General features: G+C 33.6%; 8 protein-coding genes across 10 annotated transcripts; 3 read left to right on the top strand and 5 right to left on the bottom strand.

Annotated features, from left to right (window-relative positions):
* Window positions 1-4,004: 4,004 nt before the first annotated feature.
* Window positions 4,005-5,414, bottom strand: LOC123661198 (putative sulfiredoxin). 2 transcript variants are annotated; one of them, XM_045596184.1, is made up of 3 exons: window positions 5,312-5,414; window positions 4,758-4,888; window positions 4,005-4,341 (listed from the first exon to the last, which is right to left on the bottom strand). In XM_045596184.1, exons 1-3 carry the CDS (start codon window positions 5,361-5,363, stop codon window positions 4,132-4,134), a joined length of 393 nt encoding a protein of 130 aa, XP_045452140.1. In that variant the 5' UTR covers window positions 5,364-5,414; the 3' UTR covers window positions 4,005-4,131. The 2 variants fall into 2 exon arrangements, with proteins under 2 accessions (XP_045452140.1, XP_045452146.1); XM_045596190.1 differs by lacking the exon at window positions 5,312-5,414 and adding an exon at window positions 4,973-5,028.
* Window positions 5,415-6,487: 1,073 nt separating this feature from the next.
* On the bottom strand, window positions 6,488-12,880 carry LOC123666400 (homeobox protein extradenticle). The gene is made up of 8 exons (XM_045600497.1): window positions 12,430-12,880; window positions 12,147-12,299; window positions 10,633-10,793; window positions 10,319-10,419; window positions 9,980-10,130; window positions 9,515-9,611; window positions 8,413-8,614; window positions 6,488-7,886 (listed from the first exon to the last, which is right to left on the bottom strand). Exons 1-7 carry the CDS (start codon window positions 12,686-12,688, stop codon window positions 8,433-8,435), a joined length of 1,104 nt encoding a protein of 367 aa, XP_045456453.1. The 5' UTR covers window positions 12,689-12,880; the 3' UTR covers window positions 6,488-7,886; window positions 8,413-8,432.
* Window positions 12,881-13,280: 400 nt separating this feature from the next.
* Window positions 13,281-15,728, top strand: LOC123666392 (glycine--tRNA ligase). Its single transcript, XM_045600487.1, has one exon. The coding sequence runs from the start codon at window positions 13,400-13,402 to the stop codon at window positions 15,599-15,601; it is 2,202 nt and encodes a 733-aa protein (XP_045456443.1). The 5' UTR covers window positions 13,281-13,399; the 3' UTR covers window positions 15,602-15,728.
* Window positions 15,729-15,988: 260 nt separating this feature from the next.
* LOC123662455 (pre-mRNA-splicing factor 38B-like) lies at window positions 15,989-19,406 on the bottom strand. Its single transcript, XM_045597299.1, has 7 exons — window positions 19,391-19,406; window positions 19,195-19,323; window positions 18,933-19,057; window positions 18,182-18,317; window positions 17,498-17,711; window positions 16,541-16,699; window positions 15,989-16,293 (listed from the first exon to the last, which is right to left on the bottom strand). The coding sequence occupies exons 1-7, from the start codon at window positions 19,404-19,406 to the stop codon at window positions 16,068-16,070; spliced, it is 1,005 nt and encodes a 334-aa protein (XP_045453255.1). The 3' UTR covers window positions 15,989-16,067.
* A 4,994-nt stretch (window positions 19,407-24,400) lies between these two features.
* Window positions 24,401-26,187, bottom strand: LOC123661192 (ubiquitin-like protein 5). The gene is made up of 3 exons (XM_045596179.1): window positions 26,051-26,187; window positions 25,737-25,917; window positions 24,401-24,510 (listed from the first exon to the last, which is right to left on the bottom strand). The coding sequence occupies exons 2-3, from the start codon at window positions 25,912-25,914 to the stop codon at window positions 24,467-24,469; spliced, it is 222 nt and encodes a 73-aa protein (XP_045452135.1). The 5' UTR covers window positions 25,915-25,917; window positions 26,051-26,187; the 3' UTR covers window positions 24,401-24,466.
* Window positions 26,188-27,112: 925 nt separating this feature from the next.
* LOC123666383 (surfeit locus protein 4 homolog) lies at window positions 27,113-43,832 on the top strand. The gene is made up of 7 exons (XM_045600480.1): window positions 27,113-27,264; window positions 27,364-27,520; window positions 28,250-28,411; window positions 36,279-36,380; window positions 37,532-37,762; window positions 41,881-42,060; window positions 42,677-43,832. Exons 2-7 carry the CDS (start codon window positions 27,470-27,472, stop codon window positions 42,761-42,763), a joined length of 813 nt encoding a protein of 270 aa, XP_045456436.1. The 5' UTR covers window positions 27,113-27,264; window positions 27,364-27,469; the 3' UTR covers window positions 42,764-43,832.
* LOC123666366 (iron-sulfur protein NUBPL) lies at window positions 43,757-48,608 on the bottom strand. Of its 2 annotated transcripts, none has more exons than XM_045600470.1 (5): window positions 48,588-48,608; window positions 47,242-47,413; window positions 46,381-46,546; window positions 44,970-45,154; window positions 43,757-44,382 (listed from the first exon to the last, which is right to left on the bottom strand). In XM_045600470.1, exons 1-5 carry the CDS (start codon window positions 48,591-48,593, stop codon window positions 44,009-44,011), a joined length of 903 nt encoding a protein of 300 aa, XP_045456426.1. In that variant the 5' UTR covers window positions 48,594-48,608; the 3' UTR covers window positions 43,757-44,008. The 2 variants fall into 2 exon arrangements, with proteins under 2 accessions (XP_045456426.1, XP_045456419.1); XM_045600463.1 differs by lacking the exon at window positions 48,588-48,608 and adding an exon at window positions 47,677-47,875.
* Window positions 48,086-55,375, top strand: LOC123666350. Its single transcript, XM_045600459.1, has 8 exons — window positions 48,086-48,327; window positions 48,510-48,839; window positions 49,094-49,258; window positions 49,598-49,686; window positions 50,444-50,563; window positions 53,177-53,278; window positions 54,226-54,295; window positions 54,938-55,375. Exons 1-8 carry the CDS (start codon window positions 48,205-48,207, stop codon window positions 55,112-55,114), a joined length of 1,176 nt encoding a protein of 391 aa, XP_045456415.1. The 5' UTR covers window positions 48,086-48,204; the 3' UTR covers window positions 55,115-55,375.
* Window positions 55,376-55,878: the final 503 nt, after the last annotated feature.

The following is a 55,878-nucleotide window of genomic DNA, read 5'->3' as shown; positions in this document are numbered from 1 at the left end:
CTTGAGTTTTTTAAAATCGGTATACAACTTTTTGTTTTATTTTTAGTAAATAAAGCTTTAAACATTTTAACATTTGTTCATGCTCAAAATTAAAGAAGAAGAAACTGCCGTTTTATCTTATTTTGTAAAGTGAATTTTACAGTAATCGAATATTTTGATTGTATCGCACAAATTTATTTTTCACTTTTTCATCTGTTTATATATAATATATTTAATGCCTTATCTTTATCTTAATCTTGGTACCGATATTACCTTGTATCGTTGTATAGTGAGAATGAGTGCCAAACTGTTTATGAAAATAAAGTATTTATTTAGATCACAAATTCAATAGGGTGCGTTCGAAAGTAAATAATTTAATTAAAATAATAAATTTTCGTAACATTTTAAATGCTTTTTAAGGCGTCCGATGACGATGTCTAAATTTTTGTACCATGACATAAATGTTTGAACTTTTTTTAAAATCTTATAAGTCAGCACTTATTTATAATTAATCTTACATATTATTTCATACCTATTCTATTAGTAAATATTAAAAATTCAAATTTCATTATATGGACGCGTCAAAATATAAAGAAATATTCAAAAGTTAAGGCTATAAGTACTGTATACAAATTTTAATAGCTCTTAACCGACCAATTAATCAATCAGTCTTCTCAATTTTATGTGACATGTGTATCTACAAAATGTGACTGTTGATTATAAATAAGTTATCGCTAAGACTTTTGAATGTCGCTTTCATACATCTCGACCAAATTTGTAGTCACTAATTACTTATTACAATTTGCTTAAGACCTGTAATCTACACTGGAGCTACATCAAAAGAACATAGATTCGATTCCGTTTACTTTTAAGGGACTTCATAATGTAAATCTTCAAATATCAACGCGATATTATTGTACTTTTAGTTCATCGACTGAAGAATGAGTATGTTGACAAGTATTTTCTATAATATTATAGTTTCATTGTACTTCTTAGCGTCAATTCACGGTATTAGTACTGGCCAGTATAAAGTTTTTATCATTGAAGATGAAACTAATAATTTATATCGTTTAAGATACTTATATTTACTTTTTAATATATTCTGTATCACACAGGGCTCTCATTTGCAGTATTGTAGCTTTGCATTCCAATACAATTAATAGATGTTATTATAAACTAAATGTTATTGAAATAGATCCTTGTAATTTTCACCAACACTATTTTATCAATAAATGTGTGCTTATTGGTAACATATTAATACACATAACACATTATTAACTTATAACTCAGTCAAAACTATGTGAATGAAATAAAAAAATATATAATTTTGACTTATAATTAGTTCTCATCGTGAACCAAAATCGCGCAATTAATTGAATATTTTGTTTGAGACCTGCGGCCGTGAGTTCAAATCCGGATTTTCGTCACTAAATTGAGCTAAATTTGTTTAATGTTCTGCTTGTGTTAGGCGATTCAATAAAATCGACTTGAAGAAATTTTGTGTCGTAAAGAAATTCTTACACATTGGCAGTTTGTAAAGCATTTGTCCGGTAGTAGAAATTTAAATATTGCCCTTCGCTCCCGATAGTCATGACATTTAATTTACTATACTTGCATAATAAGGTGCGATAGTTATTTCAATAAGAAGTGACTTAGTGTTTTATAAAATCAAGGCTTATAATTAAATAAGATGATGATACATTACATATATATAAAAACTTTTAGTGTCATGCAGTATCGGTATTAATAAAATGCAATGCATGACAATAATTTTTACTAAAACAACTCAAATGACAAAAAATAAAAAGATGACAATATATCGACCGTACAAAATTTATAAATGCGCGCTCTCTAGAATTGATATCAAACACTCGTGATGGAAAGCTCAAAGAGAGTATTCACATGTAATCATTTTTTATCGTGTGATTGAGTGTTCCTAAATTCTTTTTTTACGTTGACATTGACCCACCTATCTGTGTATTGAAGACGTTGATAATGATAGCAAATAAATAAATGTATTTACCTATATGTAATAAAAATAAATGTATTGTAAATAATAGTGAATAAAAAATGTTTAAATCAAATATTTATAAATGGGAATTACTGTTAGTGTTTAATAGAGATTCTTTAAAATATTTACCGCATATAATAGACGCAATAGGTGAGAAAAGATCTTGTACTTATGTTTGTTTTAGAAAACGATCATATTTTTTTGTGAATTCATTTCGCTGGTACGATTGTTTTGAAAGTTCATCGTAAGGATGACGACTTACATTAATAGCGGTTTTATTAGATTGATAACGAAGTGGCTTAATGATTGGTACTGTATGTTCTTGTGGGTCTCAAATGGGTGGGTAACACGTGAAGCCTTAGGTACCGGTTATCATTATAGGCACCTGATAGCCATCGTAGTTGATTATATATGTATACCGTACGCTATGGTATCGTATGGTACACATATTAGCCACCGAAACGCAGAAAACAATCATGCTTAATAAGGCGATAACCCTTCTACAAGATGAGAAGATGGAAGTTGGTCTTTCAACAATCCGACGTTTACAGACTGGCCAACACTAGTAGTGTGTCTTCAATAGAGTTAGGTACATGAATACATTTGGTTAACTTATCTCTTCTATCCTGTAATATCATCCCACCTTCTTAAATAAAGCAATTTTTTTCAATTCTTCGTTATATATTCGAGTTATTAAATTATAGCTGAGTTTTAAAAATTGAAACTAACATTTATCTAGGCATCTCTGAAGAATTGATTATAACATTTTGGTTTTAAATGAAATGGCAATAAATAAATCGTTTAATTTTAAGTAGTTGCAACCTTATATGTATAAGAATACCCATTAATAAAAATGTTAAAAACCTTAAATGGAATGTTAATATAAACGTGAAAATAACTCGTCTCTAGAAAATAAATTCAACAGTGTAATTAGTTGTGAAGAGTTACAATGTAAATAAAATATTTAAAAAAATGTTTAAATAATAAAAGAGTTATCGGAGTGGTAACGGAGTCGAAGCGGAATTATATTGGTATAGTCATAGAGAAAAAATATTGTTGTGACACTATAAATATATATTTTTAATACACGGGTCCCGGTTCTTTAATAATATTTTACTTTGCTTTGTAAACATGTTTATTAGGTAACGAAAACACTGCAAAAGATATCAAATGTTATGCAAAATATAAGTTTATTTCAGTATCGTGCCAAATTATCGAAGTATATATCACTCATGATCTCTTAAACGTTCTAATATATTTCGTGTACAAAATAACTTATCAATAGACTTATTTTATCAAATTAATCTTATTTTATTGTATGTATTGTAGCCAATATTGACGTGTACCTTATCAGAGACTTCAAGTTTTTAAACGTATAAACAACTTTTTGAATATTTTAAAAACCTGTATTCTTTGGTATTTTAAATTGAATAGAAAAATATTCCTTATTAATAATTGATTGTACGAAAGCAATTCTAAATGTTTTTGAAAGCGAATTTTATTTATCCTCCGTCGCTTCGACGGTGAATATTGTAAAGCAAACCAGTTGATTAGCTCTAGACATTATTGTTTGGTATTCATTAATGTACCATGACTATTTATATATATTTTTTAATTTACTATATAAAATGTTTGTCTCCGTTCGTACGCTACGTTTGTAATATTGTCGGTGCTAATGTTATTTTGTGTTCAATTACGCTTTTTTATGTAGTGAACCAGCGCACCCGTGAGGCAGATGTAGTATAAATGTATTTTGATATTATTTATGTTCATATTTTGTAAATATATTATGTATACAGAAATCGCATATCTCATTGTTCTGTAGTTAAGTAACAATAAACATATTGATGGAGAATTTTTGATTTTCATTTTCAATTTTTTCAAAGAGAAACACCTTTTTAATAAATATTTTATTTTATTTAAATTAACAAATAACAATACACATGTATACATGTAGATTATAAATAAATACCATGTCTAAAAAAATCGCAATAAATTATGAAACAACAAAAAATTAACACTAAAAAACTTAATTTTAATTTGGTATTATGGAATGCCAACCATTTTAAAGTCTGTGTTTACATGATTTGAATTAGAGTAAAATCTAGGTGTTAATATTTTTACAACGAACTTGACGAAGGTCACTTTAGATCCGGCGTGCTGCTACCCAAATATGATCGTAAATCTGTCACAGTCGACTTGACAAGCTTGGCAGGTATGGTGTCTCGGTTCAGTCTCTTGTATGCGGCGAAACGGTGGCATCCTCCGAAGCTGTAGTAGTAATTACCCCCTTCCCTTCCTCTAATCCAGAGTACGTCTATTGGGGGAACAGTACCTTGCGCTTCTTCTTTCTAAAATATATATATATTTTTGTTTTAAGGAATTGAATGTCATCTTATATTATCTATTATAAAATTTAAAACACAAAAATAGTTAGGCAACCATTTTATTTTAAAGTTGATTGTAAATTTGTTTTTTTTTTCTAAAAAAACAAGTTTCAATGACGCATAGTCATTACTTTGCACGAATGGTCGCGGCCTTACTACCGGTCGGGCAATCATTAAATATGTATAAATGGCAATATTTATTTTGTTAGTTAATAACAAAGAGAATAGGTATTCAACGATTACGTAGTATTTGTTTACGAATAACCCCAACGATGAAGATATAGTTTTTTATCTTAGCGATTATGAAATAATTACATCGATATCTAATTTACAATAATAATGGCTTTTAAAACCTTTGTGACATGAAATACTTAGGTTACCTCAATAGTCTCCATGAGGGATTGAACCTTCTTCTCGTCTAATTCAGGAATGAACGGTCTTATAATGACAGACATTGGAACATCGTGGATATCCTCTATATATGCACTGTGAACACTGGTCATCCTTACAACTGCAAATAAAAAAATATGTATTCAATAACTACTTCTTCAAATTAATTTAATTTTCAAATACTAATCACCACCTAGGTACTAACCAGACTTAGATGAAGTGGACTTCTCAGCAAATATATGATTGAAATACACAAATATATGCAATATGAATAATTTATTTATCATAACAAACATTAATTTGTTCAAATATTTTGTCTTATCAAAGAATTCGTCAAGTATAAGACTATTTGTTTACACCCAGACAAAAACGAAGTTTACTTGTGACAAATTTATAATTTCATAGTAATATTTGGAGATGCTAAAACATAATGTAAATATTATGCAATTTGATTAGGGCTGTTTATCGTAAAAACAACCTTATTAATAAATAAACTTGATATGAAAATGAATATAGGTAGTAGGACTAGGACATAAATACATACGATTATTGTTGACGGCTACTGACTTTGTTAGTGTAGGTAAAAACCTTAACATACTTTATATTATAGACTACACACAAACGTCTCACTCGCCTTCTGTGGCGAAACTGGTAAATAGTAGGAATATTGAATGTTGACCATTCAACTGATAATGACTAATGCAATACAACTTTTCGCGGCAAATTTAATATACTTACCAACAACTACTTAATAATATGTTTCATTGATAATGGAATTAGTTGTAAGTCAAATTAACAAATTAGTAGTCATTCGATTTCATTTGCATTAACACAATAGATTACTTTAGCTTATTAAATAAATATCCCAGTGTCTGGATTTTTAAGTCTAGTATAGATGCTGCTTAACCCCATACTACAGAACAGAAAAGCAAAAACTTGATATCATTAATTCAATACTTGTATCGCTCCTCGATCTGCTTAATTAAATTTGAAACGAATCTTACTATATATTTAAAAGCTAATGCAAAACGCGTATATATAAAACATGTTTTTAAATACATTTATCTTCATTTTACAACTACTGGCAACTGGGTATCATGCCCCGCATGGGCGCTACTCACGAAGGGGCGCCAAACGGTCCCCAAAACAAAAATTCTTGGATATATTATTTGGTTTTCGAATGCGGGTGGGGCGCTAAAAAATATTGTACTCCGGGCAAGAGTTCAGCTCGCTACGCCACTGGTGCACAACAAACATTTATAAAGACATTTAAAAATTAATCATGAGTTGTGATGTCACCACTGCATGAACTCGTCTCTCAATGATTAACAAGAAGTAGGTATACATACGTAAAACAAAAAGTGTATATTATGTGCAATTCAAATCACACACATACTTACACTACACCTTCACAGAGAATATAAAATACTGTGTAATGTATTCTTGTTTTTTTATTTGTTTATTACCGAGACAAATTTTCGTTTCATCGAATTTCAAGTCACGATTCTAAAGAAGTTTCACTTCAAAAATGTTTCAATTTATACAGAAGCTTCACACTGACAGAATGTTTGTTTGCATTGACCCACTACATTGATAAGAAATAAATTATTTCAAGGTGGATTACTTAAGTTCATAGAAACGGTAATCTTGTGGTGTCTTTTTAGGTCACAGGTAAAGAATGATCTTGAGGAAAGAGGTGAAAATAAATAAAAGTCACACATTAACTACACAAAAATGTAATTTAATCAATCTGATGGTCGCAATAACATTGAACTCGTCGTATACATGTGTCACGCCGCTGACTATATAGACATATTATATCGTATATCTCCTAAGTCGATTGAATCTCATAAAAACTATCACTAAAATTGTATAAATAGTCTGCGTTATTACATCGAGGAACTGAGTAGCGGCGTGCTCCAGTTAGTGTTCCACTGTAATTTTTTAACTCCAATTAAATTTCTCTTTTTCGTATACTGTTTCAGATATTACGATTTAGAACACGTCGACTTAAGCCTAAAAAGTTTTATAACCAAACTATCTCTAAGTGGAACAATCGATTTAATTCCAGTCGTATAATTGATTATCTGCACGGTTCATTTATAAAAAAAAAAAAAAATAATAATTAAATAATAATAAAATCACTAACATTAACTTATACACTAAATGAAAAAATAAAACTTTGTGCTGGCAACATCGTTAGCACCGCGTAAAAAATATAATTATATTGTTCTGATATTCACAACACCCGAAGAGCAATGAGAAAATACACGATTTTGTAAAAGGACAAGTCTCTATTCACGAGAGGAGTCGCGCGAGTGTGCGCGGATCAAAACTCTATAAAATATTGAAATTGCACAGTTTCGGCGAAGCCGGGCGATCGTCCCAATATCACTATTGACAGACTGCAGACGCTATAAAGAAGGTCCATTCTTATTTTGCTCCAGTTATGTAACTGCAAAGACTAATCCATAAATCAACTTTTTTCCATTGAGTATTTACGAGTATAAAATACAGTATATCATAAACATGTACAAAAAATTAATATTAATCTAATTTCATATAATAATTCGATGCTCACGACATCAAGCTCGAAAATAAAAATATAGTTTTTTCTATTTTCACATCAACATATTTATTTTCTCCCACGGCGATCGCCTCAGCCGCCTACGTCGAACACTACTAGTCAGCGAGAACGCTTACAGATAAACATTACACTACAGTCTCTTAAAACTATCGTATATTTATATTCACCGCAGTGAGGATTATTTAGTGAACTTATAGACGAGATCCCGCCATTCGCTGTCGTGGTTAATACTGCCAAATAATTACTTTCGAAACAAATCACTGGGCCGAACGTAAATAATACTTTTTGAGCTGCCTTTACCGAATTACATTTATATAAAAAAAATATATATATTTAAATAAATACTGGACAGTAGAAATAGTTAAAATGTAAATAATACGAGAAATATAAAATTTCAGTAAAAGATCATAGAGATGCTAAGAACGGTGTGGGATTAGTATACAACGTCCTACGAGCTAGGGGCGACGACGCCGCTCGTTATAGCTTTTTTTTAATGGCAATTTTGAGGAAGCTGCGCGATTATTGATGGCTTCTGGAACAAATTATACATATTATGATATTAATATTTCATTTATCGTGGCCTTATTATTATTAGTAACCTACTTGATATATGAAGTAGGAAAACTTCAGTTGTTATAAGAAACAGTTTTATTACACATCTTAAAACAATTTTTAATATTATATCAAATATCGACTGTTCCAGCGGGGATCGAACCTGCATCTCCGACTGACCGTGTCGGTGCTCTAGCCAATTAAACTATGGAACGATGTACCCATTAGATCGAAATTTTTCATATTATGATTTTTATATTCGGTTTTAAGCGACCGCGCCGCTTGAACGGTCGATATTTGACGATATTAAAATTTTTTTAGAATTCCCTAATGTGTAGGTAACACAAAAATAAATCGTACGAATCTTAAAACAAAGTTTCTATCTTTACATTAATATATTTAAGAAGGTTCAAACAATTGTTTGCACGAGCACAAACACCCAAACCACGACAAACATAAAAAATGTCAAGTATACAAAGACAATTGAACAGTGAAAGCTACATTACCTACGGTGGCCTAGGGTGGCCTAGGGTGACAGGTCCTGGTGCATGGGGTCGTAGGCCATACCCGCGTCGTAGGGCGGCTGCGGTTGGTCGTAAGGCGGCGCCGGTAGCGAGTAGCCCATGGAGTCCTGCGTGGGCGCCGGCGACATCATGGGCGTGGCCGTGCCCGATGCCGCGCCCATCGAGTACGGGGACGCGCCCGCCGCTGCGGACACACACACACTCACTCGCGGCCTCGTGCTCATAGACTAGTCTACATTTACTTTTAACTTCGATATCGATTTTCACGACTTAATCGTGATACGTAGACAAGAAGAAGGTACAATTATTATTATTATTATTTTTTAATAATTTAAAGCAAATAAATCTCAACCGAGAATCGATTGGAGCTAAGGGCTTAGCTTGGTCGTCTAGTCTCTAGAGCCTAGTGTAGAGGGCAATGTGTGTTTACTGTTGTATGCGGCGAGGCCGGCCGGAGAGCGCGCATCGCGTCTGCCCGCGCCCGCCCAAGACAGGTCTGTGTGCGGAAACACGCGTACAGGGGAGCTATTCTGCTATCGCAATTGTGTCTCAGTGGCCGACGTTGACATCGTAACAGATTATGTTCTGACGGCTCTGGTAATGTACTAATTAAATGGTAACGTTTATCAACAGGACACCGCTCAATTAGTAGACTAGAAAGTCTGTCAATAATCGATATTATGATATCAAGTTGTCCACTGATCTACGATGACACAACTACTCTAGCAGACTTAGGGCCCAGGAACACGTTTTACTGCTCCACTACGAGTCCCAGACAGTTTATAGGGACTTGTGTGGACATTGTCAATGATGGAACAGTTAACTATTTTATAAAACTTCTGTCAGCACTGCTACGACAGAAACACAAGTTTCAACAAATTGATTTTAATTTCAAACGCAATTTTTGACAATATAAGTGACTAATGACAAATAGTTTGCTGATTTAAACTTAAAATATTTTCCATCAACAGAACATAAAACCAAACTATTAATTAAATTTGGACAATTGGATTTTTATATAACTTTTATTTAATATTAAATTAAGCTCATAAAATATCAAGCTACATTGTATTTTTTCACGTACCAGCAGCTTTCTTGGCGGCGTAGAGGTTCGCCTCCTCTTGCGCCTTCCCGATGTTCTTCTTGTAACGAATGCGTTTGTTTCCAAACCAGTTAGATACCTGGAAAATAAAAAATATATAATTTTTTCACGACTTTGACTTTCATGTTACTCTTTTTTCCAGTATTAAGATTAACTTGATTACTATATATTCATTTAATATTATTTTTATCATGTGTAGAGAAAGATAGCAAGCAAGTGGGTCTCAATGGTCGCATCCGTGCGGCGGGCGCGCCGGCCGCCGGTACCTGCGCCACGGAGAGGCCGCAGCGCCGCGCCAGCTCGGCCTTCACGCCCTCGCTCGGGTAGGGGTTGGCGAGGTGCGTGTAGAAGTAGTCGTTGAGCAGATCGAGCGCTCGCTTGCTGAAGTTGCGGCGCTTGCGGCGCGCGTCCAGGAAGCTGCGGGCAGAGGGTCCGTCACGGCGGTACCTGGGACACGGTGATGCCGCACTTGCGCGCCAGCTCCTCCTTGGCCTCTTCGCTCGGGTACGGGTTGGACAGGTGCGAGTAGAAGTACTCGTTCAGGATCTCTGACGCCTGCTTGCTGAAGTTGCGCCGTTTCCGGCGAGCGTCCAAGAAGCTGCAAGCGTTCATTTTGGTTTCATTCTCTCGTTTCGAGGCCGAGGTTGAGCTGGTAACTTGACATTTCTAATTTTGTATGCGGCACTTTTTAGCCAATCGATCTAGCAAAGGTCAAATTTGTATTTAATATATTATAAAATTATTTCAAGTAGGAATAAATATAATATATGTAAATAGTACACTAACCGGGAACGTAAGATCATGACCGCTTCACATGTGGACTGTTTCAGTTGCATCTGGATGGAGCTGAATTTCTTGTGAATGATCTGAACCATACGTTCAATCTCCTGTTATAAAAAGAAATATAAAACAATATAGCACACCTTTTTCTTTAATCAAATTATTATCCAGTAATTATTTACTAGAAAATTATGTAGTATTTATAACTGTATTACCCTAGAAGAACCACTAAGATACAGTAATAATTAATTTATTTATTCAAGTCTTATCGCTACTATCCTACTTAATTACTATTTTCATCTATCAACGGTAAGACTCACTTTTGGGGTGATGGGACGGGTGCGGCTCTGCTCTCTGAGAAGGTTCATGACGTGAGTGGTGAATTCATTGCAAGCGTTCTCATATTTGTCGAGTTCTTGGTGGTAGATTTGTCGGATCTGCGCCAACTTCGCACGGTAGTCGGAATGCTCGATCGCGTTATCTGCTTGGGCCACAGTGCCTTAAGTTGCAGCAAAAGGGACAGAAAAAGAACATGCAAATCTGACCCATTGCCTTGTTAGTCATTGCTTGTAGTACACAGAAATATGCACACTTTCATATACCTAATTTTAAATTATTAGAATCTAATATTATTAGATCTTGCACTTGAGTGTGTACTACAAAAAAATTTTATACATAAACATTATTTAACAAATTTGAATATAAAGCTAAATAAATATTATATTATTCAAATACACTGTATTTACGTCTACTCTAAAAATCTAATACATACTACATTTCTAAATGGCATACAAGAGATATATTCAAAGTAAGGTATACTTTTCCAACTTATTTATAAACACATCAGAACAGGATTCAAATAAACTAAAACCATCAAGACTATTATGAAATATAACTTAAGTCATGTAAATATGAATACTTTTTTTACATCTACACTAATATCATAGAGGAAAGAGTTTTTTTTTAGTAGAATACTATGTTATCACTAGGTGGCTAATTGTACTTCACACGTGCGAAGCCCCGACGAAAAGCTAGTTGCATATAAAACAATAACAAACTTTTGTGTATAGTCAAATAAAATACTGCATATTTTAGTAGAATAACTTAATAGAGTAGTATAACTTTTATATCACATACTTGGCATAAATTAATTTTATGACACACATCTTCAGTATTTAATAAACTATAAGTGATGTTTCATGTATGCAAATTAATTTAACATAATTTGTACTTCTTAAAGATCACCAGACTTTAAGTGTGAATGATAAGTATTAATTAGTGTATGTACATACAGTTTGTTTTTTTTTTTGTACATGTCAATTAAATTCAAAACAATTTAATTACAAATATGGTTTTACTAGTGTTACATCAAACATACATTATGTACACCTTTCTTAGCATTTAAATTTGTAATTCTAACATCTATTAAAATATTGGATTTTGTATCGAATTACTCTTTTTATTTATTTGTTTAATACTTGAACAGTACAAAGATGGTGACACCTTCTTCCGAATGGTTAATACTAATTTTATGATTGATCAGTTGCCATCTTTGTCATGTATTGGCAAGATTGATATCCTATAAATATAATATATAAGGAAAAGAATATAAGGGAAAAAGCAGTTATTATTTAATTATAACGTTGCTACTCAATAAGTGGCATTAAGTGATTAGTGTGATAACATATTCAATGTCGTTAAAAGTATGTATTGTGTATGAATAACTATAGATTTGAAGTGAGAAATAAATGTTGCATTGAGTGTTTTCAGTTGTTGTTCTATACTTTTTATATCGGAATTGAGCATTCTTATTAGAAGGTTTTCTAATATTCACCCCACTCTCCAGCAGCAGCCGAAGCTGATGCTGCTGCACCAGCACCACCGCCCTTCTCCGGCCCGGCAACACCTTCAGCTATCAGCATGTTATCAAGACGCATCAGCTGGGGATCTGGGGGCTCTTCTTCTTGAGTATTCCGAAGGGACAAAACTAGATCGCAAATAATGATTTCCTTTTACATTTCGCACTATTTATATACATTTAATACTACGTTTTTAATTCATATACCGCAAAATACGTATAAAATGCTATATGAAAAGGGCGTAAATGAAATATTTACCTGTTTTCTCTTTAATTTCGCATAAAACAGAAAACAAGGCCGGTTTCATTCTGTGACAATTAAGAGTGTGTTTCCTCGCTTGCGCCTCATCTAAACTCTGGTCGGTAATATTCATTATTTGCTGCAAGATTTCGCCAATATCCTGTTTACGCGCTTCCCCATCGCCCGTGGCCGGAGCGCCTTCGCCTCCGGGAAGACCATATCCTTGAGGTCCCATGAGACCACCGCTATGCGCCATCATTCTGTTCGGATCGTCCATTTTCTATCACTCAATCCATAAATTCACCTAAAACTTACACTAAATACGTATACTTGTTTGTACGTAGGTATAACGTGTATTTCACAAAATAAAAACAATTCAAAAACTACTAAAATAGGCTCGCTTGGGAAGCCTTCGTTTCTCCCTCCGTTCTTCAAGCTGTAATAAAATGGCCGACTTCTTTGTGCTGTCAAGACTAAAATATTTGCAAAAGAAAACAAATAATTAAACTATTTCCTTCACGCTTCATCTCGTAATCATTTAGGCTGTGATTTAAAGAGTGAAAGAGATGGGTAAATCAAGTGTTGCCATTTATATGGAATTTTATATTATGGTTAATGGTTATTTATTTACCTAGGTAGGTAGCCTAGGTCTTTAAAAATATGCATTGAAAATAATATATCAAATAAATTAAAGCAAGTAAGTTGTTTCAAAGTAATTGGTATGATTACAATCGCTTAACATCTTTAAGATTTTAACATCGCTAAAAAGTTCTAAAATAGCGTACTTTGTTTCTAGTTTCTACCTGATTTTCGTCATCACTTTTGTATCGTTGTCAGATTAATTGTCAATGTTATTTGTCATTGTCAAAGTCATTGTGCAATTCGTTTTCGTGGTGTTCGTATTTCGTCAGCTTTTACCACGCGTCCATATAATATTTCACCGGGTTACAGATGGTTTTTAACTAAAGATATTTTTCTTCGCATTTAAATGAGACACATTTTACATTTAGTTGCTAATTGTAGTTACATTAGTAAACATCTTCCTGTGATTTTTAAACGACTTAAACTTTCTCATAATCTTTCGTATTGGGGGAGCAATAAGGCTCATCGGAAGATTAAAATACCAAATCCGTACAAAGATATAATCATGGCAGATCCCAAAATCGAAGAAATTCTCGCTCCTTTACGCGCTAGCGTAAAAGAACAAGGTGATATAGTAAGAAAGCTGAAAGAAGAGAAAGCTCCGGAGATCGATATTAAAAAAGCTGTTGCAGAGTTAAAAGCTAGAAAGAAAGTTCTAGAAGACAAAGAATTAAGTTTAGCCCCAGCTGAAGAATTATTTGACAGAGCTAAAATGGAAGACTTGATTAAAAGAAGATTTTTCTATGATCAATCTTTTGCTATCTACGGCGGTATTACTGGACAGTATGACTTCGGCCCAATGGGGTGTGCGCTTAAGAGTAATATGATTCAACTTTGGAGAAAGTACTTCATTCTCCAAGAGCAGATGTTAGAAGTAGACTGCTCAATATTAACACCAGAACCTGTGCTTAAAGCCTCTGGACATGTCGAGAGATTTGCGGATCTGATGACGAAAGATGTTATAAGTGGTGAGTGTTTTAGATTAGATCATCTTATTAAGGCTCACTTAGAGAAAATAAAAAGTGAAAAAAATACAAAACCTGATTTGAAAGCTGAGATAGAAGACATTCTGGTAAAACTAGATGGTATGAATGCTGATGAGATGTCAGCCTTGATGAAAAGGTTTGACATGAAATCTCCTGTTAGTGGTAATGAGTTGACTCCTCCCATTGAGTTCAATCTTATGTTCAATACTCAAATTGGACCCTCTGGCTTAGTGAAAGGTTTTCTTAGACCAGAAACAGCACAGGGTATTTTTGTCAACTTCAAACGTCTTTTAGAGTTTAATCAAGGCCGCCTACCATTTGCTGCAGCGCAGATTGGTAATTCTTTCAGAAATGAAATTTCACCACGTTCTGGTCTTTTGAGAGTGAGAGAATTCACCATGTGTGAGATAGAACACTTCTGTGACACTAAAGACCACCCTAAATTTGAATCAGTTAAGGACACGAAAATGTTAATGTACTCTGCTAATAATCAGGAGCAGGGCAAGCCTGCTGAAATTTTAACTATTGGTGAAGCTGTATCCAAGGGCATTGTCAATAATGAAACACTTGGATATTTCATGGCAAGAATTCATTTGTATATGTTAGCAATTGGCATTGACCCTAAGAAGCTGAGATTTAGACAGCACATGGGAAATGAAATGGCTCATTATGCCTGTGATTGTTGGGATGCTGAATGCTTATCAAGTTACGGGTGGATTGAATGTGTTGGCTGTGCAGACAGATCAGCCTATGATCTCACCCAGCACACTAAAGCAACTGGTATCAGGTTAGCTGCCGAGAAGAAACTTCCTGCACCAAAGCAAGTTGAAATTGTGGAAGCAGTTCCCAATAAAGCTACCATCGGTAAAGAATTTAAAAAAGATGCTAAGCTAATAAATGACGCTCTAGCTGCAATGAACACTGCTGCATTGGAAAAACTACAATTTGAATTGGAAAGTAATGGAGAATATATATTGACTACTTCTAATGGTGATTTCAAGTTAACACCAAACCTTGTTTCTGTTAAAAAGAGTCAAAAAACTGTCCATGTAGAGGAGATCATTCCAAGTGTGATTGAGCCATCTTTCGGTATTGGAAGAATTCTTTATTGTCTTCTAGAACAAAACTTTAGGATGAGAGAGGGAGATGAGCAGAGAACCTACTTTTCCTTGCCTCCAACTGTAGCACCTATGAAGTGTGCTGTTTTACCATTAAGTGGTAATGTGGAATTCCAACCATTTGTCAAAAAGTTATCCCAGGAACTTACTTATGTAGATGTTTCTCATAAAGTTGATGACTCCTCTGGCTCAATCGGCAGGAGATATGCTAGAACAGATGAACTCGGAGTCCCTTATGCTATCACTGTCGATTTTGATACCATGAAAGAACCCCATACAGTTACATTGAGAGAAAGGGACAGCATGGGTCAGGTTCGGCTACCTCTAGATGATGTGCCGGCTGTAGTAAGAGATCTGTCAAATAGTAAAGTATCATGGGCAGATGTTGAAACAAAATATCCTAAATTCGAACAACAAGAAAATGTGAAAGGTGCAGCTGCTTAACAAGTGACGCAATGCATTATTGATTCAGCTGCTCCTATTATAATGGAAATCAATTACTTGCTGAATAAAGTATTTATTATTGTTAGCACTAAGCTTGAATAGCAGAAATAAATAATTTGAAATTTTATATTTTGTTATAATTTTAATATATATTTGTTATTTGGCCAGTCTATTATATCTCAATGTAGAAAACTCATACAATAAAAAACTTAATTCTCTTACTATTATGTCATTTTGTTTGTCATATATTATTTTGTAAGATTTTTTTAAAGTTTAATAAATTAAGAGTGCTTTTCTATATGTTTATGTAATATAATATGGAACAGTTCCACCATTATAATGAGCTGTTGTAATATTTTGTTTAACAATAATTCAATAAAACCATAGTTAACATTATTACTAAATTTAATTAATTGTCAAATACACTTTGTAAACAATTTAATGGATGTTTTAAATTCTCATGGTATTATCTATAGCGTCGGTCTCTTGAGCGTGATCTCTGACGATGTCTGTCACGGGCTTTGTCTTGGTGGCGGTCTCTCGAACGTGATCGCTCTCGATGGCGATCACGGTTGAGATCGCGATCACGATCGCGCCTGTCTCGGTCCCGTTCACGGTCACGCTCGCGCTCGCGGTCCCTTTCCCTTTCTCTATCTCTGTCATCGCGTCTGGGAGGCCTATCTCTGCCATGTCTGTGAAAGTAATAAAAAATTGGTATGACAAAAGCTAAAATACTTTAAAAAAAAAAATGAAAAGTTAAGGTATGCTACTTTGAAAAATATATATATTTAATTATGTTTAGTTAAATGATATTTCTTAAAAAGAAAAAGCAACTTTGTGTTACATTATTCATTTTTGCCCTCTAATGCATTCCTACGTGTATTTTACCTCATCAAAAATACTTTCCCATGGTTAATTAATAACTTGGAAATGTCTCACCTGTCTCCATCCCCATAATCACGTCTATCCCTATCGTCGTGTTCGCGTCGGTCCGAGTCCATTCGCCCCGTGTTGTAATTGCTGTTAGCGTTGCTATTACCACTGCGATAGTTAGCAGCGGGTTTTGCTGCGTTGCTTTGTCTGTTGTGCTCTGCTAGTCTATATTAAATATTAATTTACTTAGATCACTGTAGTACTGTACAAATTTATATCTGCTTTTTATCTAAATATATATATATATAAATTACGCGTCACGTTGTTTGTCCGTGATGGACTCCTAAACTACTTAACCGATTTTAATCAAATTTGCACACCGTGTACAGTGTGATCCAACTTGAGAGATAGGCGATATTTTATTTTGAGGTATGTAATTATTGTTTCCACCATACCATCTGCAAAACCGCAGAGGAGCAGCGTGGTGGATTAAGCTCCAATCCTTCTCCTACACGGAGAATGAGGCCTTTGCCCAGCAGTGGGATCTTACAGGCTGAATGCAATTATTATATTTAAGAAAAAAAAAAAAAAATAAGGCGATACGAAGTTGCCAGGTCACACACAATTAAGGTAAATAATTTAATTAAGTAGAAAAACAATAAAATGAATGCTAAAATTTTAGTAGAACACAAACAGCTTTGTACATTTAACATTGATTGATTGATTGGTTTAATGGCTTTCAGTTGTGCCAGAGAAGCACGGTTGAACACACAAGTGTATAATATAAGTGCATAATAAATATTTTAGAACATTTTAGACACAACAATTATTATATATTCAAATGCTATTTAAAGTATTATATGGTGTTTTGCAAATACATGATTGCATTGAAGGTAAAACATACTTAAAAACTGATAAAGACGACACTTGATTTTTGGTTGTTTTGTTAGAAATGTATAAATAGGTTAGGTTCATTAACATACTAATAAAAAAAATGAATTTAATTTTCATTCAAATACCTACTTCTGCTCAATCTGCTTCTGTATAGGAACTGGTATTCTCGGAAACAGTGTGCTGAACCAGTCTAATTTGATAAGCATCTGTCGGACAAGGGCTCCCATGGTCGTGGAGCCTCCACCACCGGCACGTGGGTCCACCTCTTCTTCATCATCTAAGTAGTCTGCGTACCAATCAAAGAGATCTGCTGGAGGCTGGGTGTACCGGATGTACATAAACCCTAAAATAAAAACAAAATAAATAGTTTTCATCTTGCATGTCAAAAAGTTACAATAATTACCTTTAAACTCTCTATTATTAAATACTTGATGTAACAAGTAGTTTTGCTTATTGCTATAAGCAAAACTAGTTCATTATTGATTACAGCTCAGCTCTTTCTAATATTACCAATTTTAGATTAGTTACGTCAAGATCTAGATACATTAGTTAAAAGTAGATTTTAGTAGTTTTTATAGTTTAAGTACAAAAAATGTAATATGAAACTTTTTTTCTACTAGGACCACTGTGACACTTCTGCTACCATGGCACCTGCATTGACACCGAAATTTCAGGAGTTTCAAAATGAAAATCATAGTTAGTCCCGTACAATAAATAGTATTCATATCTATGCATATAACCATGTAATTTTCAAAACTTATAATGTAATGCCTTGATATATAAGATATTTATAGTATTTATAATCATACCTACCAAGTGCTCTGATGTATGGAGAATCAGTGTGTTGCAGTAAGCCATTTACTTGCTTCCTGGTCAGCCGTAGTGTGTACAGCTTGTAGAGGAGGCAAAATGCAGTAGACACAATACCTCCTGCACCTACACCTCTAACCTGGAAAATAATAACAAAACATCAATTACCTATTAATTTAAATAAAACTCATTAATTGGAGCAGCCGAACCGGGGAATTCTCAACCTTACAGTCGATATAATTACAATTCGACCGTGTAAATACACACACACATACACACATATATATATAATATATATATTTATTATGTATGTTCAAGGATAACTTCATCTTTTCTGAACCGATTTTGATAATTCTTTTTTTTTGTTGGAAAGGAGATATCCTAAGTGTGGTACCGTGATAAGGAAACCAGGATCTGATGATGGGATTCCAGAGAAATCGAGGGAAACCCTCTAAAATCCACATAACTTTTTACTGGGTGTACTGATTTTAATGATTTTTAATTTAATTGAAAGTGGACATTTATCATGTTGTCACATTTAAATTTCATCGAGATCTATTTACAACTTTTGGAGTGATCTTTGATAATGCGTATTTACTTTACTATTTTTTTATCTACCTACATTGTATTACTTGTCAAAGTAATTGAAGTCGGTTTTTTTCGTTTGCTAGCAAATACATTTATTTATACTATATTAATTGAATTATGAGTTATAAGGGATAAAGTGAAATCAGTTGTTTAATAACATACTCACGCCGCCACACATGCCAGTCTGCCCCGCCGTCTTGCGACTCCCGCGCTCCCACGGCTCCAGGTGCTTCACCTGATAGTAGATCTCATCGACCACCTCATGGTATGTCTTCAACTTGAACAGATGCACTGGAGACAGAACTACATTTTAATATATGTTTCAAGTATCTACATTAACCGCAATGTCGTAGGAAATATTGAACGATATCAAATACGAAAACGACTGTGGTCCATACACCTCGGCATTGTTTTGTTTGCTTACCTACCTTTGAAGTAGCTAGAACCTTGAATATTGGCTAATATTAAAGGGTTCAAATTCATAGTCTGTTCATTACCCCATATTGGTAATATATTATGCTGCTTGCTTGTTTTAACAGGCTTCTGTGTGTTGTAATCTGAAAATATAAACCGTTAATAAAAATTGGTCGCCTAGCATCATTGAAAGCTTGAAACAAAACATACCTTCAACTTCTGACATTTTACTACTAAATCACTAATACTTATCGTATGAGTAGAAAATTATGTCAAGGCATAAAACACTTTTGTAAACTTTATAGCTTTTTGCCTCCAAAATATACCTACTCAATGAGTAGCGTGCAACAAATAGGTACTATAAAATGACGTCCATTGCCAGTGACGAGTTTGTAATTAGTATTGCCAACTTAAATATCGCACAGAGTATTTATGACGGTACGCTCAACGTCCACGTTGTGAAAACATAAACTTTATATAATTATCTGCCAAATAACGCATACAATAACAAACACCGCAACGCGCAATAAAACATATTTTAGGCAAAGTTACAAAAGAAACAAAATAAATAGTATATAATGTGTTGTAATATGTTTTATTAAAAAAAACAAACTGACGCAAAAAATATATTTAGGAAATGTTTTCTATATAGCACGTAATTAATGCAGTGTAGATTCTCAACACATAGAAACTTGAGATTTAAAATGTTAGTATACATGAACAATTAGTTTTTTTAACATAATTATTTCTGATTTTATTACACACTCGTACCGCCAATAAAATTATAATAAGAAAACTGAGTTTGAGTTATGATTAATACTTTTTACATAGCAATTTACCTAGGCCATATTATCCAACTAGGCCGCATATTGTTATAAAAAAAAAAAAAAAAACGCAGCACGCAGCCGAGACGTGGACACTGACGAAGGGTCTGGTCCACAAGTTTAGGGTCGCTCAACGTGCAATGGAACGGGCTATGCTTGGGGTTTCTCTCAAAGATAGGATTAAAAATGAGACTATCCGCGAGAGAACGAAAGTAACCGACATAGCCCACAGAATTAGCAAGTTGAAGTGGCAGTGGGCTGGTCATCTGTGTCGCAGGACCGATGGCCGTTGGAGTAGACGGGTCCTAGAGTGGAGACCGCGTCTTGGCAAACGCAGTGTGGGACGTCCTCCGGCTCGTTGGACCGACGATCTACGTAAGGTTGTTGGCTGGATGAGGATTGCGGAAGACTGGGATGTCTGGCGCGAACTTGGGGAGGCCTATGTCCAGCAGTGGACTGCGATAGGCTGAAGTGATAGTGATAGACATAGCAATTTTATAAGTTTAAGTTCAAAGAGTATTTAAATGTTTAATTTTAAAAACTCAACCTAATCACATAGCAAGTTCATTGATGATATAGAATATTCTTTGGATACAAGGTATAACTAGCTGCCCGGGCATAGTTCAGTTAATGTAACGTTGTCCAAGTGATCGCAATTTTTGTTTTTTTTTAGTGTTTTATTTTTTACCGGTTTATTCTTCGCGAGGCGAAAGAGTTCGGTGGCGCTCGCGATGCCTGTCCACTCTTGGATGTTGCATACCCAGGACTTTTTTCTGCGACCTACGCCTCGTTTTTCAGCAACTTTTCCCATCATAATGAGTTGAAACAGTTCGTATATATTGTGCTTAAGCACGTGTCACAGATATGCGACTTTTCTCATCTTGACGGTCTGCAAAAGTTCGCGTTTCTGATTGACGCGTCGCAGAACTTCCACGTTCGTGATCTTCTGAGTCCAGCTAATGGCTAGCATACGCCTATATGCTCACATCTCAAAAAGCTTCTATTCATTTCCTGAGGTCTTCTTTTATAGTCCATGCCTCATATCCGTATAGAAGTATGGGCCAGATGTAACAACGTAGAAGTCGATTAAGCAAAAGGATCTTAAGTCTGCGATTGCAGAGTACTTTCTGCATTTTATTAAAGTTGCTTCGAGCCGTTTCAATGCGAGCCTTAATTCCCTGATCGCTGTTCCAGTTTTCATTAAGCCACGTACCCAAGTATTTATATCTGCGCACTCTTTCTAGTTTTTGGCCACATATTGTTACGTCAAAGTCGATATTATTGTTCTTCGATATGACCATGATTTTGTCTTTGAGATGTTCATCTTAAGGCCGGCTTTTTCACTACACTCATTCACTCTGGCGACTAGTCTTTGAATGTCTACAGGAGATGACGCGATGAGGACTGTATCGTTGGCATATCTAATGTTGTTAGTGATCTGGCCATTTACTTTAACTCCGCAGTGCAGGTCCTCAACTGCTTCCGCTATTATTGTTTCAGAGTACAAGTTAAATAGCGTAGGTGATAATATACAGCCCTGTCGAACTCCCCTCTTAATTTCGACAGATTTTGTTTCTTGTTTATCAACTCGAACGGTGGTGTGGACACGTGTCGCGTATGGCGGAGCAAAGAGTCGCTAAGCGCATCTTCTACTCGGAACTTGAGGAAGGCAAGCGTAAGCATGGCGGTCAACTCCTCAGGTACAAAGATGTGCTCAAGCGACACATGAAGAGGTGTAGCATCGACCCGCTGCAATGGGATCAGCAGGCAGCCGGACGGCCAGAGTGGAGGGCGCTAGTTAAAATTAGCGTCCAGAACTTTGAGGATAGGCGGCTCTATGAGCTGGACGCCAAGCGAGATGAACTAAAGGTTCGACCACCAGCGACGTTTAGCTATAATTATATTAACGATGTGCTAGCGTGCGCGCAGTGTGCGAGGACTTTTACACAAAAAATTGGTTACATAAGCCACGCGCGAGCACACCAAAGACAAAAACGGAGTTGAATGCAGTCGCCGTGACCGCAATCGGCCGGAAGGAGTATATATATCAACTCGAACAGAAGCTCATTAATTCCAATACAAATTCTGGATGATTCGTAAATCCTTGCCATCCAAGCCGAAATTATGTAGTATTGCATTTAAGCGATTGTGTAACACTATCGAAAGCTTTTTCGTAGTCGACAAAACAAAGGAAAACATCCTGCTGCATATCTTTACATTTTTGTACCAGAACCTGCACCGCAAAAAGTGCCTCTCTTGTGCCGCCAACTCCTGATCTAAAACCGAATTGGCTATCTGTGAGTTGTTCGGTAAACTTAGCTCTTATACGTTCGTGAATGATGTTTAAAAATAGTTTCAGTACTTGACTCATAAGGCTAATTGTTCGGAACTCTTCGCACTTTTTCGCATTGGCTTCCTTAGGCAGTGTAACGAAAATAGACACCAACCAGTCCTTGGGCAAGTAACCAGAATTATATACGGATTTCATAAAATTTACGAGGACATCAATGTTTTCTTCTTCTATAAGTTTAAGTACCTCTATGTGAAGATCACCTGGACCCCCTGCTTTCCCCGTTTATGCTTTTCTTAGAGCCTTTGTGACTTCATCTTTTAGGATAGAATACCATCATTTAGATCACAAGGTACAGCTAAACTTCGTGAGTCATCAGCGAATATTGAAGAAATGTACTGTTCCCATAGGTGTTTTTTCTCTGTTATATCTAATATTGGGACATTATGTTCGTTTATGAGTTGGTGTGTGGTCTTTCTATATCCAATAAAGGATTTTATTTCTTTATGGAGGTTAAATGCATCATGTTTGGCATATAGGTCTTCCACAAAATCACACTTGCGTTCATACCATGTATCGCGGGCAAACCGGATTTCACGACGAATTTTTCTGTGTAACTCTTTATACTTACTTAGTATGATTAGAATTTTTGTAGTCTTCTTTCTTCCATAAGATTATAAATTTTTTCTGTCATCCAACTCTGTTTAGGAACCCAATCTCTTTTCAAAAACTTCGTGCCGATATCCAGAACTTAGTTCTTGAGCAGACTCCATGACTCCTCTACCAAACACGCAGTTTCATTTTCCACACCAACTGCCCATTCAGTCATATCATTCACCACACTCGCTTTGATATTTGCGTTCATGAGTTTCCTGACATCTATTTTAGGTTTTTGTGTCGACTTCTTAATTTTCTTAAGCTTGCGTGTTATTGTGGCGATAACTGGATTATAGTCAGACCTAAACTTACAAAAAATAAATTTGCTGAATTGGTCGAGCCTTTCTCGAGTTATACGCCTAGCAACATTCATTTTTATTTATAAGTTATAAGATTATCTCTATCTATACAAATAAATAAAATTGGAGTGTCTGTTTGTAATATTAAAATAAACGCTTTTTAATAATTGCATATGGTATACACAGTATATAATATACCAAAATAACATTTTTTACAATTTTTGTCCGTCTGTCTGTCTGTTTGTCTCGGCTAATCTCTGAAACGACTGGACCTATTACGATATAGTAAAGAGTAACTTAGCCCACTTTTATTTTAGAAATTTAATTACTTTATAACGCTACGAAATGAACAATAACTTTTTTGTTAAATTCCACGCTGATGAAGACGCGGGCACAGCTAGTTGTATATATATATATTCTAGTATATAAAATTCTCTTGTCGCGTCGTTTGTAGTTAAACTCCTCCGAAACGGCTTGACCGATTCTCATGAAATATTGTGTGCATATTGGGTAGGTCTGAGAATTGAACAACATCTATTTTTCATACCCCTAAGTTATGGGGGGAGGAGAAGGGGAATTAAGGGAGTTAATAACATATACGACAAAACAACGTTTAAGGGGCCAGCTAGTATATATATATAACCCACTACTCCATTCTTAATATTGAAAGCCATGAAACATACACAAAAAAAATCTTATAGATAAAATTCTCATGTCACAATGTTAGTTAACATACTCCTCCGAAACAGCTAGACTGAGTTTTATGAAGTTTTGTGTGCATATCAGGTCTGAGAATCAGCCAACATCTATTTTTAATACCCGTTAGTTATAGGGGGGGGGGGGGATTAAGGGGATTTATAACATATATGGCAAAAAAACATTTGTGGGGTCAAGCAGTACATTAAAAAATTCGTACAATCACATAAAATAAATTTTTACAAATTCAAAATAATTATAGTGAATTTCAAGTTAATATAAGACTATAGGACTGCAAAAAAAAGTATAAACATTTTTTTAAAAATCATATTGCCCTGTTTAAAATAAAATACATATTAAATCAGTAACACAGTAGTCTGCTAATGGCCTTCAAAACTTTACATCTTGAACATGGTAAAGGTATTTAAATAAGGATTTCAATTGAAACAGCGTGTTTGAACTTATTTTTATTTACACATTAGTAGTTACTTATAAATAGAAGATTTAATAATAAACACTGTTACTGATAGTATAATTCCAAGTTCATGCCATCGTGTATTTCATCTGTATGTTATGATAAGGAAATTATTTTTTTTACATACATGTTACAAATTTTGTATTCTTTACAGACTACATAATTATTAAATCTAAAAATCTGTAATTTTATACTTTTCTAATTACATGATCTACGCACAAGATTGTTGGTTCAAGAAATACAAATAACTATCTCAAAACAAGAGTAGAGACAACAACAGTCGTCTTTAAAGGTTACTACTTGGCCATAAGAGAGACAGTGAATATGTTACCAATTATAAAAGAATTAAAACTAGTGGTCGCCTTGTGGTCGATATTGGACATAATTAATTTAAATTAAAGTTTGAATATTATTAAGGTTCTCAAAGACTACACCTAAGCGTATATATGTGTGTGTGTGTGTGTTTCAAATACATAATAATGTGTAATGTTTTTTTTTATTGAGTCAATGTATTTTTTATGCATAATTAAAAAAAATGTTAGCATTCTGCTCTCCTTTAAATAAACTATACGTGTGCAAAATTTCATACACCTCAGTCCACACATATTTCTTAAAAAGGGGTACAACATTTTTCCTTCACATGCTAATATATAGATATCTAGTATTTTACATGTGGATGCAAGTAACTATACAATTTTTAAGTTGATATATTAGTCATATCAGTATTGAAGATTACGAACAGATTATAAAAGAGCAACATAAAGAAAGTGCTGCACAATTTATTTTACGATTTGTGTAATTAATATTAATACATCTATTAAGTCACCGATTGGTAAACTGTGCTATAGTAAAATCTGTTACATGGATAAGACTAAGGGCCTGTTTCACCAGTTGTGCATAAAGTTTATCCAGCAAAAGAGTAAAGATTAGACTTTCGCAGCGGGAGATAGAAGAGGTCATTGGGACCTGTTTCACCTCAATCAATAAACTACAAGTTTTAAGTTCATATTTGCGATATAGATATATCTCATAAATACAGTGAAATTCGATTGTGAAAAAGTATAATACATCAAAGACTTTTATCTAGTAGAAATGATCATCTGTCAAAAAGGATTATCCAGAACTGGTGAAACAGGCCCTAAAAGTCCAGCAGTATTATTTTGCCATAACTCATGTGTTTATTGATGCTATCTTTTGTTAGTTTATGAAGTCACTCAAATAAATAGCACAAATAAATGTTAAAGAAACTGTCTTACTTAAGTAAAGCTTAATTCTGCAATATATAAGACATGATGAAAAAATATAAAAAGGATACAATCCGATAGTTTGATGTGGTCCTTAAAAACTGTGTACCATTTCTTTAGAACAATCTTATCGTACCTAGTACCAGTTTGTGCCGCTATAAGTTTCTTCAAATCTCCTACAGTGTCATCGGGGTTACATTTTACTCTCACTTTTTTACCCAAACGATCGTTGCATGTTACTTCGAGCATTTTCTGAAAAAATTGAGGTTACTAATTTTTTTTACAATAGAAGTGATAAGCTAAGGTTTGTTATTCGTTAATTAAGGAGATATAGGGTTTTTCTCTTCATTTCAAAATTCAGTACATATTAAGAGTAAATGCTCACTTATGTATTTTAGGCGTTTTTGTTAACTATTGCAAAGACTATTGTGTTTTTCGTTTATTATCTCAAATAAACTAAATAATGTGTCACTTTCACTTGACATTAAAACTAGTGTTGCCAGCACGGTCTTATTACACAGGTACAAGTGGTAAGTTATTACCACTTGTACCTGTGTAAGTACAGTAATAGTGGCTAACTTTTCGTTCGCTTCAACGCCGCTGTAGTCGCTGTACGTTGCTGTACGTCACTACCTCTTTGGTCACTACTGCTTCCGCGCGGCCTCCACGTGAACGCGACCCTGGCGGCGTTGTCCTCTGGTCTTCGGAGGGTGTGCCCTATCCACTTCCACTTCCGCTGAGAAATTTCTTGCTTGATCAGGATTTGGTGGCATCGATTCCATAGATCCTCATTGCTGATAGTGTTCGGCCAGAATCTGCGCAGGATGAATCTTAGGCATTTGTTGACGAACACTTGTAGCTTGCACGTCAGACCCTTTGTCTCTTTCCATGTCTCGCAGTCGAAGAGCAAGACAGATTTCACTAAGGAATCGAAAAGGGACATCTTGATCCTCCGGGTGAGCACATTAGAATCCCAGACCGGTTTTAATTGGGCAAAGGCGCCTTTCGCTTTTTTGATTCGCGCATCGACGTCGTCGTCAAAGCCTATTGTCAGAGCCTCCGCTGTTGGTCACGGTGCTGCCGAGATATACGAATTTCGCGATGGTGACCTTCATTGTAATTGGTTTTAGTGAGTGACGTTCTTCATTGTAATTGGTTATATTGAGTGACGTTTCATTGTATTGGTTATATTGACTGACTTTTCATTGTAATTGGTTTTATTTTAAGCCAAAAATAATAAATTAATAAAAAAATAAATACAACAACAATATGATAATAGTTTGATAAACTATTGTTATTCTATTAAACCTGGTAAATGTGTGCCGTGACGCTAAACGATCGTCACGTCACTTAAAAAATTCGACCACAATGCCCGCGGCGTTTTTTGCGTTAGTGGAATGGAAATTTCAGCGGTCGTGGGCGTTGGCATTGTGAGCCTTAGGTGGAACGCAACCACGGTCTTATTATAATGTAGTTATTGCCAATGTCAAGTAGACATTAAGTTATGGATCGTTTTCTTGAATAAAAACATCCGTTTGCAAGTTCTTTTAAAACCCCAACTTGTTGCATAGACAGAAATATATATGTAAAGCATATCAAGTATGTTTATTTTTAATAATTATTGCGTAAAACTTATATGATGACGTAAGAATTTCAAGTTATAACTATAATTACACATGATGTATCTCGCATGAACAGGAAGTATATCCAACTGTCCACACGTCATTCGAAGATCGACGAGACGACGAGTACAACGGCAGTAAAAAAAATTATTAGGTGGTAGTGTAGTGATTTTGTGGTGAAAATGCAAATTCCAAATGAATATGTTTCAACTGCGGAAGATGTGGCAGACCAGGTACAATAAGATTTTAAAAATGTTTTTCTTTCATCTATTTAATTAATACACAAAATTTCACGTATAACATGTACTTTGGATAGGTTTTGTCACGTCACCGGAATTATATTCTTGTTGGCATTCCTAAAAGTAATTATGATTGTGTGTTTTAAAAATATGAATTATTAGTGTAATTAACAGCCACATAATATACTCGTGTTAGGCTTTATTTCGAGACTAAAAATGTATTAAAAACATACTAAATCACAATTCCATTCACAATAGTTTAAAAAATGAATTAGTACTTAACGTAATTAAATTTCCATTATATTGATCTTATTAAATAAGTCTTAAAATAACATCCCTACGTTTTAAACATGTACAAATTTATTCAAATGAAAATTAATCTCATATTTTTTTCCTCTGGAATTTAATAATAAATATTAATATATGTAGAACAGTAAGTCAGTAGTAATAACCCTCATAATAAAAAAGTAATAATTATTCAACGTATGTAAATATTGTATGAAATAGTTCTGAATGATATAAGATAACAGAGACTTCAAGTTATTATACATTAATTTACAATCTAAATATATGTATGTGAAGCATAAAATATAAGTACATTACTTATATTTTAATATACTTAGTGTAGAAATGATAACTTTTTTACAAGATAAGAAGTTGTGATGTTCTAAACCCTAATATTATTAGTTGTGACTATTATTGACAGTAAATATTTGTATTCAGGTGATAAGAAAAGGTAAAAATGTGCTGCCAACTGTTGCAAGACTGTGCCTCATATCCACATTTCTCGAGGATGGTCTCAGAATGTGGTTCCAATGGTCGGAGCAGAGAGATTACATGGACATGTCCTGGGGCTGCGGAAAGTTCCTTGCCACTATATTTGTGGTAAGTTGTAATATTACATGTAATTTATGTTCATTTATCATTAGTAAACTAAAATCATAATTTGTGATTAATTGCTATAGAATAAACAAAGTAGAATTAAAAGTTTAACATTTAATAAAGTATAATGATAACACAAGTTCTTAAATGTATTTTGAGATACTCTTAAGATTTTGTTTATGAAATGTATATCCTAAAATATTTACAAACTGATTTAATTATTCATCTGTAAGAATAATTAGTGCTATATATAATTTGCACGATTTTATTTTTGTGTTACCCACACATTAGGAAATCGTTCGATCGTTTCGATCTAGCGGGTACATCGTTCCATAGCTTAATTGGCAGGTTCGATCCCCGCTGGAACGGTCAATTTTTGATATGATATTAAAAAAATGTTTAGTAATATATTTTTTAATTATAAAAACTTTAAATTAACTAACGACCATGTCTATACTATTAGCTGATCCCGCAAATGTGTTATAAACCCCCTTAATCTCCCCCCTATAACTTAGGGGTATGAAAAATAGATATTGGCTGATTCTTAGACCTACCCGATATGCACACAAAATTTCATAAAAATCGGTCCAGCTGTTTCAGAGGAGTGTTTTAACTAACAATGTGACATGAGAATTTTATATATTAGATTATTATTATCTTTCTATCTTGCCTAAGAGCAATAGATTTTCCACACAATGTCTATCTTACATCAAAATTATATCCCTAGTAAGTAATTTCAAAGATCGATAGAGTATTGAAATCATACTGAAAAGAACCTGTACCAAAATGTTTTAATAGTGTAGTAGTTGTAAGTAATAACAACATAATACTTAATGGAATAATGGTGTAAATATTACTACAATACATAAAGTTAATATTATTTTAGTTAATGTTTTCAATTAATTTATTGCCTTTTTTATATAACACACATTACTCTAACTAAACAGTCATTAGAATAATATAAAAGTTTTCAGAAACTGAGAGTAGTTTCTATTCTTATTTTTAGTTTTGTATTAATTTTATTCTCACAAGTTGTCACCATACCTCACCTACTGACCTATTATCTTCAGCCTGAGTTGTAACTCAAGGGTCTTATCACAGTGACTACTCTGTTATAATAAAACTATACATCAAAACATTGACACTGTCTGACTGAGGGCTTTGTGTGGAGTTAAGTTGTATTTAAAGGTTTATATATTACCTGTGACTTGGCTACATACGCCATAAGAGAAATAGTGAATATGTCGACTAAACATATATATTAATACACTAAGGCTTAAGATGTTTGCCTCCCTTTTTAGAAAAAGCCTCACAATTATTCCACATAAATTATATATCATTTTATAGATAATTGCTTGCTCTACCGGCGACAACAACTGAAAAATTTGTTATTGCTTTTGTTGAAAAAAAAAATTGTAATTTTGTAAAGTGATAATTATTATACTTATTTAGTGCGAATTATTCGCACAGGTATTGATAGTTATGGAGTAATCTCCCTACTAAATTCTTGATAAGATGGGTAGTATAAAAATTGTACAAAATGATGTCACAAGCTTATGAAACTATTTCAAATGTTTCAGCATACAGTAAGTTACAAAATTTCATTTGAATTTATTGCACTGATTCTTTCACAATATGCACCTGAAGTAACATTGAACTTTGTTAAATATTAAATGCAATTAAATTTATATCATCTCTTACGTAAAAGAAATATTGTATAAATTCTTTTACATAGAAAAAGAAGTAATATTTTTAACCGAGTTCAAAAAAAGAGGAAGTTTCTCAATTCGACCATATATATATATATATGAGTTTGTCGATAACTTCGTTGTTTATAAATCGATTTTGATGATTTTTTCTTTGTTCGAGGAGATATACCAAGTGGTGGTACCATGATAAGGAAAGCAGGATCTGATGAGAAAAATCGAGGGGAACCTTCGAAAATCTTAGTGCGTTTGTTAATTTTTTTTGTCTAGTTACGTTGTATTTGTATACTAGCTGCTGCCCGCGACGTCGTCTGCGTGAACGCTATACAGCACCAAAAATACCTACGATTATACCTTTTAAAATAACATTCATTTACCCGTTTCTTCTTTACATTTCATATCTACAGAAAAATCTCATAGATAGCGCTGATTTAAAATTGTCTTGTCTACTTATATTAATTTAATTATGTTTATTGGCTTAGTTACTTATATTGCATGATTTTTATAGTGTGAAGCTAGCTTATATAGCATGGTTATTAACATAATAACAACAACATTCAAATATGCGTCGTTAGATTACACGTTATTACAGAATGCGTTGAGGAAATAAAGGTTCACTGCTCGTTCCCGGTAGGTGATAGCATGATAATATGTAGCCTATATGTTGACCCGACTTCTTAATAATATTCGTGCCAAATTTGAAGTAAATCCATGCGGTACTTTTTGAGTTTATCCCGGACATACATACAGATAATCAGACAAACAGAGAAAAATTCTAAAAACTAATATTTTTTTTGCTTCGGTATCGATTGTAGATCACACCCCAAGTGTTCTTTTAAAAAAATATTCAATGTATAGTTTTGACTTTCCTACCATTTTATTATATGTATAGATTGCCGAAAGTCGGTTTTTTTCGTTTGTTAGCAAACGCAATCATACTTTTTCTATACTAATATTATAAAGAGGGAAGATTTGATTGTTTGTTTGCATTGAGTAGGCTCCGAAACTACTTGACCACTTGGACTACTTGAACCGATTCGAAAAATTCATTCACTGTCGGGATACACTACCCGTGGGTGACATAATATATTTCCAAAAATTTTTTTGTTAAATACCCGTGTGAAGCCGGGGCGGGATGCTATGTGTAATATATTATTTTAAGTATATTTAATTTTTAGTCATATAATAATTTTTACATCTAAAATTCTAAAACCTTGAGTCAATAATTTTAAATTAAATATCAAAAAGTCATATAACGAATATTCTTGATTCAGATAGGAAGAACTACATTTTAACGAGTCATTATTATACGGCCAACATTAAATAAGGTTTTTTATAAACCAATGACGACCAATCATACTTTCCAATGAGTTAAACTTTTTATGTATAATATCTCATTTTTATACCCTTTAAACGATAAAAATATTTTGAAATTCTTGTCATGAGTATATACGCTTTATTAATATTTGAATACAAATCGTTCAAATACCTCGGTCGTAATGCAAATTAAATTATGTGTATTAGTAAATTTCGCATGCCAGTTATTAGCATTTAGTATACTTATATATTTATGGTTTTGAAACTAGGCTAGATATAGCCTGTTAGTTAGGACCACAGTCGCCTACTCGAGTAACAATCTGGTGAGAGGTGAAAGTTATTTGTCCTTTCTATGAAGGAAGTGGGCCACGTGTACCTATAAAACTTGAGCTGAAAATTACGCGCCACGAATAAAAATTGCCCTATTACATAACATCATTTGGTAACTTTAACACAATCGGTTTATTTTCAAATACGACTTTACATCGGTACCTACCTTAATGGCATATTTTTTCTATATTCAGAAAACAAGTCTTTTTGCGTACGAACCGTTCAATTTCGAATACGTTGTGTTCTAAATTCAAAGATAAATCGTTCGTGATTTGAATATAGCAAACAGACCCATGTCAAACGGTTTTTCCAATTTTATTCGAGACGAGATAAAACTATATCGGCTACTTAGTTGATGTTTATGACCTCTTTAGTAGAGTAATATTTTGTTTATAACTAATCTATAAACTTTCTTAACTCCCGGTAATTTTAAAATATAAGTAAAAAAAAAAACTGTCGGAACGATATCTGAGATTAGGAAGTAAAGACATGCGATTTAGCTATAAGGCTTAATTTTATTATTTTATTTTAATATTAAAAAATCGACGACACGATACGCGCGTTTTTACCGGCTCGAGCAGAAATTTCATTTTATGAATATTTAAGCTTTATTTACCCAATTATTATGATGTATATCAAAGATAATATGCTCTTTTATATATTTTGCTATTTTTTTCTGTTTAAAGTAGTATTTTAAACAGGCAAATCTTGGTCGGCAAAGTTGTATTAGGTTTTCGAAAAAATCGACAAACATTGCCTAGGGATAGGGCTGCTACTTTTCCGGCGTGCGCTCATTAAGTGACCTCTAGACGATCGGGCGTTGATTTACGGGGTTTTAGGGAAAAAGGTGGAAGTGGGGAATGGGTTACCTTCTGGTACCACTCCCACTATGCAAAACCCCATGGTTATGGAGATATTATGGAGACATCCATAGTTAAAGATTTAAGATTAGAAGAAGAATTTAGAGCTATTACAATACCTTCGAGCTCCGCGTCTGACCCACCTTAGTTCCAGCGCTGCGGAAAGTGCACTCATGCTACGTTCCGCAGCTTCACACGTAATTTTCGAACAGGAGTACGTAAAAACCTGCAAGATCAACAAACGATACTAACTGACGTTTAGCGACTGACATATAGACGCTTTCAAACAAAATTGCGTCACTTAACGTTTTTCTTAGAACCTACTTAAGATGTTTTCATATGTTTAAGTAAAATACTTTGTTAGTAGGTAGTACCTACAGTATCACAAATATATAGCAAGTATTTTTTTTTTTTTTAAATTTAATCTCAATTTATTTAATAAGAATATTTTTGTTACTTAAAGATTTTTTGCAAAGAAAAGACTTTGATTTAGGTAAGTACCCTATTAAGTAAAACGAAAATGTTCTGCATTTTTGATTTTATCTCGTACAAAAAATACATTTCGATATGATGTTTTATTTTCTTTTATTTACCTATCATGGGTAACCCTACATTATATTCACTTTTGTATGCAAATTTGGAGAAACCTGCACAACTTTGCCTAGCCATATCTAAAATAATATTGTATAGTACCTAACTAAAGACTTTGTGAATACAGTGGAAAAGAAATTATAATCATAACGAGTAGGTATAAAAACTTTTGCTTTGATACTTATTTATTTTAAAAGATATTTAGCTAGGCAATGTTGTAGTTTGTAACTTAAGTTTTCCTACTTTTTTGAAGCACAATTTTGGTGGTTTAAATGCGTTTTATTCGTTAGAATCAACTTTATAACAGTAGCTTAGAAACCAACATTGAATAGTAACTGAAATCACTTATGACTTTCTTTACGCAAAAGGAGTTATTGAGTATAAGTTACATAGCGTAGTGTTTTATAGCCTATGTTTATATTATTCTTCAATTACTACCTATGCTTTATTCACACATAATATTTTCTGAAATTAGATTAAGTACTAGTTTTTTTTTTTCATTATAAAATATGAATACATACACTCACCGGCATGGAAACTTGGCCAAGTATAAAATTTGTGATAACTTTAATTTTTTTTTCAGTTTACACTGCAAATTTAAGCCAATTTTGATCGTTGTTCATCCAATTAACGTCTTTAATACGTAATTAAACATAAATAATGTTTTTTTAAGTTTATAATGAAGTTTAAGCGCAAAATCACATTTACACTAAATTAAACACTGCAGTTTTGAGCACTAGTAATTAAAAACGGTTTGAACTGTTTGATCTTTGGTGAGTTTTTTAATATCGCGTGTTTTCTTCTCTAGCCTTTATGACCGCCTGCATTCGGTCTGTCATGCTTTGGATGACATTTTTGATGTCCACTTGCGACAAGTCGCGCCAGGCAATCAATGCAGCATCTTGAAGCTGGTTAAGAGTTTGTGGTGGGTTCGATGCTGTTTTAATTGTCCTTTTTAGCTTATCCTAAATATGCTCTATTGGATTTAAGTCGGGGCTGCGAGCTGGCCACTGCAATTTTTGAATACCAACCTCTTGAAGGTACTCATTTACGATATGAGCGACGTGAGGATGTGCATTATCATGCATTCAAATGAATTGGTCATATCCAATAAACCCTCCAAAGGGTAAAACATGTTCTTGAAGGATATCCTTGACGTATCGTGTTGTAGTTAGAGCGTTATTGACGATGACCAATTCTGTACATGCATCAAAACTAACGCCACCCCATACCATTATAGAGCCTCCACCAAAACTCACTGTTGGAGTGGTACTAATCGCCAGATATCGTTCACCTTTCCTTCTCCACACACGTTGTTGACCATCAGATGCATTTAAAGCGATCCTGCACTCATCCGTTAACAAAACCCTTGCCCTTTGTTCATGAGACCGTAGCATGTTCGCGGGCAAATTGAAGTCGAGGTGCTCTATGCTGTGGGAGAAGCTGTGGGCCAAGGGCTAGTTTTCTTGCCCTTAAATTAACTTCCTCTATACATCTTCTCACCGTACGCTCACTAACATTTACGTTCCTGGAGATTTGAAGCCGCTGCTGGATCTCGACAGCAGTAAGAAAGCGATTTCTTAAAATCTAACACAATAAAGCGGTCGTCATGAGCTGACGTGCAACGTAAACCACCACTACCTGGTCTGCGTGTGCAGAGGCTAGTCTCTTGCTAGCATTTTAGTACATATTGCATCGAAGAACGCGGTACATTAAGGATAGTAGCCACTTCACGGTGGGTTATCCCTTGTTCGGGTAATGCCACTGCTTGTGCTATCTGACTTGGTGACAAAGGCATTTTTATGGATTCTTAGGCGCCTTTAGATGTTTATTTATCACAATAAAACCAAAGAACTTCGACAACTTAACACTTGGAAATTCCACAACACAATTCAAAACGTAGAGTTCGTCGGATAAATGACACGATTCAACTAAACTTCAGAATCCAAACCAAAATGCACTTAAACTCAGTTTATTATCCTCTTAGGAATAACGTAAACATTATTTCGACCCACTTATACAATGAGAAAAAAGTTAGACACACTTAAAAATTTGTTATCGCATGTTATGAGTTTGGCCAAGATTCCGTGCCGCTGAGTGTATTAACTAACATGCATGCGGGGACCATTCTTGTAAATAAAATAATATCTATTAAACTCATTAAACATTTGTCTTAAAGATGGTGTAAACATAAAATATATTTCATTATTACTTAGCTTGTGTTTCGTAATAATATTCTAAATGAAATCACGAACTTATTAACTACCTTTTCACCTTTTTTTTAACTTGGAATTAAATTATCAACATTATGCATAAAGGTAATTAACGTCCAAAAAGTCGTGAATCGTACGCACTTTATTGAATTTATTTATCCTTGACCGCTGGCGAGGCGCGCGGCGCGGCGGTCGCAAGTTGACAACCGGTAAAAAACATGTTATTTTTTGATGACTTCTTGCATAATACTGCTTGTATCACTTGTATGTATTAAGTATTCCACAAACTTCTTGTTATGTAAATGGAAAGCTGCGTTTATAAGATTTGGTATGAAAATGTAAATAGGTATTACAAATAATTGCTTAATATTAACTTTTGTTAATACAATTTAGTGATTGATCTTTAAGAATATTCAAAATCAAATTTATACATTTTTATAAATAAGAGAATACGTTGATAGGATAGAACAGGGTTACTTTTGTGCCAGTCAAAAAAGAGCCGCAATCACAATCAAAGATTACAATAATAAATCTTTGATTACAATAAGATTTTGATGTGACAATTTGTAATAAATCTATGAACGCCGGCTGCATGCACGTAAAAGGATGACTAATTGTCCCGTTACGCTCATTGTATGCTTGCGCCGCATCTATCTCTCTTCCACTCGATTGGCCTATGCGTCCGAGGAAATGTTTTGTTATGACGTTGTCACGTTAAACTGTCGTCCGTATATCCGCTTTACAGACAACCAATTTTATTATTTGGTTTCGTTTCTTTTTTTTTAAACCTACTCTCTCTTCAACATGATTTTATTTGTATTTTTTAAGGTTACATTGTTTTTTTTTTTTTTAGATAATTAACTTAGTGGGGCAGCTGGGTGGCTGTGTCATGGTACTTGGAAGGTTAAAGGTCGACATCGCTTGCGGAGTTCTCTTCTTCATTGTAGTTTTACAGGTAAAATGTTTCAAGTATTTATAAAAAAAAATAGCATACTTTTTATTGCCAAATATACACGATATACGGTATACACGATACTTCTTTTTTTCCTTGACTGTAATTTAAATTTATGTGGAGATAAAGACTAAAGGAACTAGAAATTTAATGCAATATTAGCATTAACAATAATTAACTTTTTCTGAGGAAAAGTATATTCTTCTATGACAAAAATCTATTTTTAAAATTATATCCATCTTTGCTTACGATAAAAAAACAAACATGTGGACATAAAATGGCGCTGCAAGTCATAATTACAAATAAAAAACGAATACATTTTTATAAATATATATATAATTATATAATATTTATTGCAAGTTGTAATTAACAACTAAATTACAAAGCTGTAAACATGTGTACATGTGTACGTAGTACTTATTTGTTTCAAATAAAAGCTATTTACATTGTATTGTTCAGACTTGGCAAACTATCATTCAATTATTTGATTTCTTAAATAAGTAAATATTACAAACTTAGCCAAATGCGCATAAGGTTGACACGTCTTTGAACGATATTTTGATTTGACCTTAATGTTGTATTGCCTGCGCCATTAGTCGAATAGGTTTGTTAGTCTTTGTTTTTTTTTTATCGTCTCGTAATTATCACACAGACAGTCAGACTACTCCTAATATAACGAAACATGCACATCCAAATTTGATTTTGATCACAATAGGGTACGAAAATACCATTTAAAGAGGCGAATTTAGTATATAAAACGAGTAATTTTGAAATAACTATTTTATCACATATCTGTTCTGATAACTCCTTACATAAAACCACATGTAAATGGTAGCACGTATTGTTTTTATCTAACAACTTACAATTCTCTATTGATAAAGTTAAATATAAAAAATACTTAAGAGGTAGTTTCGAGATTATCATAATTTACAATTAAAGAGATATTTCATTTTATCTCTTTTCGATGTTAAACTTTTTATAACATAAATTACTTTACGTTAATTATTAAATTTCCGTTTCAATTGGTAGTTAACATGGTAGAATTAAGTTTGATTTTACAATGTCGATATTCGAATAAGACTGGATTTTACTAAATTAATTATTATAATGCTGACTTGACAGATGTTTTTTAGATAGTAAATCCAACTTTCCAGACGTTCGCGTACAGCATACTATGGGACATGCAGTTCCTTCTACGTAACTTGGCTCTGATTGGAGCGTTACTGCTGGTATTAGCAGAGGCGCGGGCGGAGGGCCGCAGCCTTTTCGCTGGAGTGCCGTCTCTGGGAGAGAACAAGCCTAAGACCTACCTGCAACTCGCTGGTCGCATCCTGCTTGCCTTCATGTTCATCACTCTGCTTCGGTTTGAGGTGTCCTTCCTCCAGGTATGTCACTAATTTGTTATAATGTAGTGGGGCTTAGCTCAGATTTATCTATATATCTCTTGTCAATCATTTTATACATGATCCTAATTTGAATACATTTTAAAGCCTGGACAACAGTGTGTACTGCGCTCTCTTTGTTTACTGGCTACATGTCAATTACAAATTACTATCGAAAGATCTCATAGATTCGATTTTAATGTATATATGTATATTTTATAGTACTTAAACTAAATAAAAAACCAGCTCCATAATGAACTACGATTCATATAATAGCAAAAAATTTTAAACTATTTGACAGATATCACAAGTCAAATTAGGAACAATTGCACATAGTCTATAGTTAATAAGTATACAAATTCTCTGGGGCATCCTAAATCTACTGGTGGCCTTGGGCACTTTACAATTATTATGTAGCCTTGAGGATAGTGAGACCCTTACTGACTATGTAGTTAGTAATTATTCTGCTTATGTGGCAGCTTATGCTGATGTGGTAAAAGAGGAGAATAATGATTTTTGAGCCATTAGCACTTCTCTAAATAGTAGTAGTATACTAATGATTCTATTTAGTATAATTAATTTATGTATATAGATATTTGAATATAATTTAAAGTATTTTGAGTTTCTAATGTTAATTTACTTATTTTGTGATAAATCACAAATAATAAACATGTACTCGTGTACTCTTACAATAATGAGTTCATTCTAGTGGAATATGGGTTAAATCACTCCAATGGGCAATATTAAGTCTATTTATATCTTAATTTGAATACATTATACGTCGATCAAATAATTTACCGTGAACTCATTTAAATTTATCTTCTAAAATAACGTATAAACTTATCCATATTAATAAAACAATGACTCATCTCCATCTGTCACTCAGCTGTTTTTTAGTATCCTTGGGAAAATTCAATCTCAATAAATTAGAACGCCTGCCCAACTGGCTTACTTCAACTACTACTATCATTTAATTGGTCAAGTCTAAGGTTCTATTTTGTTAACGCAAATACCCTATCTTATACTATTAAATGAGCAATTCTTGTATATATATAAAATCTGAATCTCGAAACGGCTCCAACGATTTTTATGAAATTTTTATGCAGGGGATTTCGGGGAAGATAACTAAATCTAGCTAGGATTCATTTTTAAAAAATGTTACAATATTGTTAGAATACGACGGTTAATTTCGCAATTGTCATTATAATTGAGGGGTGCCAAACCATAACGTTTTAAGTGCCAAACTAACTCAAACACATTTTATTGCAGTAAATCGTTGTATGTGCCGGCGTTTACTTGCACAGTAAAGTTGAAGGACTACTAATGCCATCTAGCCTAAATCTTGTTAAACAGCATGTCATAACGTTTTAAGTGCCAAATAAGCTGCAAATATCAGTTCATTCAAAATGTCGAACGAAGAAAGTGCGTCAACGTCGAGAAAATACGTTCGTGTGACTCTTCTAAAATCGAAATAGATACTGCTCCAACTGAAGAAATAAAAGAAATTGCTAAGCAAAAATTGGACTTTCATCACAAGCAAGCTGAGATTACCAGAAAACTCATGAATAAAGATGGAACGGACTCTAGATGTCCTAATTCAGATGTTCGAGTGGTTCAGTTTGATCTCCAGCAACAGATGTACCTCCCAACATTAACTCATACACAGATGTATTACAGTCGTCAGCTTGCGTTTATCAATATGGGAATTCATTTGGAGGACGAAGGAAAGGGCATCATGTTTCTCTGGAATGAAACTGTTGGGCAAAGGGGTTCCAACGAGGTCGCTTCTTGTCTTTACAAGTTTTTTACTAACAGTGAAATAGGATACACTACAGATAAAAAGAAGTTAATTTTGTGGTCAGATAACTGTGGTGGACAAAATAAGAACCAAGCTCTACTTGTTATGTTCCTCGTTTTAATGGCAAAAGGTTTCTTTTCGGAAATTACTCATAAGTTTCCTGTGAAGGGTCATACATTTCTTGATTGCGATCGAGATTTTGCGATCATTGAAAAAGCGAAAAAGCGTGCAAAGCCACTCCAAAAGATCTGATTGAGCTTATTGCAAATGCGGGAAAAAAAACCCTTCTCGGTTGTGGATAATAAAACCTTTTTTAATTGGATGAATCTGGCTAAAAATATGATTAAAACCAAAAATCTACAGATATCTTCAGCAACAATGATTCGCCTGACATCTGAAGATTTTGGTGTAATTCTTACAAAGAAAAGTTACGGCGAATTTGCTCCATGGATATCAACTCCAGTGCTTAAACCTGGAATTGCTAAGGCTGATTTTGAGAACCTACAAGTTGACATGGTCGAGACATCTGTACCCTTATCTGCAGAGAAAAAGAAAGACATTAATGCCATGTTGCCGTATTTAGCCGGCGAAAGCAAATTGTTTTATGAAAATCTTTTAAAATAAAGACAAGAAAGTGTCGAGTCATGTGCAAGTAATATGACAGTTACAACATTATGGCTTGCTTAAATGATGGCACATAAAACGTTTTGTGCCATTATTTTTTTTTATTACAAAAAAAAATAATATTTCTGTATTTTGGCAGAGCAAAAACTTTGTGTTAAATTGTTGATTTTAAATGATAGTTTGATAGTACATTTTTGAATAATTACCTTGCTTTTTATTTTTCTGTTAGAAATGTTTTTTGTGTCTCCTGAAAATTTCATTTTCTGGCGCTTATAACGTTATGGTTTGGCACCCCTCAATTGTAATAGCTCAGGTGGGAAATATGCCGGTCGCGATCCACCGAAAAGACCACGGTTCAAATCCTCAAATTTCCAGATCGATTATTTTTTTTTTTTTTCTAATTGCACTCGTTATTTCTAACTTATTTAAATAGCCAGTTCTTATTTTTTATTATTATGTCGGTAAAATCGAAAAATATTATTCATATTTTATCATTATTATTTTTTAATTATTTTTTTACTTTTGATTTTTTATATTTATATTTTTTGGTACTGTCGGTAAAAAAATATTATTCATATTTTATAAATATGTAATTCGCATTTTAATATGATTTCCAAAAAATACGATTTACTAAAAATACCCAGGTACTTTGAACATAAACTTTGACAAAACACTAACAACAAAAAGCTATAGTTTTCAATTTTATAATTAAAAAATTGAAGTGAAACAAGTTAATGAATGTTGGATTATTAGACATTGGTACGTCCCATGTGTGCTAGTTTCAAACAATGATGTAATTAAGAACACTCCAAATACAGTAACACGTGGCTTCACAGGTTTACTTCCGTCGTTTCGACTTTCGATACCTGTTAAATTATTAGGGGTTTATTGCTACTGCTTCAGTTTTAGGTAACCATGTTAATTCACTTTGAAGAATGTAAAGAGAAAAAGTTATTTTGACCATTACAACATTTAATATATTTATTTTTTATACATATTAAATACTTAAATTTTATTAATTATGATAATTGATGAAAACAAAATATATTAGGTCAATATGTAATTCAGCAGCAACGTGTATTAACAGCAAAAACCACACAGATTTATTATTTACTAGCTGACCCGACAAACGTTGTCTTGCCGCTAAACGCTATTAAAAATAGGGGTTGATGGTAGAGGGTTGAAAATTTAGGGTTGTATGTATTTTTTAATGTTGGGATGAAAAATAGATGTTGGCCGATTCTCATAGATACCGGATAAGCACAAAAAATTTCATCAAAATCGGTCAAGCCGTTTCGGAGGAGTATGGCAACGAAAACTGACACGAGAATTTTATATATTAGATAAGGCATTTAACTGTTACGGACGACAATTAAAAGCAAAGTTAATGCTTTTTGGGTTATATTTATATAAATAATATTTGCCAATGTTTATATCAAATATAAAGGAAATTATTTTATATTCAACTGAATAATAAGAGTTACTTTAATTATAATGAAACAACATTTTTCGGATTTTATCGCGGTTTATTAAGTTTTAAACGTCCAACGTTTCGGGTACTTTACACCTTCCCGTAACCAAAAATTGTTTCATTATAACGAGTGGAATTCGCGTAAATATTATCAGTATTAGAAAACGATAAGTTACTTTAAAATAAAAAACTTAACAACAGCTCATTATTTCTTTTTCCTTCTTGCAGATCGTTCAAGACCTCCTTGGAAGTATTCTGATGGTCCTGGTGACGGTCGGCTACCGTACGAAGCTGTCAGCTCTGATGCTTGTGCTAGTGTTAACAGTTCTCAACCTGTACCACAACGCCTGGTGGCTAGTGCCTTCCTACAAACCACTCAGGGATTTCTTGAAGTACGACTTTTTCCAGGTACATTAGCAAATTATTGTATCTTTTACATATTCAACTCACAAGAAGAGTGCTGTCGTGCTAGGCTGGTATGTTACCTGTTAGATCATTTTGCTGTTGATGTCACGGTCGAAAACTTCTTTTATGAGAATGAGGGGAAAGGAAGAAGGGGAGAAAAGTTGTTTTTCTTGAAAGGTACTGGCCTTGTCAACTAGCATCTTGTCAACAAATAGGTATTATTTATTAACAAAGTCTTGTTATTAAAATTAACGCCGAGCATAACATGGCAAAGAACTAAAAAAAAAAAAATTAAATATATTGATACTGGTGATGTTGATTGTTGTTTTCTTGTTAATATCTGAGTTTTTTACCGATTCTATTATAGAATAGATTTTTCTTTAGAATCTGCTACATTACATACATTAAGCGTAATTAATTCAATTTCAATTTGTGAAATGACTCTTCAACCGTGCTTTTGAAGTCTAATGTAAATTTTTGTTTTGTAATTTTGTTGAGATATATATATTTTTTTTTTTTTTGTCAAAACTGTCGTCTCCGTATAAACTTCAGTATATATTAACCTTTTAAGCAATGTTAGTAAAGGTGTGAATATCAAATAATTTTATTGTTTTTTCAGACACTGTCGGTGATCGGCGGTCTCCTGATGATCGTGTACCTCGGGCCCGGTGGCGTCAGTATGGACGAACACAAGAAAAAGTGGTAGAAGTGACCCGGACCTAGTCCGTAAACAGACTCTTGATATTATCCTATTAAGATTGTTGACGGTGCGGTGTTTGTCTGTAAATAAGCGAGTTCCATGTGTCCGCTATTTCAATCAACGTTGACGAAAAAACGTTTAATATTGTTTTTGTTGATTTAAAAAAATATACGACTATTGTGTGTATCCTCTTTGTGAATTTAATAACCTTTCATTTTGAGTAGCAAAAACATTAATTGGACATGATCGTACATTTTTATATCTTTTACAAATCGCGACTTTCTTAAATATTCCTTTAATCATTTTTTTTTTTTATATAAAATTTATGAAGTATTTTATAATCTCCTGCAAATATTATAAATTTCTACTTTAGATAAATTGCAGTATAAGCTAATTAAATTCTTTGATATTGTATAGAATACAAACACGAAATATTATTCAATTTTATGAAATAAATATTCACATAATTTTTAATGTCATTTCTATGTATTTTTAATAGTAGCTATAATGTATTGACGATTGTATCTTAAATTTACAAAATGTGCACAATTATTCTTAAAGCTGTATTGTTTTATGTTCAATGCCTAGTCTGTATTTGGTTGTTAAAATTCATATTACTTTATTTTTATAGCAATCTGTCCAATGATAAAATAAATGAACGTTCAAATTGCTTGAAAAGAGTGACAAGTCCGCTATCTATGTAGCGTCAAATATAGAAATTTCATTCCGAATTAACAAATTATCTAACAAATATGTAAATATAATATTTGTACTTATTGACTGATCACTTGTATATTAAAAATAACTTTATTACAATATAAAAGTATATTTTATATCTTAATTTAGCTCTATTTGCTGTTTTGTCAAGTCTGTCCAGTTGTGCTTGTAACACAAGTGAACAGTAATTCATATTTTAGTGCTCCTTTCTTCCTTGCAGAACTTCATTATTACAAAATTATATTTAAAAAGACAAATATTTTTATAGTATTTTTTTTTTTATTTATTTTTAAGGTTCGCTCATAAAGAATAGTCAGAATCATAAGTGAAATATGCTCTAAATAAATATGACATCATATTTTTATTTCTTTTTTTCGTAACCTATTTCAGTACAAGGCTCGGGATAGTCGCATTTTGCCATGTAATATATAATTTTGTAAGTAAAACAACATCTTTTTATAACAGATTTATTTGTAAAGTATTTATGAATAATAAACAAAATACAACAATTACGTGTAAATATTTTATGTAGGTCTACTGCTTGGTCGCCTCAGCTTCTGATTTGTCTTTATCGGAAATATATTTGAACACTTTATTTGCCAGCTGTCTGTACTTTTCTGCATGAGTGCTGTCTGGCAGTGCATATATGGCTGGTTTGCCGCTGTTTATGCATTCGGACATATTTGAGTCAACTTCGAAGCTCTCAATAATCTGGAGCCCCATCTGTTCTGCTGCTGTTTTGGTTTCATTGCCGAATACGAAATTTTTCGTTCCACACTTATGACAGATTGCATGTGACATGTTTTCGACCATTCCAATTATGGGTACTTTGAGTTTATCAAACATGTTAACCCCTCGCTTAGTAACTTGTAAAGCAGCAGATTGGGGTGTTGTAACAACTATTGCTCCTGAAAGAAATTTTAAAACATTAATTTAACTGTAATATTTTAATTTTTAAATGTGGTCCAAATATAAATAAGTAGCAATATCCGCGCGAATAATTCGCACTAAATAAGTAAAAAATTTACTAACCGTCAATCATGTTGACGTTGTTTCAAAATTAAAGCCATCATATACCATATAATTTTAATAATTAATTAATTTAACTGAGTTAGGTAGGGCACAGCAGGAATTTCCTGCTCAAAATATGGAGCAGCCCGACTGGGGTAGTACCTCGACCTTAAAGAAGATCACAGCAAAATAATACCGTTTTCAAGCATTATTGTGTTCCTGTTGGTGAGTAAGATGACCAGAGCTCCTGGGGGGATTGGGGATTGAGTCGGCAACGCGCTTGCGATGCTTCTGGTGTTGCAGGTGTCTATAAGCTACGGTAATCGCTTACCATCAGGTGAGCCGTACGCTTGTTTGCCGACTTAGTGACATAAAAAAAAGAGCAGTATTGTGTTCCTGTTGAGTAAGGTGACCAGAGCTCACAGGATATTAGTAAATTTTCTGAATAAATATTTTGCTCACAAATAGACAACAAAACAGTCACCATCAATCGGTAGATTCTGTGCAAGCGACAAATGGGTGTCCCCGGTGCCAGGGGGTGTGTCCACAATGAGGCAGTCGAGTGGCCCCCAGGCCACTTGTCGAGTGAGTCTCTCCAGAGCCTGCATCACCATCAACCCGCGCCACACCACTGCGTTTTCACCAGACACCAGTAGTCCCATAGACATACTGAAATTCATGTTAGGTTTAGCTATGGATTTTTCTTAGAATACTCCTTTTGTATGTATCATGTCATCATTCGTAATTTTAAATGTGCCCCACTTTAATATTGAAATCCAAGAATGCCAGTTCTAGATATATATTACGTCAAATGTAAGTTAAAAAAGTCTTTTTTAATACTAAAAGCTAATCAGATGTTCTTTTATTGATAAAATTATTGTTGGATAATTAAATACCTCAATATCTAAAATACTCCTGGAAAACCGATTTTTCTTAGCTCTAAAAAACATCGATAAAATGAAATATTAATATTAACTGCTGCATATAATTAAAGAATCGCATATGGAAACACATTCTTTTTTGAGAATTTTTTATTTGTAAATTATAGCCAATAAGCCAAAGCAATATGAGTTCACGTTATTTTCGGCGTAAACTCGCGGAGGCCTATGTCCAGCAGTGGACTGTATAGGCTGTAATGATGAAAATGATGAAATTATAGCCATGCTTATGCGCTCATGAAAGATATCATCCAGAAAGAGTCTATCAAAGTAACTTGTCTATTTAAACAAAGTCAAGTTTAAAAATGGGTTAGGATTTTATTTTCTATGTGGAACGTGACTTATTACAATTATGAGTAGAACACTATATAGACAGACAGACATACACTCACACACACGCTTCAGTCTATTGGAGTCCACTGCTGGATATAGGCCTCCACAAGATCACGCCAGACATTATGGTGCGATCTCATGTGTTTTCCCCATAGTCACCACGCTGGGCAGACAGGTTGGTGACTATAGAACTGGCTTTGTCACCGAAGACGCTGCTGTGCTGCCCGTCTTCGGCCTGTGTATTTCATAGCCAGCAGTTGGATGGTTATCCCGCCATCGGTCGGCTTTATAAGTTTCAAGGTGGTAGTAAAACCTCTCCTCGCCTCTTACGAAACCCACTTGGAGAGAGGGGGTGGCTATATTCTAAAATGCAGTAACCACACAGTCAGTATATAGACAACATATTTATATCACTTTGTCTGTATAATTTTATGAAAAAAAGAATTTTGTCTTCCCACTAAATTATTATTCTATTTATATGTTGTTGTACCGGTTTGTTGAATAATTAAATATCTCAAGAAGTATTAATTTAACACACAAAATTAACCTTGTAAAATTTTCAATTGTGAATAGAGCTTTAAACAGTTAACTAGTTTCACAATCATTAACACTCAAAATAAATACCATTTAACACCATAGTTGAGAAGGGGTTCAATGAGATTATCATCATTCAGCATGGGCTCCCCGCTGATGTTCATCATGAGAGGAACCGAAGGCCCAAACACATCTGCATCCAGCAGTCCTATCTCTTTATCAGGTTCTATAACTTTCATTGCACATGCGAGATTCACTGAAACAACATTAAATTTGGATTATTTTATAAAGAAAAATATTTTATATCCAACTTAATATGAGTTTTTGAATCTCTTAGTTTACAATAATAGTAGATAGTTATTAGCAGACAATAATAAATTATTATATTTATCATATTGTCTACTCCAATTAACCTCTTAATTACTGAGACCATAACTTTTAAATATGTGATAAGGAATTGATTGCATATATTTTTTCATGTATGTTGTAGACTTGTTAAAATTTTGTTTTCGTTTTTAATAGTAGGTACAATGGTGAAAGGAGAGTTTATAATTCTAAGTTATGTTTCAAAACTAGCTGTTTGTTGCAGCATGCATAGAATTAGATCTAACACATAATATTCAATAATTATTAATCATTTTTAATTTCATTTCACACTATTTTAAGGTAAAAAATAAAAATAAGCTGACACTATTTTTGCTTTTTTTAAAATCATAACCATGAAATAAAGTTTGTATAAAGAAATGGACCAGTAAGTAGTTAATTTTTTCTGGCTAGTTACAAATATGGCTAGTCAGCTTTACAAACTGTGGTAAATCTATTTTTAAATCAACTGGATAAGATATAATATTTTTAGCCTTTATACAAAAAAAAATATATATATAAAAAAATTTTACTCTATCACATCATATCTTCTATCTTAATGTAATAATGATATGTTACACAACAAACCAGCTGTAGTTGTCTTCCCCACACCTCCTTTCCCAGATGCAACCAGTATTATACTCTTAACTTTAGGTAGTGGTTTCTTCTCCGGCAGCCCTCGAGCCATAACTTTAGCTCTATGTTCATTGACATCACTCTTACCATGTTGTAGCCTTACTGTGGCACAACATGGAGTGGACTGAAAGGAAATCAGTTTAATAATACAATTTAAAGGCTCAGGTAAATAGAATATTTTAAAATATATAGAAATATATATAAGTAATTTGCATAATTACATAAGGTATCAAATATGTTTATTAAAATGTTACACTTTATCATCAATATATTATAATCATATCGTATTAAAACATCGCAGTTTGTTTTTTTATAAAATATACGAAGATAATAAATACATCTTAGAATATCCGTTACTGTTCTAAGAAATATATAGTAGGAACATACAGTATTTAAACTCGATACAAGATGTCCATACACTCGCGGTAAGATTTTCCTTATATTCATTATTAACTTAATTATATAAAAAAAATGCAATATTTGAACACTTTTTTTTATCAAATTGTAAGCATTTATCACACAAATATCGATTTTTATAGCTATTTTTATTTATTTCGAAGTGTCAATGTCTCTCCTGTTATCAAATGATTTTGACATCAATGAATATGACAAAAAACTGCGGCATAATATTATTTTACAAGTCAGAAACTTTTAAATTTTATTTTGTTATTATGACCTTAGTTTAATTGTAACTGTACTAACGGTAACTATTAATAGTTTCATGAAACATGCAAATGCTTGAAATGTGTTTTATTTGACTTTGTCATTATTTTGCAAAATCTAACCTTGGTTTAAAATTTTAAACGCAAATGTCATGTGCGGTATGAGCGATATGGTATGTTTCTCGATTGCGAAAAATTTCGAATTTTTTAAACAATATCTGAAGAACGTAGATAAAAAGGAATAAATGTGAAAATGGCTATTTGTTTACGTACATTCTCGCATAAAATATTACCGTTTAATGGAATAGTTACTACGATAAATCATTCCAACCGATTGTCCCGGAAAATTCCAGTGCGAACACAATTTCTAGAAGATGTAAGTATTTTGTCATTAGTAATCATTACTATATATTTATACTTATATTTTATAATTTATCTATTTATTTCGATGTCAATTCCCTGGGTAACACCTAGGAATCGGCACGTTACACTATTCTACAACATCGTGGTTGACCTCGAGTCAAACGTAATTTGAGATATTTTTTTAATTATTTTCAGTTCTTTAGTAAAAGACGCATATCTAGCTGCCGGACTGCACCGAAATGTACAACAGAAAGTAACATCGACGATATTTACGTCCATGAAGTTGCCATCGCCAACAGTTATCTAACCCGAAAATCGAACGATAAGTCGAAATTAACCATCATAGACAATGTAGATACTAATGAAGTTATTGATAATATAGAAAATTATTCAAACTATTGCACAGATGGGATGAAAATATTAAGTTTGACCTCTGATGATTATATTGAATGTAGAAATTCATGTAAAGTACATGATATACCATCAATTAGTATGAATGATGTTGACTTTTCAAAATGCAATGAGGTAAATATATTTTTAAATTGTTAGTCCACATTGGACCAATAAATTGTTATTTGTTATTTTTTTTTTATTTTATTGTAATATATGAAATATTATTTTGTATTTGGAATACATGACTACTAATGTAAGAAAAATAAGTAATAGATATAAAGAAATGTAAGATAATGTTAAAAGATTTTGACAATGTCCACTAGAATTATCAAAATTAAAAACATACATATATGGGAATTTTAATAGGAGTAAATAATATTTTTTAGGATATTGAGCCAACATGTTTCTCAGACTTCGAGCGTGAGGCTATTGCCTACTGTAATGGACCCACCGTCGTAGCACAAACATCTCCACCTAATTCTGAGACTGGCAATGAAGGAAACCCCAGTGAGGAACAGTTAATGAAAATATTTTATACATTGTCAAACACTGTAAGTAAACTGCTTTGATTTGTTTATTTGTTTAACTAGCGACGAGGCATCAGAAGGCATTAGTGAGTGTTTTAAATTAGTTTTCCAGGTTCTTTTATTTGCTCTCACTTTTTAATAATTATCGTCATGTTTCATACCAAGTTACTTGAAAGCTAAATTGTGCAATTAGTAATGTTGGTGAAAATTGAATTAAAATCTGTTCAGTAGTTTTTGAGTTTATCTCAACAGGCAGACAGATAATAAGAAGGATGTATTGTAATATGTTAAACAATATATCTTTTAAACAATTTCTTAATAGTAAATTAAAGGGAAGTATAATTTCCAAAAACTTAATTTCAGATGCCAAATTTGTTTGTCAAGCCGCTGGACTACTCAATTTATCATCCAAATTTAGTCTTTGTCAACAACATTAGAGGTGTTACAACTGTGTAAGTTCAAATTATATTTATACTGTTTATATACCTTGTATATACAATGTTGTTGTTCAATGTGTTTGGATCTTAGTTTCTTAGTAAAATGGTTTTGCATCTTCAACCCTACTACAATACCTACTTGTCACAGATTTACTAAATCATACTACAAATTTGTCAATTGAAAAATATCAACATCTATCTATAATTATATATGAAAATGAACATTCATCTGTAAGTCCTTTATAGAATCGTAAACTATGCATTTGATCATGTCATGATCTAGAATCTAGATAGATAGAGACAAAGGTTTCTGAGTTGGTTGAGTTGGTTGAGTGGTGAGCAACGTGTGCAGGGTACAGCTAGTTAGTTATAAAATGCTTTTTAATCTGACTACTGAACTGAGGTAGGGCACAGCAGGAAATGTCTTGATCCAAATAAGTAACCCGACCTTACAAAAGATCACAGCTAAATGATACTGCTCTCTCAGTGTTGTGTTCCTGTGGTGAGTTAGTTGACCAGAGCTCCTTGGGAGATTGAGGGTAAGATAAGTAATGCGCTTATGATGCTTGTAGTATTGCAGGCGCCTAAAGGCTACAGTAATCGCTTACCATCAGCTGAGCCTTACACTTATTTGTATATAAAAAAAAAAAAAAAAAAAAACGTAGAGAAGGGATCAATTTATTACTAACGAATTTACAATATTTGTTGTAGAAATAGAATCCTATATTATTACAAAAGAATAAAATAATAAGTTATTATTTATTGATTTCAGGGGTTTATTCCACTACGTGAGGCAAATAGCCTTATTGCGAACAATAGCACACATTAAATTTGCTTATGTGAACTTTGAAGTTCTGAAAATTACAGCTCATCCTGAAGATTCTGCTGTGAGGTTAGTCGAAAAATAAATGTATCTATTGAGAAGCAATAACAAAATAATTTAGTTTTACTTCAAATGTTAAATAAAAGCCTTTAACTATGAACTAAATATACAGCATGTTCGATTTTTGATTGTGTTCCACTTTGAAATATGTAGAGAATATGATTTTTTTGAACTATGAACTAAATATACAGGATGTTCGACTGTGTTCCTTCAAATAGGGGACTATAAGTCAAAAAAAAAAAGTGTTTATTTATTTATTTTATTTTCGAAACAAACGGTTATAGTTACATAAATAAAATAAAAAAGGAAAATATCAATACTAAATACTACATACAACTAAATAACCGCATATGGAAATGAATTATTTTTCTTGTAGAATTTTTTTATTGTAAATTATAGCCGTGCTTTGGGGCCGTTTATTAATTACGTAAGGATGATTTTGGCAATTTTTGACCGTCGACACCGTAACACGGCACGACGCCGTCGCCGTAACACGACACGGCGCCCTGGCGTTTGGCGTAACATTTCACAGCGTCGTGCCGCAGCACGGTGCCGTGGACGGTGCGCCGCGCGCAACTTGACAGTTGATATTTCGCAGTTTGTGTGCTCGGGCGAGCTTGTCTGGATATGGATCGCAAAAAAGTTTTTCTACTGCTGTTACTAAGATGACGAATGAAAAAGAAACAGAAACAGGGGAAATTTTGGGTAAACCCATATATTTATACAATGAACCATGATGGAGGTTACCTATTTCAAAAGAAAATATCTAGCGCCAAAAATATGTGGGCATGAGAAATTTTTGAATATTTTAAAATGACGATATCAATTTTTGAAGAACTACTTACAGCACCTCGTTTACAAAAACAAATTGCGTTCAGAAAACCTGCTAATCCTATGGAGATGCTTGGTTTAACTTAAATTAATTAAATTAAAATGCCTTTTCATTCTCGTTTTTGTACAAAAATTAATTACAAAAAAATCGATAAAAACAAACAAATTTGCTTTTAGTAAAATTTTTTTAACAAATCTCTATTAATAAAAAAAGTAATTGTTTGTACACCAGAACCCTCTATGAGGTGAAGGCCTCTTCTAGAGATTGCCATTTAATTTTATCTTGAGCCTTCCATACCCAGTTAGGCCCTGCTATCTCCACGACGTCATCTGTCCAGCGTGCTTGTGGCCGACCTCTCCTCCTTCTGGACCTTTCCATGTGGTTATTTGGGATGACCACCTCTCGTCCTGCAGTCTGGCGACGTGGCCAGCCCATTTCCATTTAAGTTTCTGGGCTAGACTGAGTGCGTTTTTTTCCTAATTTGGGAGTGATTTATTTTTTTCTTTTTGTTTTTTTTTTCAGTTTGTTCAGTTCGCAGAGTTATAAAATAAATACATTTCTATGATAAAAGTAGCCTAAGTTACTCCCTATTACATCAGCTACCTGCCAGTGAGGTCCCGTCAAAATCGGTTCAGCCGTTTCAAGGATTAACCGGAACAAACAGTCAGACAGATAGACAGACAGACAGACAAAAATTGTAAAAAATGTTATTTTGGTATATGTACCGTGTATGCATATCTATGATAGTAAAAAGCGGTTATTTTAATATTTCAAACAGAGACTAATTTGATTTATTTGTATAGATTTGTAGAGTATTTTTCAAAAATTGTTTAAATTCTGTGACCAATGGCTTCATGGAATTTGAATTTATGTATGTAGAGGGCTGAAAATTGTTTTGTTAAATCGCCACAGCACTTCCCGGTTCTTGTTACTTTGTTTTTTAAACAAACTGCGAAATATCAACTGTCAAGTTGCGCGCGGCGCTCCGTCCACGGCACCGTGCTACGGCACGACGCCGTCGGGGCCCTTACGTAATTAATGAATGGCCCCGTACCCGCTCACAAGAGATATCATGTGGAACGAGTCTATCAAAGAAGCTCGTAGTCAATTTTAAAAGTGGGCTAAACATTTTTTTTTTCACGAGAATGTGATCTACAGAACTCTCCGGTTGAAGGAACGCAGTTAGGAGTTTAATATCATGTATAGATAAGATTAGTATATTACTAGCAAACCATCCTGGCTTCGCAAAGCGTAGGGTAATTGTATGGCTTTTAACGACTGTTAGAGGCGCGGCGCGGTGTAGTTGCATAAAGTTCGCCCCGCCATCCTTGACCAGACTCAAGTATCAAACGTATTTTTTTAATGCTGTTACGGGCTATTGAGTTAAAAAGGGAAATAATTCCACCGTACATTGTCTTGTTATATCTCAAAGGGATGAGAAAGTGTTTAAGTCAAATTACTTAAAACCTCAACTCCTAAACCTTCCTCATGAAATAATGAGTAGCCGAATGATTATAATGTGCCGGCGACACATTATAATGTATTGTAACGGTCTTACTAATAAAAGGACGTGTCAACCAAAACTGGTAGAATTTCATTGCAATACTAATCAACTATACCTCAACACTCAGAAGTACAGCAAAATTACCCTGTTAATTTGTGAAAACCATATGAAAATCCGATATTTACGAGTTTTACGCAAACAGACTTACAAAACGAAGAGACGCAATACGGAGGCGGGGGGGGGGGTTAGTTTTATATATATAGTTTTTGTTTATATATGTTTGCAGGATGAGATGGAGGATTAGAGGTATTTCCGGTCTAAAAGTGTTCTTTATGTTCTGGAAATACAAACTGTGGAATATTAAAGAGGTGTTCCAAGATCAGGAGTTGTGAGTATATTTTGATATTTCTGATTTAGTTTTGATTATTATTATTATATATATTTCCTGATGATTACATTTTTAAATATATTTATAAAAAAAAACAAAAAAAAAAATATATTTAAAAATATAAAAATAGTAGTCCTCCGGTGGCAGGTTGAGGCCCAGGCCGCCGGTAGTTAGGGTTCCAGGCTGAGGAACCTCCTCACAATGCGGGCCGTTTCAAGGACACTGCCATTTGACTCCCACCCTTGATCCAACAATCAAGTGAGAGTTTCTTAAGATGTTGGTCGAAACTTCGCTAATATATTGTTGAGTCTACTTTTCACATGTAATGTAATCTCGTGGGCAAGGTCTAAATATTTACTTAATTTTTCTTTTTCGACCTTACGAGATTATCATCATGTAGAACTGTAATGTCAACAATAATTGCTCGGCGCGCTGATCGGTCTACTAGAACTATATCAGGTTTATTGGCTGCAATAAACCTGTTAGTGACAATAGAACAATCCCAGTAGAGCAATGCACGACCATTTTCAAGAAATGGTGTTGGGTTATACCTATAATAAGGCAACTCATTTTCAAAGAGTTTTCAAGTTGTTGGTGTATAATCCTGGCTACTTGTTATTATTATTATTATTTTAGTAAAAAAGTGGCAAACAAATGTATGGTCTGCCTGATGGCAATTGTATTCCATAGTTTATGGATGTCCCCAGGAGACTCCCAGGTGCTCTGGCTACCCTACTCACCACAGAACGAAGCAACACTATTTGAGAACAGTGGTATTGAAGTAGAAGTTAACATTTTAATTTTAAAATAAGAAAAGAGTTTTTTTCTAGTTTTGTTTTGTAAAAAAATATTTTTTGTGTTTTAAATTTGGGAACACATGTGGAAAGGAATACGATAGTAAAGAAAGTTATTCTAGAAAATGATTGGAATTTATATTTGATTCACAGGTGGTATGATGGTTTTTCAACTTTCTACGTTGGTTCCGATGGTCTAATCCAGAAACATATTGCAGATAAGGTACTTCTATTATGTTTTTGTATTATAAATTGCCCTAAGCTAATTTAACAGTTAAATATATCTTTTAATATATAAAATTCTCGTGTCATGGTGTTGAATATTGAACTCCTCTGAAACGGCTCGACCAATTTTAATAAAATTTTGTGTGCATATCCTGTAGGTCTGAGAATCGGCCAAAATCTATTTTTCATACCCCTTAGTTATGGGGGGGGGGGGGTGAGGGGCTTTATAACACATATGGCAAAACAACATTTGCGGGGTCAGCTAGTAATATATAAAATTCTCGTGTCGCGGTGTTTGTAGTTAAACTCCTCCAAAACGGCTTGACCGATTCTCATGAAATTTCGTGTGCACATCGGATAGGTCTGAGAATCGAACAACATCTATTTTTCATCCCCTTAAATGTTAAGGGCAGTCCACCCCAAATTTTTTTTTAATTTGAAAATAAATTATTTATTTGTTATTTTTTTATGATACAACATTAAAAAATATATACAACCCCTTCATTTTCAACCGTCTATGATCAACCCCTAATTTTAAATACCGTTAAGCGGCAAGACAACGTTTGCCGAGTCAGCTAGTGTATCTATAAATATTTTTGTTTGACTATTTATAATAATAAATATTAAAAAAAAAATACAGGTAATGCCAGATCAGGACAAGATCGTAGATGATGAAGAGAAAGCACCAATAGCTGCAAAGATAGCTCTCCTCATCGGTCTCCTTCCTCGCAACTATCTCTCTGACGTGTCCCCATATTTCACAACATCGCCAGGAACCGCTGATTGTAGTGCACAACCTTTTAAAGTTTTAGAGTAAATTAAATTTAGAGCGGGTCTTAGACAAATGAACAAAATATCATCGTCATATTTATTAATTTTTAAACACTAAATTCAACATTAACATGCAGTATTTTATTGCAGTGCAAATATTAAAATTATGTCACATATTTATTTTTAATCTATACTTCATGACTTGCAGTTTCCGCTGTTAAGTTGTAGTGATATCTTAAATTTGTAAATGCCTTGTAGCTTATATAGATGTTATGTAATTAATTACAATAAATAAATTACATTGTTATATTCTGTTTATTTTTAACCGCCTTCAAAAAAGGAGGAGGTTACTCAATTTGATCGCTTCAGCCTGTAATATCCCACTACTGGGCATAGGCCTCTTTCCCCATGTAGGAGAAGGATCAGAGCTTAATCCACCATGCTGCTCCAATGCGGGTTGGCGGATATATTCCCTACTATGAGTAACGATCGCTATCAGGTGTACATGATAACAACCGGGACCGACGGCTTAACGTGCTCTCCGAGGCACGGTGGGGAGACCCACAAGGACTGCACAAACACCCAGACTACGGCAAACCTATATGGCCAATACAAATGTTTGTCATGCGCGGGGATCGAACCCGCAACCGCCAGCGCAACAGGTACAATTCATGGCTGTAACCGTTGCGCCAACGCGTGTCTCAATTTGATCGTATATATATATATATTTATGTATGTTCGGGGATAACTTCGTCGTTATGAACCGATTCTGATAATTCTTGTTTCGTTGGAAAGGAGATATCCCTAGTT

This window comes from Melitaea cinxia, chromosome 2, assembly GCF_905220565.1.
Source record: "Melitaea cinxia chromosome 2, ilMelCinx1.1, whole genome shotgun sequence".
NCBI classification, from domain to species: domain Eukaryota; kingdom Metazoa; phylum Arthropoda; class Insecta; order Lepidoptera; family Nymphalidae; genus Melitaea; species Melitaea cinxia.
Note: the sequence above shows the minus strand (reverse complement) of the source record. Positions and strands in the feature narration are given on the sequence as shown.

Excerpts from the sequence above, each read along its gene's own strand:
- LOC123662455 (XM_045597299.1), bottom strand. Across the intron at positions 18,318-18,932 it reads AGACTGGCATGTGTGGCGGC|GTTAGAGGTGTAGGTGCAGG; the intron begins GTGAGTATGTTA and ends ATTATTTTCCAG. Across the intron at positions 16,700-17,497 it reads CAGAAGCAGATTGAGCAGAA|ACTAGCAGAGCACAACAGAC; the intron begins GTAGGTATTTGA and ends TATTTAATATAG.
- LOC123661198 (XM_045596184.1), bottom strand. The coding sequence starts at position 5,363 with ATGTTAAGGTTTTTACCTACACTAACAAAGTCAGTAGCCGTCAACAAT. Across the intron at positions 4,889-5,311 it reads AGTAGCCGTCAACAATAATC|TTGTAAGGATGACCAGTGTT; the intron begins GTATGTATTTAT and ends TTTTATTTGCAG. Across the intron at positions 4,342-4,757 it reads CCCTCATGGAGACTATTGAG|AAAGAAGAAGCGCAAGGTAC; the intron begins GTAACCTAAGTA and ends TATATATTTTAG.
- LOC123666392 (XM_045600487.1), top strand. The coding sequence starts at position 13,400 with ATGAGACACATTTTACATTTAGTTGCTAATTGTAGTTACATTAGTAAA.
- LOC123666366 (XM_045600463.1), bottom strand. The coding sequence starts at position 47,736 with ATGAATATAAGGAAAATCTTACCGCGAGTGTATGGACATCTTGTATCG. Across the intron at positions 47,414-47,676 it reads TTGTATCGAGTTTAAATACT|TCCACTCCATGTTGTGCCAC; the intron begins GTATGTTCCTAC and ends ATTTCCTTTCAG. Across the intron at positions 45,155-46,380 it reads CTCAACTATGGTGTTAAATG|TATGTCTATGGGACTACTGG; the intron begins GTATTTATTTTG and ends CATGAATTTCAG.
- LOC123666383 (XM_045600480.1), top strand. The coding sequence starts at position 27,470 with ATGCAAATTCCAAATGAATATGTTTCAACTGCGGAAGATGTGGCAGAC. Across the intron at positions 37,763-41,880 it reads TTGAGGTGTCCTTCCTCCAG|ATCGTTCAAGACCTCCTTGG; the intron begins GTATGTCACTAA and ends TCCTTCTTGCAG. Across the intron at positions 42,061-42,676 it reads TGAAGTACGACTTTTTCCAG|ACACTGTCGGTGATCGGCGG; the intron begins GTACATTAGCAA and ends TTGTTTTTTCAG.
- LOC123666400 (XM_045600497.1), bottom strand. The coding sequence starts at position 12,688 with ATGGACGATCCGAACAGAATGATGGCGCATAGCGGTGGTCTCATGGGA. Across the intron at positions 10,420-10,632 it reads CCCGTCCCATCACCCCAAAA|GAGATTGAACGTATGGTTCA; the intron begins GTGAGTCTTACC and ends TTTTTATAACAG. Across the intron at positions 10,131-10,318 it reads GTCATGATCTTACGTTCCCG|CTTCTTGGACGCTCGCCGGA; the intron begins GTTAGTGTACTA and ends GAACGCTTGCAG.
- LOC123661192 (XM_045596179.1), bottom strand. The coding sequence starts at position 25,914 with ATGCTCGAAGTAACATGCAACGATCGTTTGGGTAAAAAAGTGAGAGTA. Across the intron at positions 24,511-25,736 it reads CCACATCAAACTATCGGATT|ATGAAATACACGATGGCATG; the intron begins GTATCCTTTTTA and ends CATAACATACAG.
- LOC123666350 (XM_045600459.1), top strand. The coding sequence starts at position 48,205 with ATGGCTATTTGTTTACGTACATTCTCGCATAAAATATTACCGTTTAAT. Across the intron at positions 49,687-50,443 it reads ATTAGAGGTGTTACAACTGT|GGGTTTATTCCACTACGTGA; the intron begins GTAAGTTCAAAT and ends TATTGATTTCAG. Across the intron at positions 54,296-54,937 it reads AGAAACATATTGCAGATAAG|GTAATGCCAGATCAGGACAA; the intron begins GTACTTCTATTA and ends AAAAAAATACAG.